The following is a 72,089-nucleotide window of genomic DNA, read 5'->3' on the forward strand; positions in this document are numbered from 1 at the left end:
TTATACATTAAGATGCTTTTCCTCTTCAGCTCTGCCTACAGACTTCTTTTAAGTTCCAAAAAAAAATCCCATTTTTTTTATTGAAAGTCTTCTCCAACCCATCTTTATTTTAGTTACTTCCTTCTATAAGTCATTTCCTATTTATCTGATATATAGCTTACTTTTTATATATTTGCTTGCATATTGTCTCCCCAATTAGATTGTAAGCTCCTTGAGGACAGGGACTCTTTTTTGATTCTCCAGTGCTTAGCACAGTGCCTGCCACATAGTTGGCACTTAATAAATGTTTATTGATTGATTGACAGAATCAGTATAAAGGGAAGACAGAGATTATATTTGTAGGTATGAATAAATTCCAGAATTTGTTTGAATGAATTACCTTGATGACAGCCCTGGCAAAATAATATCAATCTTGTGATTGGTAACAATCACTGGATCACCCACATAACCTAACATAAAACTAGAAAGTCAGTCCCCTTTACACTGCAACATTCTTGCCCAATAGAAACTGACCAGTCATAACACCCTATCACAATCAGACTCCATAGACTCTTCACCACTCAACTGTTCATGACCCTCCTTATCAAGACTGAGACTGATTACCTTGAATAGTCAAGTTTCTTCATCAATAGAGAAGATTGTAGTGCTTGCCAATGAAATATGTGTAAATTTAGTTCTGTTTTGGCATTAGTTTCTATTATGAATCAAATCCTAAAGGAATATTCCATAAAACTATAAATCTGAGTTGGTGTAATGGACTGGGAGAAAAACAGTTATCTGTGGAATAGAATCATAACTAGGATGGGGTGACTGGGGTATTGTCCCAGATCGCCAAAACTTGGAGGATTCTGGCAGCACTTACAACCCCTTGGCACCATGGTTAACAAGTGAGCTTAGCCCCCACCTATCAAAAATGATTAGTTAAAATAGGAAGCTACCATATGGTGTGCCACCAGCTGCTCTCCTGGTAACTTTCCTAATCTACCATTGGTCTATTCACCTGTTCCTATCTCCCACATAGAAGCCTCATCTATAACTTTTGAAAATTATTTTGTTCAACTTGCCCTATGTAGGTTTTCTTCTATGTGCCTAGGCTCAAATATGTCTAGTTATAATTCTGCTGTGGATTTGGCTACTATCATTCCTATTACAGGTTCTTTTGCTAATTCAAACAAATCCAGACAAGCCCTAGGTCAGATTTTAGTGCCTCCATTTTCCTCCAAAGGACTGTGGAAGTAAGTTGACTGGGTCTTTTTCTGTTACTCTACATATCTAGTGAAAGGAAGGAGGGAGTGAAAGAGGAAGGAAAAGAGATACAGAGGAGAGGGAGAGAGAGAGAGAAAGAGAGAGAGAGAGAGAGAGAGAGAGAGAGAGAGAGAGAGAGAAACAGAGGGACAGAGACAGAGAGACAGAGACAGAGAGAGAGACAGAGAGATACAGAGAAACAGAGAGAGACAGAGAGACAGAGACAGAGAGAGAGAAACAGAGAGAGACAGAGAGATACAGAGAAAGAGAGAGAGAGACAGAGACAGAGACAGAGAGAGTATATGTTTGCTGTACACCATGTATGAGTACAGGTAGAGCAAGATGAGCATGGGGTCATCCTCATGGATCCAAGGATTTACTCTTCCATTGGCATGGCTACTATCTCTATCTGTGCATCTAACTGTGATCTAACTGTGATCCCTCCATGGCTTGGTAAATGGCCTTCTTGAGTCACCATGTCCCAAAATATTTGGCATCTGGTTGTTAATTCACTGGTGATAAAACCCTCCAAACTTATGTAGACATATAGTCTCTTAATAGTCCATACTTGAAGTATGTGTAGCTTGGTTAGACTCTCCAGAGTTCATACTACACTGTCGTCTCCTTTGGGAACTCAGAGTCACATTTGTGCCATATTTAGCACTAGTGATGAAATTTGTAGGAGACAGTATACATACATTTATCTGAAGAAAAATGTGAAATAAATAACTCCTCTCTATGGAAAACTCTACCACAGGTGAATCAGACTTGTCACGAGTTAATACTTTTTTTTCCCCCAGAACAGCAGAAAAGACCTCAGATAGCACATGGGGAGACAGACAAAAGGGATCATTGCTCAAGATAGTCCTGCCCAACCTCTGGTATGCCAAAGGATTTCAAGTGATCCATGACATAGAGGAAACATCCTCTACATTTTTCACGGGCTGGCCAAAATTCTTTGGTGTGCCACAGATTGTGCAAGCCTGGCCTAAGACAACAAGAAATTGGAAGAATCTTGGAAGGGAATGTCTGATCTAGAGATGATTAACTATGCAAAGTTTCAACCAAGGTAGGCTGGTTTGGGCTTAAACTGTACAGCTGGCTAAATTCTTTGTGTTGCCCTTGAGTCTCTGGACTTAGTCATCAAGCCTCAGTGGCCTCCTGGCTCTGCTCTTGCAAACCCCTTCTCGCATTAGTAAATTCTTCCTGGAATCTCCATCTTGTGGAAGGATCCCAGACCTTCATTTCCCTAATTACCCAGATGTAGACACCATGCCCTTACTTGGGTATCTTCTTCCCTCTGTTTCTTAGTTTAATTTCTCCTTTTATGTATTACCTTCCTGTAATGGGGGCAGCTAGGTGATTCAGTGGATAGAATTCTGGGCCTAGAGTCAGGAAGAGTCATTTTCTTGAGTTCAAATTTAGTCTTACACACTTATTAGATATGTGACCTGGGCAAGTCACTTAACCCTGTTCACCTTAGTTCCTCATCTATAAAATGAGCTGGAGAAGGAAATGGAAAACCACTCCAGTATCTTTGCTAAGAAAATCCAAAATAGGGGGTCATGAAGAGGTGGATTGACTGAAATGATTCAACATCAAAAAAAAAAAATTCCTCCATTAGACTATAAGTTCCTTGAAGGCAGGGACTTTTTTCTTTTTGCTTATATTTATCTCTCCAGTGCTAACTAATGGACTGACTGTTGCCTCCAGTTCTGATTCTACATACTTCTTTGCTTTATATGGAACCTATTACTTCTGCTTTATGCTCATTGTCGTAGAAAAAGCTGTGAAGTCAATAATATAGTGGGAATTTAGGCCTTGCTGCATGGCCTAAGAATTTCATTTTTGAAAACATTATAAAGTTTTTGTTCATTATTTAAATAATTTCAACAATCAGACAATAGATCAGGAATTTTTTTAGGTAAAGATGAGCCTATCTTTGACAATCTTTAGGTCCTATAAGGAGCTGTAAGGTAAGTCCTATTCCTGAGATTAGAACCAGAAACAGTAAATTCTAATAACTGTAAATAGTGAAGCAGAAGGCAAGATCCAGAGATCCAATGGTAGAATAAACAAGAATCCAAAAGCACAAATGAGGAAATCAAAATCTCAAATGTATTCTTAGAGGTCTATAATCATAACAAATATTTCAAAAATTCCAACAAATGAGATAGGATGTTAAAGAAGCATAAAAGAGATCAGACCTCTATAGGACAAATCACCTTCTACTTTAAGATCAAGGTTTCAGAGTAACCATAAAAATAATAATCTTTACCTGTCAGCAACACTTGCCTGGGAAGTGATCCAAGATTGGAGAAATGAAGGAAAAAAAAACACCATTTGATTAAAATTTTCATGTCAGGTTATCTCTGAGTGTCTTCAGAAACTTTGGAGCTAATTTCTGGATAACAGAAAATCCTACTGAGACATAGGCTAGCCTTGGGCAACATAGATAAATAAGCAAAGTTAGTCTTTCACTTTCCCTTTCTTCTTCCATTCTGTTTTTCATTTATTCAGGGTTTTGCAAGATGATTGACATACTTGCCAATATCTTATTTTTTAATTCATAGGTAATGTGATATTGCTTCCAGGGACATTCACATTTATACTCTTTTTCAAAAGAAAGCATATTCCTTGTTTTACCTTAACCCATTTCTGCACTTGGAAAAAAAAAGACAAACTAATCTCTACTAGTGGTAATTTCAGGTATCATGGAAGAACAGAGGGAAAATAATTTTAGTCATAAAGTTCTTCAGTAGAGTACCTCCAATGCCATTAATATATACAATTGCATAATTAAGATAATTCCTGATGAGCAATGACAGAAGAAAGTTAAATTGTTTTGCTTTCAATTGACCTTAACAACCAATTCATTTTTAAGAAAGCAAATGTCTACTCTCCAAACTGATATGGAAGGACAAGTTCTCTAAATGTCCATTTTGGAGTAGCAGGTGTCTCACCCAACTTCTACTTTAATTTTAAAAAAATGTTTTCCATTAACTCTCCTGAAAGGTGGTCATTCAACCTCTAAGGATATAGAGTCAGACATGGATGAAATGACTCAACAAGAACAACAAATGATGAAACATCCGCTACCTTCCAAGACAGCCCTTTCTACTTCAAATATTAGAAATTTTATTTCTTTATGTAAGATCAAAATCCTCTCCAGGCTGCACCTCTTAACTCTCTAGATTTTTTCTACAATTCCACAGAAACCTCTTTATCCTAGAAGTTCATTTTTCTAATTTTATGCCATCTCATTATCCATTTAATCTTCTGTGATCTTCTCAATCCCATATTTGGTCATGAACTATTCATCTATCCATAGGAAGGCAATTATTTCTTGTTTCTCCAATTTGTTTATGGTGTGATTTTTTATGTCTAGTTATGTAGTCACTTAGAATATATATTTCTAGAAAGAGTAAGAGCTATACTAGTCTAAATCTAACTTTTTCCATACTGCTGTCCATTTCTTATGCAAAGCAGAACCTAGGGTTTTCCTTTATGCCCCCTCTGGGCATAAGCAAATTATTCAATTATGGTGACGAGAGAAGGTCAATTTGAAAGCAGGCATCTGGTGCTTGACAACACCTATCTCTTGAGGAAGAGAAAAGAAGGGGTGGCAGAGCCAAGATGGCAGAGTAAAAGAAGGGACTTGCTTGAGATCTCCCCCAAACCCATGTAAATACCTATAAAAAATGACTAAACAAATTCTAGAGCTACAGAACTCACAAAATGACAGAGTGAAGAAAATCTCCACCCCACGACAACCAAGAAGGTAGACAGGAAGGACATATCACACCAGGTTGGGAGGGGAGCACAATTCTGCATGGACCATGCCAGCACAGACAGAGCCAGAGCAGGCCTCAGAGGACTGAATCACTGGCAGCTATGGCAGTTTCCAAACTTCTTAACCCACAAACACCAAAGACAGCTTAGAAGGTCAGTGGGAAAACTCTGTGGGATGTGGGCATAAGAGGAGTGTGGTCCACCACCAGCCTCAGGGCAGCAGAGGTGGCAGCAGTGGCAGGAGCAGCAGCTAGGGATAGGGTAGTTGATACAAAATCCCTAAAGCATGGGACAGTATACTCACCCCAACCCCACTGCAAGTAGAGTCCTACCTTGTCAAAGAGTTAGAAAGTCAAGTATTTGGCTGGGAAGATGAGCAAACAGTGTAAAAAAAACCTCAGACTATAGAATCTTACTTAGTGACAAAGAAGATCAAAGTATACAATGAGAAGAAGACAGCAAAGTCAAAGCTGCTATATCCAAAGCCTCCAAGAAAAATATGAATTTGTTGTACATCATGGAAGAGCTCAAAAAGGATTTTGAAAATCAAGTAAGAGAAGTGGGGGGAAAATTGGGAAGAGAGACGAGAGTGATGCAAGAAAATCACGAAAAAAGAGTCAATAGCTTGCTAAAGGGGACCCACAAAATACTGAAGAAAATAACACCTTAAAAAATAAACTAACTCATATGGTAAAAGAGGTCCAGAAAGCCAGTGAGGAGAATAATGCCTTAAAAAGCAGAATTGGTCAAATGGAAAAGGAGGACCAAAGGCTCACTGAAGATAATAAATCTTTAAAAATTAGAATAGAACAAATGGAAGCTAATGATTTTATGAGAAATCAAGAAATTATAAAACAGAACAAAAAGAATTTTTAAAAATAGAAGACAATGTGAAATATCTCATTGGAAAAACCACTGACCTGGAAAATAGATCTAGCAGAGAACATTTTAAAATTATTCAACTACCTAAAAGTCATGATCAAAAAAATATCCTAGACATCACCTTTCAAGAAATTATCAAGGAAAATTGCCCTGATATTCTAGAACCAGAGTGTAAAATAGAAATTGAAAGAATACATTGATTGCCTCTTGAAAGAGATCCCAAAAGGAAAACTCCCAGGAATAGTGTAGCTAAATTCCAGAGTTCCCAGGTCAAGGGGAAAATATTGCAAGCAACCAGAAAGAAACAATTCAAGTATTGTGGAAATACAATCAGGATAACACAAAATCTAGCAGCTTCTACTAGGGATCAAAGGACTTGGAATATGATATTCTGGAGTTCAGAGGAGTTAGGATTAAAAACAAGAATGACCTACCCAGAAAAACTGAATATAATACTTCAGGAGGAAAAAAAAATGGACATTCAATGAAATAAAGGACTTTCAAGCATTCTTGCTGAAAATGAATTTTCAGATTTGAATAAAAATTTGACTTTCAAATATAGAAAGCATGAAAAGATAAACAGGAAGCCAATACCAGCTGCCAATTTTGCATTCTCAATACCACTTGCTAGCCACTTATAAATATAATATTGAACAAATCACAATGTTCTAACCTATCGAGAATTTGAATTTTTACTCTGCTATTTAACTTGCTGGCTATCTCTTCCAACTTTGTATTATCTGAAAATTCTCATAAGTATACCATCTATACGTTCAACTAAGTCACTGAGGGGGAAAATTATGGAACAGCACAAAAACAACAACAAAAAATCTCTGGCCCAATTTGATACTGACATAATTCTGTGTGGAGTAATTCTGACATCACTCTATCACTCATTATCATCAATTTTTTTCCTCAAAGCAGTGGTCTGATTCCTCTGTTTATCCTACTCTTGCCACCAACACAGTAGCCTTAACTTATTCTGAATTTAAGTACTCAAATATCATTCCTAGAGAACCACCCTTTATTATTATTATTATTATTATTATTATTATTATTATTAATCTTCAGGTCTTTCTATTTGTATCCATTTTCTCAATATGGTTTTGAAAATCTAAGCTATCATCATTGAAAGAATTTTATACTGTTTAAGAAAAAAGAGAGGCTGATCTGTGGAATAGATTAGGTACATAATGTACAGAAGCAAATAGAAGACTATAATAACCTAGTATTTGATAAACCCCCAAAATCACAGTTATTGGGGTAAGAATTTGCTATTTGATTTTTTTTAAACCCTGAGAAAACTAGAAAGAAGTCTGGCAGTAATTAGTTAAAAATCAGCAACTCACACTATATCCAATAAAAACTCTAAATGGGGATATGACTCGGACATAAAGGATAACATCATAAACAAATCAGAGAAGCAAAGAACAAATTAACTTTCAGATCTATGGATAGTGGCAGAGTTTATAATAAACAAAGGACAAGAGATTTCAGAAGGTGAAATGAACAATTTTTATTAAATAAAAATAAAAAATGTTCACACAAAACCAATGCAGCTAAAATTAGAAAAGAAGTAGGTAACTGGGGGGAAATATTTGATGCAGATTCCCCTGATAAAGATGTCATTCTTAAGATATATAGGAAATGGTTTCAAATTTATAAGAATAAGAGCTATAGGGGGTGGCCAAGTGGCTCAGCAAGTAAGAGCACCAGCTCCAGTGTTGGGATGACCTGGGGTTCAAATCCGGGCTCAGATACTCAGCACCACACCCAGAAATAACTGGCCGTGTAACCTTGAGCAAGTTACTTAACCCCGATTGCTTTGAAAAAAAAAGAATAAGAGCTATTCTCCAGAAGTGCCCAATATGGCATGTGCAAACAGTTTTCAAAAGTAAAAAGCCAAATTTACAATAGCCATTTCAAAAAAAAAATGCTGTAAATCATTAACAGTGAAAGAAATTAAAATTAAAGTAGTTCCAAGGTCCCACCTCATACTCATCAGATGACAACATTAAGAAAAAAGGAAAATGACAAATGGAGGGGCTATCTGAAAACAGGTACATTAATGGACAGTTGGTAGCATTGTGAACTAGTCAAACCATTCTGGAAAGCAAATTAGGTCTATGACCAAAAAGTTATCAAGCTTTGCACAGCTATCTATGCTCCAAAGAAATGGAGAAAGGAGGAAAGAAGCCACATGTATAAATAATATTTATAGCAGAGTTTTCAGTGATTACAAAGAACTGCAAACTAAAGGACTGACCATTATTTTTTGTTGTTTGTTTTGTTTAACCATTTCAGATTCTTTCTGACCCCATTTGGAGTTTTTTGGCAAAGATACTAGAGTACTTTGCCATTTTCTTTTCCAGCTCATTTTATAAATATGGAAACTGAGGCAAACAGGGTTAAGTAACTAGCACAGGGTCACAGAAGTAGGAAGTGTCAGAGGCTGGATTTGAACTCAGGAAAATGAGTCTTTCCAACTCCAGGCCTGGTTCTCTATCCACTGTACCACCTAGATGCCCTTCCTCCTTCTTATTCTAAGTTCTAAGATTGAGTAATCATTTCTTCATAAAGTTCTTATCATTTCTATTTTGGCAACATATTCCTCCTAATCATTGAGTCAGGTCTGGAATATCAGTTCCCCCTGATACTTTATTCATCTTTTTAAGAAAGGAATAAATTGCTGACAGTCAAGAATTTCTTAGTTGTTCTGCTTTTGAGCAGAGAGAGTTCAAGGAGATATCCAAATAGTCAATGTCCCTACTCCCCCCCCCCGCCCCCGCACACACACATACCCACTCTTCACCAGTATTATACCTCCGTACAAGGTTTCTGGTCTTACTTCTCAAACTCTTCATCCATTATCTCCTTCTGCAAGGATGGTCTATCACATACACCCTCCATAATATCACTTTTTATTTTTCCTTCCATTGATCCCCTGTGCATTTATATTGGTATCATGTTCTGTCTCTCAGTTCCTCTTTCTGGTAATGCTATGACCACCTTGGTATAATTCTATGAGAAATTCACAACAAATCATACCAAGTTGCATTTGGCAATCTCTTCCTCCCAAACAGGCCACACCACAGCACTTAACCTCAGCAAGCAGTGATGAGTACCAATAGGCAGCTGCTTTTTGGAAGATTTTGAACATTTAGGGAGACCACAAGGGTCAGGAAAAGTTGAGGTAATGTGAAGTGTTTACTCATGCCCAGTCTACCATATGATCTAAAGACAAATTCTGAAATGCAATTTCTGATGATGTATTAATTAATTTTAATTTAATCCAATACTTAGATTTAAAGCCTCTTGGGTTCCACATGCAAATTTATGTAAAAACAATGTGAAAATTAGGAATTCATTGTACTTACAGCTTTTAACAGGAGTGCATTACTCAGTCTAGTAAAAGCAGACTACTAAATTTGCAAGTTGTACATATGCAAAATATCCTTCCTCTAAAAGGTTGAGAGCTCTCCTTAGCAAAGCATCTATGGCAGGAAAAGTTTCATGCTAACCCTCACTTTTAGATCTCAGGAGTGTGAAAGAGCTGCATAGGATATCAATCTGGGGTACCCAGCACCTAGTGTGGTGCTGCACAGTAGAAATTCTGTAATCGCTATTGTGTGTTTGATTTAAAATGGGGTTATTGAACCATCTCCCACTTGAACATTTATTTTAGAATACTGTCCTTCCTGGAGAGTCAGTGTGATATAGGAGATAGAGAGTTGATCTCAAATTTCAAGACCCACCTCTGACACATACTGGATTTGTGATCCTGAGCAAATCATTTAATTTCTCACTGGTATAGACTACTCTCTAAGATCGTAAATTGCAGAGAAAGTACTGACTTTCACTGGCAGGAATTTCCTCAATTGGGCGTTCTATATACCAGTTAACTCACAGATCCAGTCCCTATTCCTTATCCTTCTCTGGTTATATCCTATGTTATTAAATTCTGCACATTATGTTTTGGGCAAACATAGAAAAATTTGAGCAGATCTAGCAGCAGATGAGCGGGATTATGGAAGGACTAGAGACCATGGCAGTCAAAAATAGATTGAAAAAAAGGCAATGTTTAGCTCAGAGAAGATTTAGGGGAAACATGATAACTGCACTGCGGGCATCCCACAATCTCCTCAAAATCAACATATTCTAAAATGAGCTAATCTGTCATCCCTAACCTCTGTCTGATGTCACTATGTCTACCAGTTGCACCACCCATTTAGTAAACAACTTATGCTTCAAACTTTGGTGCTATCTTGGCCTCTTCTCTTTCCCTCATATCCCATAGCTAATTAGTTACCAGGTTCTTTCTAGTCTAGCTCAATAGCATCTGTCACTTTGTCCCTGCCTCTCTAATCCCTCTGCAATACCCTAAAACAACCCTTCTTTACCAATTACCTCAACTACTCCAACAACCTCCTTACAGTTCTCCCTAACTCACTTTCTTCTTTTATCCAATCCAAATAAATTTCAAATGCCTTAGGTTAGTATTCAAGCCCTCTATACTACTGAAACATCCTACCCTTCTAGCTTTAGCACTATTATTACCCTTCATGCACTCTGGTCAAATTGAATTATACAGTTCCCCATGGATATATCATTAAGGACCTAGAAGGCCACATGCAGCCTCAAGGACACTAGTGCCCCACCCCTGGCTCTCCTCTTCTTTCCCTAGTTCATTCATGCCATTCTTTAAAGACCTCCTCCAATACCATCTCCTGAATCCCTATAACTAGTTCTGACCTTCTTTTGCCTTGAACCTTTGACAAGGCTTGGTTTCCCACCTCTCTAACTCACTTAACATGTATTGCTACAGTTTGCAATTATCTCTGGGTATATATTAACTACTAGGAGTTAATATGTTTCACCAGGGCAAGGATAGTGTCTAATTTTAACTCTGTCTCATCTTGCACCTCACACAGTGCTTTGCATACAGTGCTTGATGAATATTTGTTAAATGTGAATTTGAATTCCTTATTCCTTTTCAATAATCCTTTCACCTTCTGTCTTCTTACTATGACTTCATAAAAACCAGATTCTATTTTAACCTAAATCTCTTAGACTCATCCTTTTAAATAATTCTATTACCTTTATCACTGTGAGAGATTGGTGAGAGATACATAATCACACTTGTCCAGAATCCAGAGTGGATCTCAGAAGTCTGACTACATTCACCATAGTTATTTCTATATCTTGATAAAGCCTGCTGTAGCCCTTAGGTTTGCAGAAAATGGGATCAAAAAGTTTCCAAGACTTGGATTTATAATATGAAAACAACCTGTGTTGGTTTCCTTTAAAGTGTCATCAAAAAAAAAAAAACTGAATATGTTCAGCAAAACTTTCTACCATTAAACATTAACATAATTTTTTTTACATGACGTAGTCAATCTCATCCCAATAAATGATTAATTGAAATTCTCTGTCCATAACCAATAATTTTTTTCTGGAATTTTATGATTCATAATTTGTGCTGTCATAATAAGCCAAGTTTTGAAACTAGTGTTCATGAAGTTCAGGTATTTATTGTGTTTTTATTGCTTCCGAGGGAGGTGTATTTTTTTTTTTATAGGATACCAAGTGACACGTGTTAGTAAAGGTTTAAAAGTTTGAAGTAGTTGCAGTAAGCATTCCTTTTGCTTCAACATACAGCAAAGGCAGCATTTATGAAACAGCTTCAGGAGACCTAATCAACAACCACCAGAACAGCAATGGATGCTTCTCCTTGCTCTTCCATTGCTACCGTTTGTGATGGTGATTCCTGTGTGTTGCCTGAGAGTAATTACAACAAAGTTCTAAGTACCGTCCTAAGTACTGTTCTTACCATCATGTTGGCTTTTGTGATGTTTTCCATGGGTTGCAATGTAGAAATCATGAAATTTTGGGCTCACATAAAGAGACCATGGGGCATAATTGTGGGCTTCCTTTGTCAGTTCGGAATTATGCCCCTCACAGGCTTTCTCCTCTCAGTGGCCTTTGACATCCTCCCTATCCAGGCTGTTGCAGTACTCATCATGGGCTGTTGTCCAGGAGGAACAGCTTCTAATATTTTGACTTACTGGACTGATGGTGACATGGATTTGAGGTAAGAGAAGCCAAGTGTTACTTTGTTGAAATTGCGTTGAATTTGTCATTTTAGAAGTCTATATGTAACATGTTGAACTCTGAATGAATCTATTACTGATCTAACTCATGATTAGATTAATAAATTAAACCAGGCAGGACACATGCATTTCCTTTGTGCTGTTGACAGACTCCTTGGCTTCAGAAGTTGTTCTTATTGTTGCCGTTATTAAACCTGTTTTCACTGGTGGAAATCCAGTCAATTACTGTTTATAACTGAGAGCGAAAGCATAATTTCTAAAGGAAAAGACCTTTTCCAAACCACAAGATTCAGTCAGTGAAATATTTCAATATCAAAAATGGTGGGAAATCATGGTGGTAGTAATACACAATAAAAAGTGTGGTCACGCTAAGTTAAACTAGTTCTTAAGCAACAAACTTGTGATAAGATAGTAAATAGACCCATGCCTTTAGGTTAATTAGTCTTGTCTCTGGAGGCAAACTCTAAGACAAAAATGTACCTTCTACTTTTGGGGGGAAGGAGGAAAAGCTACAACTGGCTTCTTTCTATTTTAATTGTGATTACCCTATTCTAAAATAAACAGAAAATGGTTTCTCTGCTTCCCACAGAGTTACATAAATTGCAATATTTATTCAATTCATCATATTCCAGTCTGAACTAGCACTGGAGAAAACTAATAGAAATAAGATGTGGCAGTAGAATGAATAGATCAGGAAATTTAATGTCAAAAGCTTGAAGAGGGAAAATTTTATTTTTCTGTGTCACCATTCCCTTTGAAAAATATGCATTTATACATAACATCCAGGTGTTAAAGTAATGTGAGCTTATCAATACCATATAGTAGGCAATCAAGCCTGTTAATCACCAGCTACTGTACTCAGGAGAGAGGATTGAGAAATGTATGAATTAGATCTCAAAAAAGCAAAAACTGCAATGTATATAAGTGTGCGTGCCTAGGACAAAATGCCAAGTGAGGAAGAAACTGGGAGCTAATTCTACAAGCTTTGTCTTCTTTCCTCTCAGCTCTGTCATCACTCCCTCCTGAACCTTCAGTGAGAAATCTGTTTCTTCAGGTTCCATCTCTTTTCTCTAATAAAGAAATGCAATGTCTACCTCTCTACAGAATTTCTTAGTAAGGTTTTGTAAAAAGAACAAGGGACAGTAATTATGTCCAACTTATGTGAAGCTACTATACCAAGAGGTCTCTGAATCAGTTTGACCTGGAAACCAATCTAGCCTAACTGGAGTATATTTGCATGAGAATGAAGATTCAGCACAAATGAAACTGCTCTCCCAGAAAACTGTAATATTTCAATGAAACAGCATCATTTTCCAAAACAAGCACTTACCATGTCTTCAGAAGGGAAAAATTTCTCATCTTTTTTTAGCAACCTTTTATAATAGAAATTTTTAGAATACTTTATTTGTATAACTTTTGAAATGGCCATTCCTTCCTGGCAACTATTTTGCACAACCTAATCAAATGTTTCTGAGATGCATATTTTTAAGAAAATAATTCAATTTTCCTAGAAGGTATGATATTAATGTGAAATTTTTAAATATCAATATTTTAAAAGAAATTATAGGATTCTCATGTAATATGCTCTAGTCAATAAATATAGCAAAAGATCTTTAAATGGGAAATTAGAAAGAAATGTATCTCTGACAAGCATGATAGCGAAGATGTGCTGCTAAATAACACAAATATGTAAGACCAAAAGTTATTCCCCAATGAATGGATGAAAAGGCATATATTAAGTGTTAAGGATCATGCTAGGCCCCAGAGACACAAATACAAATGCAAAAACAGCTCTACTCCTTAGGTAATTACATTTTATAGAGGAGACAACACACAGAGTGGAGTGGCAGCCAGGCTGGTGTACTTTGCTTCAGAAAGTTATGGGGATGGTGAGTGGCAGGAAAATGAAAAAAATTCTCAAAAGATTTATAAACGCTTAGCAAGCATTTGAAAGACTCTTCCAAATCACTTATAATAATAAGGGAAATGAAAATTAAAAGAACTCTAAGATTTTACTTCATAAACAAATTTGCAAAGATGACAAAAGAAAGGAATAATTGCTTTTGGAGGAACTATGAAAAGAGGCACACTAATGTACTGATGGTGAAGCGATCAGTTAGTCTGGTCATACCATAATCCCATTACTAGGCATAAAACTCAAGGATGTGAAAGACCGAAAGGAGACTTCTATGCACACCAAAATCTTCATAGCAGCATTTTTGGTGGTAGCAAAGAATTGGAAATGAAGGTATCTATTCACTTAGGAACAGGTAAACAAGATATTACTGTGCCATAAGGCAGGATGAATATGGAGAATACAGAGATGTATGGGAAGACATAGGAAGTAATGCAGAAACAAGTAAGCAGAATTAGGAAAGTGATAGAGATGATAAATACAGCAATATAAATGGAAGGAGTTAAGAAGAACAACAAAAGAAACTGGACAAGATATATGTGAAGGCATCTTACTCTTCTTTGTAGGCATGGAGGAAGGAAGGGCCTATTAGTATGAAATACTAATTATTAAATATTCTGCCATATTGGTTAATGGGTTAATTTTGCTGAACTGTTTTTCCTCCTTTTCCTTTTTAATTCTGGTACAAGGAATGACTTGCTGGAGAAGTGAAGAGAGAGTGATATATTCAGTAATGAGGATGACAAGAAAACAAAAAAAATATATCAGTATTTTAAAAGAAAGTAGGGGATGCTTTCTGTAACATGTTCTAGCAAGTACTTACTTTCTACATCTAGGATGAGACTTAAAAATGGGAACCAAAATAAATCTGTGAAACTGGGGAAAATAAAGCTTAAACCATTTCTCTATTGGTATAAGCCTCTCAAGTAATCAGAATGTGCATTGGAACAATAATGAGAAATAAGGCGCTAGACAATTTAATTTGAATTATAGACACAGTACTGGAAAAAAAATGCCCTGGTCTCTCAAAAAGATTAATAGCATTTCAAGATGGAAGTGACATAAGAGATAATTTGACCCAACAGCCTCATTTTACACATGAGGAAACTGAGGTCCAGTTATCAGAAGGGATTTGGCTGAGGCCTCATAAGCCAATAAGCAACAGGGTTAGTTAGAACTCAAATCCCCTGTCTCCAAATCAAGTATTTTTCTACTAGACAATGCTGTGTATGATATTGTATTAGAATGTGTCACCTATCTGGAATTCAGCCTACAAGCACCTTGGCCTATACAAATTTCAATTTCCTCATCTGTAGAATGAGAGGGTTGGACTAAATAATCTCTAAGGTCACTTCCAGATTCAAAGCCTATCTCCTCATGATCCTAATACAACCACAAACCAGGAAGTAGACTTAAAAGGTCTCAGTGCAACCAAAATGAGTGTTATAAAGTCCATACAGTTTAGCTTATCCACTTGACTCATAGGAAAGCCCCTTACAGTTTCACTCAGGTCTAATTTCTCTTATATATAATTCTAAAACCTGATTAGCTGGTTTCTTAAAAAGTTAAAATCTGTCCATTAGAAGGGTAAAACAGGACCAGCAACTCATAGTTACCTTGCTAATGATAAGAAGAAAAAGCCCCACATTTAGGGAGTTAGCCAGACAACCATGAAAAATAAATGAGAAAACTGAAAAGTCACTAATTATTTACTTATATATAGGCCTTTCAGTTTTATGAAATTTTCCTTCCTCACAACAACTGAATCAGATAAGTAATGCAAAGTATTATTATGTTTAATATGTGTTATTAACTCTCTTTTTCATTCAGGGCAACTGAGGCTAAGAGAAGTAACATGATTTGTCCTTGGACATATAGTTAGTAATTGTTTGGGGCTATAGTTGAAATCCAGGTCCTCAGCACTCTTTCCTCTGTAGGGCACTATGTAGGAGTAAACCTTACGCTATCCAGAAAATTCATCCTCTGAGGGAAATGGAAAATTGAGTTTTTACTGTCATTCAGAAATATAATTCATCTTAGAGTTTCATATTTCTGTATTCAAGCCATTAGTGCTGTGACCTTCTTGCTTCTTGCTACTTTATACTCCTATTTCTCTCCTCCTGTCTTTCAATTTGTAACAGGAAATGCAAAGATCAAGTCAAAAGGTTGCTGGTCCCTAGACCATGACTTCATGGTAGTGAGACTTGAAATCCTCACCTCCACTTTTGAGTCAAATGCCTTTTCTAAAGCCTAAGCTTTAAACTAGCACCTGTGAAAAATTTTAAAGTTCTGTTTGAAAAGTATGCCTGCATATGATAAATATAGTGGTTTAGATGATTTGGAGTTGATTTCAGGAAATGGCAAACTATTAGGGATTTCATCCAAATGGAAACTGTTTCAAGGAAATGTAAAGTTAGCTGGTGATAGTTGCTTAGTAGCATTGTATGATGGTATCATTTAGAGGAAATGCAAATCAGAATATTGGCCCAATATATGTCACTGAAAAACTCAAAGACTTCTCAACATCATAGACATGTGATGTCTAAGTGAGTATCTTAGGACTTGATTACTCATAACTGACAATTCATTAATATTTCTTCTTCTAACTCTGTCCCAGATCATCCACTCTATTATGAGATTAACTCCTAAGTTTAGGAGCAAAAGCAAGTCTGCTTTTGCTTCTCTAGTTTTCAGAAGAAACCATTCCAGCCTTGTTCCTTCCCTGTCATTTATACCTAGGACCAGTCAAATGTCTTCCATGCCTTTCTAGGTGTTGAAGGGTGAGGAAGAGGGTGTAAAAGAGAACAGAAGGTTAGCTTCCCTTAGTGGAATCAGGAAAGGCCTAAATACCAATTGACACTTTCTATACATGACAAGTATTATTCTCTTTGTTTCCTTCATCTCAATTCCTTTTTGAATAACCTATGTGTTTGTAGCCTTTCCTTTGACCCCTATCTTTGATTTATTCTTCCCCTTCCTTCCATTGACCAATTCGCTGATTTCTATTGTTCCTTATCACTCTCTCCCCTTCTTTGTGGATTCTGCATTCTGTTTAATTTTCTCTTTAAACACAATGCTTCTTCTGGTGGCTAGGTGGCACAGCGAATAGAGCAATGGCCCTGGAGTCAGGAGGACCTGAGTTTAATTCCTGTCTCAGATACTTTACACTTACTAGCCATGTGACTTTGGGCAAGTCACTTAACCCCAATTGCCCTGCCTTTCACCCTCCACAAAAGCAAAAAAAAAAAAATTTAAAAGGCAATGCTTCTCTCATCTACCTTATTTTTGTTTTAACCCTTTAGGACCTTCTCTTCAATTTCAGTGCTAAATCAACTTTTGCTAACTTTATTCATATAAATGTCCATCAATGGACCAATAAACAAGCATTTATCAAATACTGCTGTATACCAGCCACCATACTAAGACTTAGGGGAAAGTCGCAAAACCAGTCCCTTCTCTCAAGGAGTTTCCATTCTAATGAGAGAGATGACATATATAAATTAGTACACACGAGATAAATGTACAATAGGCAGGTGGAAGCCTTAGAAAGAAACTAGCAGGGCAGCTAAGTGATGCAGTAAGTAAGAGTGCTGGCCCTGGAGTCAGGAGAATCTGGGATTGGTTCCGGCCTCAGATACTTAACACACACACAAGAAAGAACTGGCCATGTAACCTGGGGCAAATTACTTAACTCCAATTGCTTAAAAAAAAAAAAAAAGAAACTAGCTACTCTAACTCTTGGCACTGGTTCCTTAATTCATTCCCCATATTGAAATTTTTATTTTACATTATTTTATTTCCTTTTTTTTTTCATTGTTATGTTTCTTTTCCTCATGTCTTCCTGGTCTACACAATCTAAGATCCTCACTTAGCTGCTGTTCTATTTCAAACACAATGACCACCATCTTCATCTTCTGCCTGCCTTCTTCTTCAACACTAACAGAGTCCTATTTCTCTCAGCATTTATTTCTTTACACAGACTTGCTAGGTAACAGTTAATAGAGCTATGGTGCTGGACTTTTTTTTTTCCTATCTCTTACTTTCCCAGATAGTTTGAACTGTCAAAGCCCCATCCCTGCAGCTATTCAAATTACTTTAAAAAAATGAATTCTCCTGTCATTCAGGCAAGACTTCTCCTCCTTAAAGTTCCTCATTTGTACCTTGTAGATTTCTGCAACAATTCTATTCAACATACTCTCTCCCCAACTTCCTGTCATTTTCTTTTCCCCCATGACCCATCTCATCCTATCCTCTTCTCTAGCTTGAAAATTATAACATATTTGATGACTTCTCCCACTCCCATTTCTTCCTTCCCACAGATCTGTAAGATATCACTCTATCCTCTTCAAGTCCCTCCACACTTTTGCTACAAAGCCCCTTAATAACAACTCAGAATTGAAGAAACCTGCAAAGAAAGCTTTAAAAAACTAAGCAATGAAATAGAAAAAATGTCTAAAAGTTCCTTATTTCATTTTTTTTCTTATTTTCATATCTAAATGGAGCTGTCCTACCACCACAATAAATTACATCACTCATGGAAACAGGATTGATTATGGGTTTCTTATTCTATAACATTACTAACATTATCCTTACTACCAATGAATGCTATATTAAGTCAAATTTTTCTTAAATGAAACCAATAAAAGAATCAAGAAGAAAGTTATTCCTAAAAATGAATGAGCAAGAAGGACCATCCTCCTGGAAAATCCTTTATCTTTATCCTCTCCCATCCCCTTAGGTTAGATCTAAGAACTATGATATCATGTGTATAATGACCTCCCAGATGAAGAAACTCCCTCCACCAATCCAATTTGCACCTTCTCTGAAACGTATGTTCTTTGAATATAGCCTATAGTACTGCAAGGCTAAGTGACTTGTCTAGCACAATTTCACCAGTACATATTAGAAGTGGGACTTGAATTCAAGTTTTTATGGAGAATTTCCTATTTACTATTCCAATTGAGCTCTCTCTCTCTTTTTTTTTTTAGAAAATTGAGCTACTTATATATAAATAAGTGAATTAAAATTAGCATGCTCTTTACTTAAAAGAAGTCTCCTTTTGCTTAACTTAATGCAAAATTACAGAAGTCTTTTACTTATGGATGTATTTCTTTTTGCTGATTTAAGCACATTTAGACTTTTTCTTTGATGTATGAACATACACACACACACAGAGTAGCCTTCTATAGATACCATGTTTTTCTATCTTCTTGTGTCCCACAGCAATAGAGGAATGGAGCCTGTTATCATTCCTAATATTCTTAGAATACCTGCCACTATCAGAAGCTCTGTTCCAAGTAAAATAGAATAAGCCTTGGAGTTGGAGCCAGAAGTGTAAATTTCAGCTCCAGTCCTTACCAGCTGTATGACTAAGGGCAAGTCATATAAACATTCTGAGTCTCATTTTCCTCACCTATGAAGTGATTATAATAATACTTACAATCCCTATTTCATGAAGTTGTAAGGAAAGTATTTAGTAATTTCTGCATCAAATGAATTATTAGCAGTACACAGTACTGTAATGAAATGGTTGAATCTGGCTATCTGTGATAACAGTTGTGAAAGTTTAATATTTAGGAATAATTATTATGGTATACCAGAGGCTACACAGCAATGATGCAGCGGCACAGCTCCCATAGCAAGTTTTCATGGTTCAGTCACACATGCACATTTTCTCACAAAACCTCACATACTTCTATGGTTGACCTTATAAGGTATATAAGGTATGCTGAGATCTCAGGAGTTCCAGGAAAAAATCCATTCAGGTCAAAATTATTTCCCTCACTACCCAACAGGTATCTGGAATTCTATCATTAAAGATTTATTTATTTGATCTTTGAAGGGTTTTAGGTCTTCTTGGAATCACTGAATGTTATCCAATGTCTCCTATTTAAAATACAAATGCCCCTGGCAGAAGTAACACTACACTATTACTCTCCTGGAAACGCGCGCTTTAAGTTTCTATGGAACCATATGCCACCATCAAAACACAGCTGTGTTCAAGATACTAAGTGCTGGCAGTGGAAGAGAGCTGTCCAAAGATGAAGCTTGTTCACAAAATCAAGAGAATTAGCCAATTAACTCAGAAGTACACCAGCAGAGATCATCACATTGAATGAAGCAAATTGAACTTATATTTCTTTGAATGAGCTCAACCTGTTGGGACACCAATTTTCTTAAATTTCTGCTTGGCTATAGACCATATTTTCCTGTGTTGGTCTTTGGATACTGGCATTGCCATACTGTTAACTTTTACTTAGAGATCTTGGACGTACCAAATGCCTCCAGTCCTTGCCAGTTTCTTACCTTGTGGTTTGGATAACTGAATACTTTGTCTGTAATGGTCCTCCTCTTGCTTCCAATGACCCACAATGAGGTATCACCAGTACAGACTAAGCCTATCCAGCTATTATGGAACCACAAATAACACTACAATTACCTATTGTCCATGACCAAGTGTGCCGTTGGCCTTGCCCCTGGAATGAACATGGGAAACAGTATCCCAGGTGAGCCATCCATCATGGCTCAAAGAAATCACGCTTTATTCAATGTCAGATATCAATGCTCTGAAATTTCATCTTATACAATATTCCTTATAACTATAGTTTAATTATTACAGGAAATGATCATAGTATAACAGAACTTAGAGCTTAAAAGGACATTAGTGCGGCAGCTAGGTCCTCCTTTGACAAATAGCAATCAGCAAAGCAAGGTTGCACAGTAGATAGAGCACCAGAGTCAGGAGAACCTGAGTTCAAATCCAGCCTCAGACATTTAGTAGCTTGGGCAAGTTACTTAACCCCAATTGCCTCCACGAAGACACACACACACACATATGTATGTATGTATGTGTATATATATATACGCATGTATATATAAATGATCAGTTCAGCTGACTCCTTCAATTCACAAAAAAGGAAATAAGGCCAAGGAAGATTAAGTAATATAATAGAAGTCCTATATGGACATGGAAAGAACCCTATTTGGCATCAGAACACCAAGGTCTAAATATTGGTTCTACCAGTGTAGAACCTTGTGTAACTTTGAGTAGATTACTTAATCTCTGGGCCTTGGTTTTCTCATTATAATATAATGTCCCCCAGAAAATGCTTTCTTAGAGGTTCATTCTTCTCCTTGCTGGCAGTGGGGCAGGGGGGCGGGGTTCAGAAAATTCATTTGATACCAATGTAAAATGATCTAATACTGAACTACCACAAGAATCTTGATTGATTTGAACCACAATTATTTTACTGCCCTGAGACAGATCCCAGAGAAAAGGGGTCAAGAGACTTTGGGAGCCTTGTTAGTGTGCAGTGATCTTTTATCTTACTAGGGTTAAGATGATATTAGCTGATTCCTTAGCAGCACATGAGAGTAAAATATGCTCCTGGTGAAGGAGTGATAAAGTAAACTACATGCCATGTAACTATCTCTACATACTAAAGGATGCTGCTGCTATTGATAATCTCATGTTGGATGTTGTAATGTGAATTACAGGGGTGGGAGCAGAGGGAGACTTTCACTTGGAAAAAGGATGGAAAATATTAAAATTAAATAAATGTGTACATTTCTTCACAGTGTCAGCATGACAACATGTTCCACACTGCTCGCCTTGGGAATGATGCCTCTTTGTATCTATATTTATACAAAAATGTGGACAGATGGTGGGACAATTCAAATTCCCTATAATAGTTTAGGTAAGTCCCCCCCCTTCCCCATGTGATACTTAAATGTTTTTCTAAAACTATATCTGTTTTCCCTTTCCCTAATGTTCTGGGGTGAGTTTTACTGTTCATTTCTACTAGTTACAGGCCATTCCTAACTTTTAAAGTATTCCTAATATAGACAGAGAAATATATATATATACTCTTGATACACACACATACACATATATGTATACATACATCTATACATCTGGTATAGCAGAAAGAAGAGAGAGAACAAAGACCTGCATTCTAGTATTCCCTCTCATTAACTACATATGTGATCTAAAATATATCACTTAGGCAGACCAGCCTTTATATGGAGAGGAGTGAGAGCTGATTGTTAAATATTCAGTGTAAGCAGTTACACTTCAAAAATCAGCAATTGCTATAAATCAGGGCTTGTTTTGTTGATTGGATAGTCTTAAGAAAGAGTTAATAATGCAGATGAAACTCAAAATATCTATGAATACATCCCTTAAATCCTCAGCCTGGAAGTTAAATACTTTCCTGTATTCTCCAGATAGAGATAAATCCAATCCTCTCTGGTCTGCTGCACATAATTTAGAATGCCTGGATTTTCTTTGATAGGGAAAAGGTCTTTCATTCCAAAATTAGTGATAATTGGCAACAAAACTTAAGATTTGAATGTCCGACAGGGATGAGACACAATGCTTAAAGCCATACTAAGGTGTAAGTAAATAATATACAATCCTTTCCTAGAGGAAGTTTTGATAGAAAAAGGAGAGTTCATAACAATACTAATAACATGAAAGGAAGGGAAACATATGAAGGGAAGGGAAAAACTACAGAAAGGTGGCAAATGGAGCCTTGGCTGCTAAAGACAAATATTTCCTACTTTAAAATTAATCTAGTTCTAACCCTATATTTAATGTTCCGAATTTTTGTTCCATCAACCATAAAATAGGGATAATGGACTACCCAAATGACCTATATGGATCTTTACAACTGAGGACAAAAAAAGTTAATACTGTGAAGGTACCTATAAAATGCTTAAGTCCCTATAATTACACAAAGTATTATTATTTCCTGGCTTCTGTCATTTAAGATCCTCCTCAAACATATAAAAATCCTCCACGATTCATCAAATGGAGTGGGTGAGGACTGATATTCTCTCAATCTAATTCTAGAAACTGGTCTGGAATTTTCATAATGCTTTGTTGGGGGGTATGGAAAGGTAGTGCAGGAAAGGGTGGAAACATTGCAAATAGAAATATCGAAACTAAAACTAAATCCAAAGGAAAAAGCTACACTATAGAAAGTCACCAGTAAAAGTTCCTGAGATATTTTTCCACTCAGTATGCACAGCATTGTATCAGCAAGCACTCCAGCGTCCCCAGGGTGGCTGCCAACACAGGTTCTTAGATTTGCTTTGTTAAAAGAAAGCAACTCAAAATGGGTTAACAAGCTTATTTTAATCAGTCAAACATATCGTTTACCTAGTTCAGGGGAAAAATGACAGCACCACAAACTTCAGAATATACAGACAGAATTATCAAGACAGAGAAACAGATCAAGTAGACAGGTTTCCAAACTGTCCAACCATTACATCCATACCAAATCACAGTTATCATAAACATCTTGGATTTTCAAAGCCGGGGGGCTCTCAACAACAGCTTCCCAGAGTCTCATCTGATCAAATCACAGAACACTTCCCAAAGTGAGCCCCAAAGCAAAGCCTCACATCAGGCATTATATAGCCTTCTCCTGGGTCAGAGAATGTAACCACCCTCTTGACCCACTGCCCAATCACACAGCATCAAGGTGTGGGCATTCCTGAAAACCAAGCCTCCTGCCACAGGCTCCATGTGACCACATTCAGCCTATTAGGAGGCAGAGTATATTTTCAAATCAAGGACGGTTCTCAGAGTCTCTTAAGCCTATCAAAGGGCCTAGGGGCAGGGAAGATCTTTAAATTTGCATTTCCACTACAAGCATGTATGACTCATGTAATCTGCTACTAGCTGGTTGCAACTGGTCAAAGAACTCTAGTAATAAGCTAAATGTTGGGGTTTCAATTCTCCAGTGAGCTAATTAGCTTGTTATAGGTGATGTTCTACCCACTTTTAAAAGAATTCAAGTGTTCTTGAGAGAGACAAAGTAAAAGGGCATGCATGAATTAGTAAAAAAATCATGACTACAAGCAAAATTATTTAAATGACATGCCTTGTTAATAATTAGTATGACAGTAGTCTCCCTCTTGTAAATAAAAAACTCTTGAAAGAAAGGCTCTGTGTGGAATATATATGTATTCTGTATGGAGCCCAACACATTGTAAAAATTCAATAAATCTTAAATATCCCAATATCTGATAAAATTGGAATCTAAGGGAAGACAGACTATAGAACTGTCATCACTAAATATACACAGAAAACTCTAAGTTGTACTTTGCCCTTTCCAATCTTTCTCTCTTCTTCCTCCCCTTCTCTCCAATTCTCTTTTTCATCTACTTTTTCACCTAGATTCCTTTTTTCTTTCTTAATTACCTGGCTTAAATCTGCCATTGATACCTATTTAACTCTACTTTGAGAAACTCAGGGCTAAACAAGTATCTGGCCCCTGTTTAATCAGAAAAGATAAAAGCTGTAAAGAAAGTGCTTTTTTTTTCTTTTGTACTGAAGTAAATCTTTTCTATCACAACTCTGCTTATTTTAATTAATGTTCCCAACCTTAGACTGCTTAGAATCTGCTTCCAAGACTGAGTGCAATTTATTTCACTAGCAGTCATGAATTCTCTATCATTTCATTATTATATCTGAGTCTCTAAAAATGTTTTAAAGGAAATTGAACACCAGAAGAAAAAAAGAGGGAGAGAGAGAGAGGAAGGGAAGGAGAGAAAAAGACAAAGGGAAAGAGAGAAAAGAGAAAGGAGAAGAATAAGAGAAAGGAGGGGAAAGAATATGAAGGAGATAGAGAGGAATAGAGAAAAAAGAGAAAAGAAAAAAGGAAGAAAGAAAAATAAATAGAATGAGAGGAGAGAGAACATGTGAGGGCAGGAGAGAGAGAAAAAAGGGGGAGGGGAAAAGGAAGGAGAGAGTGTGAACCCAAGATGCTGTGGCTGCTATAATAGAAGCATAGACTGGACAAATGGCTTTTGAATAATATAGGGAAACAAACCATATGTCACAAGAACAGCAGTAAATTGAACATAGTGGAATTGAAGTATACCTCTGTTATCTGGCTGGGTGAGCATGTAGCTGCAAAGAATTGTAATTACTTGAGAGGTTGCCAAATAGATTATCTCAAGAAAAATTTAAAGCATGCTTTCCCTTCTAGTCTATCACCTCTAGGCCATGGATTTGAATGAAGCTGAGTCAGTGGTGCCCCGGAAGTCATTAGCATGTGAGGGTCTTTAGAGTGCCTTATAAACTCAGTCTAATTTGTATGCATTATTTCTCCATTTCCAGAAAAAGGGCCCTCATTCCATATTAGCTGTTAACACACACTCATAAAAACAAAGAAAAAGAGAAAATAGCATGGCCCAGTGAAGAAGGCCCTGGATTTAGAATCACAAAGAACTGGATTTAAATCCTGCCTCAGGCTATTTGTTATGACCCTAGGGAGGTCACTTAACTTCTCCATGTTTCATATTCCTCATCTGTAAAAGGAAATGGACAGGCCTCTCTTATGATTTTTCATTCTAGGAAACTAAATTCTGAATTAAAAAGAACTCCCACTTCTCTCTTGTTTTAGAAATGGATAGGGTCATCTAAAAAGCATTTGTATAACTGATCCTAGAACAAAGACAGCACTAAGGGACAGTGATACTAAAACATAGAAAAGAAATTTGGTAATTATATAAAATATCTATAGGAAAAATATTTATATCCTTGGCATTATTTATTTAATTTTCTTAATGCCAGGGATATAAAGTGATTCAGTGACTTCCCCAAGGCAGTTGAAGTAGTAGTAGTAGTAGTAGTAGTAGTAGTAGATGCCTTTATAAAATATAAAGCAGTTTAAAAATATTATCTCATTTTATCCTCCCAACAATTCTGGAAATTAGGTGCTGATATTATCCCCATTTTACAAATAAGGAAATTGAGGCAGATAGATGCTAAATGAATTGCCTAGGGCCACACCGCCAGTAAGTATCTGAGGTCAAATTTGAACTCAGATCTTTCTGACTCCAAATCCAGCACTCTATCCACTATGACACCTCGTTCACATATTTAGTATGTGCTAGAAGGATTGGGTTTTTCCTGATCCAGAGTAAGGTTTTCTATTTACTACTCCACATTACCACAGATATCAATCAAAGGATCAGAGATTTATAACTGGAGAGGACCTTAGCTATAGAGGAGAGGGACCAAAGAGAGTCTCCTACTTCCTTTCAAGATATACTTCCTTTGGTTGTATCTTTTTCTTTCTTTGCTATCTTTGCTCTCAATGAAGTTTCCCTTTTTGTTATTTCTAGGTATTTCTTTAGTTGCTCTTGTTGTCCCCATTTCTGTGGGAATAGTTGTCAAAAACAAATGGCCAAAGAAAGCCAAGATCATACTTAAGGTAAGAGTCCTGTGCGGCTTTCGCCACACAGATAAATGACCAGACATCATGATGGAATTTTTTTTTCTTTAGTACCACTAAAGTATTTTTTATCATGTTATGTGTTTTTCTCATGGGAAGGATCTAGAAGTTTCCCAGGCTGCATTTCCATGTACCCTATTTTTCCTTCAACACAACCCAAATACATTTCCATCACTATACATGAAGAAGCTATCCCCCAATGTACAAAATGGCACCTGGCGATTTATTCTCCTTAAACTACAAATCCAATATCCATCATGAAAATAAAGGTATTTCACACGAAAAATGTTTGATATTTTATTATGCTTCCTACCCTGAATATTTGGAGGCAAAATCTCAATCATTGAACTGTATAACAACAATAAGTAGGGGTGGAAAAGGAAGTGACTGACAGAATGGGCTATGGAAAATTCTTCTCCAGTCAACTTCCTTAAATCCATTAAAATCTCATAAAACATAGATAACAATAAAAAGTTGCAACAATAAAAATCTACTACAGACCTTTATAGTTTTCAAAACACTTTCACATATATTATTTTATTTTACCCTTTGAATGCAAGTATTATAATCCCATTTTACAGATGAAGAAAGCTAAAATTTTAGAGGTTAAAAACTTTGGAAAAGTTATATAGCTAGGAAGTGTTGGAACCAAGATTAGAACCCGTATTTCTTACATTTAATCCACGATGATTTCCACAAATCCTTCAATGTCTGATATCTTTTGAAGTCTTTAGGGGAAAAAAAATGTCTTTCCTTTTTTAAAGGAAATGCTCAATATATGGCAAGAGTTCCTAACAATGCCCTAAAGTCAATTGAGTTTCTTCAGGAATTAATGAGCTTTCTCTTGCTAGAGATCTTCAAACCAAAGTTTGATGAAAGCTCATCCAGATGGTAAAAATCATTCATCCTTTGAACCAAGGTTAGGCTGGATTGTCTCTGAGACCCCTTTCAACTGTATTTTTATGATATTGAGGTTAGCATTAATTAATAATCCCAATCATATGACCTATTCAATAGGATGCCCTCAGTTATATTGAGACACTACTGGTGATTCTCCAGTTTTTCCAATCTAGTTTAAGAACAACACAGGGAAGTTAGATGAAAGAGGGAAGCAATATGGTAAGGGACAGAATTTTGTGTTTAGAGTCACAGGAATTGCATTCAAATCATGACTCTGACTCCTATAATAATAAGTTGTGTGATCTCAGACTTAACCTCTCTGGACTTCCATTTCCACATGAAAGGTTTGGAGTAAATAGATTTTAACATCCCCTTCTGATCTAAATCCTATTAATCAATGATCCTTTAGATAGCACAGTTATCATCTGCAAACAGAGAAGACCTAGCATAGTTCTTTGGCAAAGGTGTGAGAGAAGTGATGCAAGAACACCAAAATAATGGAATAGCAAATATGAGGGTGCAAAAAAGAAAAGCTACAGTACACGAACTGAATAATCATCTCCAGACTGATTGCATATGAACTATACATCTATTATCACAGAATCTCAAGGTCTAGTCCAACAGTCTATCTAATATATCAGTCCACTCACTGGTTCTCTTATGAAAATATGGAACTAACTTCAGAATATTGAATGGCACTATGCAAGAAAGTGATTTTTTTAACACCTCTAAAGAGAGGGAGAAAAATACAGTTGTTCAGGACCAGAATCTTGGGGTGGTCTTGGCTTAATTTCTGTTGCCGTCTGAAAAAGAAATTTATATTGGAATAGTGTTTTGAAGCTTACAAAGTACTTTGTCTACATGATCATGTTTAATTTTCAGTCATGCTAGCAACATTTCTTCTTCCCAAAGACACTGAATTTAAGACTTTGGTAACTTATTTATACCAGTTCTGTATTTGATTTTCTTATCTTCCTGGAGTTTCTTTAACATTTGTTAAAATATTTTTAAGATAGGCTGGTTTTAAGATAGGCTGAACAACTATTATCATCCCCATTTTACAGATAGGGAAAATGAGTTTCAGTGAGGTAAAGTGACTTGTCTATTGGAGAATAAAGCTAAGACCCAGTGCCAGAATTCCTGTTTCTAAGTCCAGGAATCTTTCCTTCTTTCTATTACACCATTCTGCTTCTAGGAAAAAAAAAAAACTACAAAGGATTTATTCCCATGACTGCTGTTTAGAGAAATTATGTATTGGGATTTGATTATTTGGATGGATTACATGCTTTTCATGTAGTTCATTCTTCCTCTTTCTTTCAGGTTGGTTCCATTTCAGGTGCAATTCTCATAGTGGTCATAGCTGTGACTGGAGGCATATTGTACCAGGGTTCCTGGATTATTCATCCTAAATTGTGGGTTGTAGGAACATTGTTTCCTTTCATCGGTTATCTACTTGGCTTCTTCCTGGCTTGGATAGCTGGTCAATCCTGGCAAAGGTACATTCAATTTGGTACATGTTTCTTGGTGATAGCTCCCAAAGTTAGTCTATAGTTCAAAACATAATGATTTCTCCTTCCAATGCACTACCCCCAAGGAAAAAAATCATATACATTCGTTGATTATACCTAAAGATGTAAATGATAAAGAAAAGAAATACTGGGTCATTCTGTTTGGGCTCCTCTACTTTGGAATCATTTAACACACTGTGTAGTCACACTCTTACATTTCTATGCATCCTCACCCTCTAGCCAGGGACTTAACAAAAAGTCAATTAATGAAACACTATAATAACGCAAGGCTCTTCCATCCAACAGGAAATTGTAAAAATATCATCATTAAAAGATGCTGAATATTGGAACTCAGGGTGACATTTGTGGGACTAATGCTTGCTCACAGGGAGGAAGAGATATTTCTTCTACTCCTCCTCTGTCTAAACTAGGAGTAGGAGAAAGAAGCCTTCAGAGTTGGTAGATAGTCAAGGTTAGAAGAGGAAGTAGAAATAGATTACTAATAAAATAATAACTAGCATTTTCATAGTCCTTTGAGACTTGCAAAGTGCTTTACAAATATTATTTCATTTCACTAACCACCTTGGGAGGTAGGTATGTTATTACTATCTTCATTTTACAGTTGAGGAAACTGGGGCTGTCAGAGATCAAATGATTCTCCTAGGGTCACATAGCTATTAAGTCACTGTGTTGGGATTTGAACTCTTCTCCCTGACTCTAGGTAAAGTATTCTACCCACTGTACCACATAGAAGTGAGTAGAAAGTCTTGCAAAAGTCTTCCTCTACTCCTCAGCAACAGAATAAAGATTTAGAAACAACAAAGAACAAAAAAGGTAGATAATGTTGGTCCTCACATCTATCAATTCAGGACCCACAATTGACAAATTCAATATACTATCCAAAGAATGGCAACATCAGTTGATTGAAATGTCTATACTGAGCACTTATATACTCACCATATTAATTAAGGATATAACTGAGAAAGACAAAATGATATCTATGCCACATGAAATGTCCACAGAAATGAACCTGTTTTTCATCCATATGTATAGTCCTCCAAGAAAATGTCACATAATGGAGCAAGGACTTGCCTTGGAATAAGAAAGACCTAGGTTGAAATTTTGCCTCTGACATAGACTAGCTGTATACCGTGTTTCCCCGATAATAAGACACTGTCTTATTAATTATTTTGGACAGAAAAACACCAGAGGGCTTATTTTCAGGGGAGGGCTTATTTTAATGAACATTGACAGCAATTTTAATAAACAGGTAAATGTGAACAAAAAAATGTACCTTTATTCAATAAGCAAATCACTGGGGAAGAACAGGATGACACACTCACTGCTGCAGCTCTGATTGGATGCAGCTCGGAGCGCGGCGTGCATTTCACCCCGGGGGAGGTGCATACAGAGGGTACCGTAATGTAGCGTGTAGAGCAGGGGATCACCTTCACTACAGTAGCAATCTCAATAGGGCTTATTTTGGGGGGAGGGCTTATTTTAGAGGAATCTTACATAGTAAGGGGAGGGCTTATTTTCGGGATAGGTCTTATTATCGGGGAAACACGGTACCTATGAGCAAATAATTTATTTTCTCAGTGCCCCAATCAACTCTCTAAGACCATAAATTGCAGGGTGGTAAAAAGGGATTCCTCACCCAGAGTCCCATTCACTAGTGGAATCATAAGTCTGGTAAATATAAATTTACAAATGTATAGATATATGTATGTTTTCCTCTGAACATTTATTTTAATTTACCTTAGGTGCCGTACAGTGTCTTTGGAAACAGGAATGCAGAACACTCAGCTATGTTCAACAATAATACAACTGTCCTTCTCCCCTGAAGAGCTTAACCAGATGTTTACCTTTCCACTTATCTACAGTATTTTCCAACTTGGAATGGCAGCAATATTTGTGGGAAGTAAGCAATATCAATCATACTACATCTTGATACTGTTCTTTCCAAAATCCTGGAATTGCCAAAATGCACTTCATCCATTTCTTGGTTTGGGGCAGTTCGTTTTGCAAATAAGCGCAAGGAGGGAAATAAGCCTATAATATTACTATAATTGCCCAATTGAAGATGAAAAGATTCCAAGTTCAGCAATGTGTTCCAGTAAGAATTGTATGTATCCTGTTCTAAGAGATTAGGGAAGTTGTGTTGTTCTGAAATGTTACATAAGGGTTCATCTAAGTAAAGGGAACTTGACTGATTGTTCTGTTAAATCAAGATCCCCAAATAAATAATTGTCTAGGTATGTCAAGGATATTTTACCTGAAAACCAAGGCTATGTCTACAAATACAGACTGAAGAAGATCAAAATAATTTAGTATCCCTAAGTCCCACATTCCCCTGAAATCCAGGTAGACAGAGGAAATCCAGCCCACAGTGTGTGCTTTATCTGAATAAATTCAGAACCATCCCCTGATTTTCCATTACCCCCTGGCATATTTAGGTGGATAAAAAGATTGGGTATGTCATTTTTATCTTCTCTCATTTCTACCACAACTGGCTTTAATCCAAACAACAATTTTTATTTTCTCATATTATTTTCCAAAGACTGATTTTTTTCTTTACTTTCATATCTTTTTAAATTTCATTTTTCTATTAAAGAAGCAGTAGGAATTTTAAAAGCTTCTTAACATTTTAATGGAGAATTCAAAAAAGGTGAAAGATAATAATATTACAGATGCTAGGCTATGAAAACCACTTTAAGGCCTTGAGCTTGACTGCTTTCAAAAAACAAATCCTGGGATCCAGTGTATCTTTTCTTTGCCTGTGGGTTCTAATCATATCATGATCTGCCCTCTTAGCTCTAATTATCTCCACATGCATTCTCATTTGAACATAGATCTACTTTTCAAAATTTCATTATTAATTAAAATTCATAATTAAATATTTAATATTAATTAAATAATATTAATATTTTAAATATTTAAATAATTTTTTAAAATAATATTTAAATAAAATTAAATAAATAAATAAAATTCATAATCAATTAAAAATTATTAATCAGTAGCTTTCATTGAAGGAAGAGATTTACTGTTGTGGAAAGAAAGATAGTAGGAAACACACATTTATTACATACCTACTATGTGTCAGGCACCATGAACTTAATAAATATTATCTCATTTAATCCTCACCACAACCTTGGAAGGCAAGTACTATTATTAAGCCTATTTTACAGTTGAAAAAACTGAGGCAGAAATTAAGTCATTTGCCTTAGTTCAAACAGCTAGTATCTAAGGCAGGATTTGAATTTCAGGTCTTCCTGATTCCAGACCCAGCCCTCTATCCACTGTGCCACTAAGTAGTGGATAGGGATCTGAAGACCTGGGTTCAGTTTCTGGCCCTATTATTTGCTGAGTAATCTCAGTAAACTAAGGAATTTTAGTGGGCAACAAGCTCAAAATGAGTCAACACCACCACAGAAACCAAAAGAGCTAACTTGCCTTATGCTACAAGAGTCATAATCTGCCAATTAAAAAAAAAAAAGTTCCCCAGTCCCTCTTGCTGGTCTACAATATTGTGTTCATGCCTGAGCAACACATTTTGGGAGAGATAGTAACAGACTAGAGCAGGTCCCAAGGAGGGTACCCGAGATGGTGAAAGGAACTCACTAGAGGATATGTAGTATGAGGATCAGCTAAAGGAACTGAGAATGCTGGAAGTGGAGAAGAGAAGACTGAGGGAAGTCCATGCTAGTGGTCTTCCCACATCTGTGAATTTCCACATATGGTCCAAAGACCTTAAGACAAATGTTGGAACAGACTTCAGAATTCATCTAGTCCATCCTGCACCTGTTCAACCACCGTCTAAAATATCATTGGCCAAAATGGTCATCACATCTCTACTTCATGACCTCTAATGGCAAATGTTATCACTTTTAGCTCTAATAGTTGAGAAGTTTTTTCTGACCTTAAGTCTTCCTTTTTGGTTTTTTCTCCTCTCTCTATACCTACTCTTTTGGTGATCTTATCACCCCTATGGACTTAATTATCATATCTAGGTAGATGACTTCCAAGGATCTTTGGGGATGTATACTCAGGTCCAATCTTTCACTAGAGCTCTATTCCTATCACTAAATACCTGCTCAATATGTCCTTGTGGATACCCCATGGACATCTCTAACTCAACATATCCAAAATGAAGCTCATTAATCACATTACATAGGGCTTTGAATGTCAGAAGTTTATATAGTCCCCTCAAAATCTTTCCATCTCTACTTTAATGTTCTGTCTTCATATGTTAGAATGCATGTTCCTTGAGGATAGGGACTGCCCTATTTATTGTATTTGTTATGTCCAGGGTTTATCATAATGCCTGGCACATAGTAAGCATATAATAAATACTCTATCATTGATCTAATCTTTCTATCTATTATCGTGACTTAAAAGTCATCCTACTTTCCTGAAGGCTACATCAGGAAAATTCAATCTCAGGCAGGTCCTACCAAGTTTACAAAGCATTTACTACAGTCCTGAAGAACAGACAAACCAATTTCAAAAAGAATCATCTCTAAAAAGTTGGCTACTGGATGATAGATATTTTTGACCACAACAAAACATGAAACCATTTTCTAAAGCATGAAGAGACTAAATATATAGACATCGATATGCATATACACATAGACATAAACATAGACATAGAATAGACATAGACATAGACACAGATATAGACATAGATATAGTAGTACCACACTGATAAAATTATGCATTTTTTAAAATATGTAGAGAAGAGGAAACAAGGAACCATTTACTAATTTTTAAACAGATATTTTTACCCTAATTTTACAGAGAAGGAAACTAAAACTCAGTTCAAAGATTATGTTTCTCCATGGTCACATAAACTAGCAAGTGTCAGAAGCAAGATTTGAACCTGAATTTTCCTGATTCCATGTCTAAAAGTTTTTTCTGCTGTGCCACCCTATAATAGAAAAAGCACTAAACTAAAAAATCTGGAGAACTAGGTTCTAGTCAATTTCTGGATACCTCACCTCAGTTTCTTTATCTGATGCTTAGCTGATTAGATTATGGGATCTCTTTAAGTTCCTTCCAGGTCTAGTAATCTATAATATACTCTTTCTAGACCCTCTACTACTCTGGAACACTGAGCAAGTCAAATGACAACACTTTCTTCCCCTTTCCATTTCATCATAATAAGATGAATCATTACAATCTCACAAGATATTTGCATTTGGGGGTTTTGTCCTTTCTTGCAGAAAAAACTAGGGAATTATTCTTTATAATAAACAAAGTCTCATAAACTAAAATGGTTTTCTTGCTGACAACTTTACATGAAAATTGTATGTAATGCAAGCCTGTGAATGGCTCACTCATTCTCACACGACACACCATAGCTCTGTACGATGTCCTACAGGAGTTTAGGATACCTCAGTACACTCTCAGAGGTAATTACTCTCTTCAAATGTACCCATTACTTTAGAATATTCTGTGACCTTTCAGAAATGCAAAGTATTTTGTGAGTGAAAAGTTACATTTACAACCATTTCCTGGAGTATTGGGTACTCTATTATCAATGGCAGCTTTCTATTATTAATCTTGAATGTATGTACATGTTTTGTTTTCTTTTGTTTTCCTAGTCTATCTCTTATACAAGAAATTGTCCGGCAAAACTAAGGCAGAATTTGAAGAGAGCGACCCAAATGAAACAGAGTCCGAGCCATCCAACTATAAGCAAAATGGAGGATTTTCTCTGCAAGAAGACTAGATTGCAATGGAAACAGAAGACTTTCCAAGCAAGATGTTTGTTCTGTAACCTCTTTTAAAGTCTTTGATTTGGTAAAACATTTAGCCAAGAAAAAAGCTAAATTTAGGTTTCTGTTTGAAGCCACATATTGAATTCCCTGATAATGTACTGGGCCCTGTTTTGATGTTACAAAGATTTGTCAAGAACAACTGATTTTAATTTCTGCCAAGAACAAATATTCTAAGGGTCACCATGAGGACCTCATAGCAATCGCACTAGATTTCCTCCTGGGAAACTCTCTGAGTTTTTTTATCACCCTGAGATGATAACCTGACATTTTGTGTATAAAGAGATGTGCGATTGATTGTTGCTAGAGAACTACAGTATTTATCTGAATGAAAGAATGAACATGACTGTGACATTTTTAAACCATTATTATTCAAAGCATTTTCGATTCTATACATCAAGATAACCTGCCAGAGGACACCACAAGACAATATCTGATTTTCCTTCTGAGGAATGGGGAAAAAGGAAAAAAACAAAACTGAAAACAAAATCAAATCTGTTCCAAGAATGATACTCTGACATCATAGATGTCATATAAATTTGATTCAACAAAAATTTATTGAATGTCTGGAAGGACCTGAAGTTAGAGTGTCCCCCCTACTCAGCATGGACATTCTCCATCTTTTGATTCACTTCAAAAATGTGACAGTCTATACAGCATATTTCAGGAGACTACCAAAAACTCTTATATGTTTCATTTTTTATAAATTACAGAGCTTACCATATTATGGGAGTGTAATAAATCAGTTTTCATTCATTCATTTTGCATAAAGTTTTCTGAATTTCCGAGTCTACTCTAAGTAGAATACTTTCTTCCTTTTCTGTTGCTATAGAAAGTTACTAAGGTTTTATGTCGGTCACATGATCAATACTTATAAACATCACTATATCAGAACATATTAAATGCTAATGTTATAGGGAGTTGCAAGGGAAGTAAACATACAGTAGTAACTGCCCTACAAGAGACTTCAAATGAATGCAATAGGGCAAATATAGACTGGGGGGGGGGGGAAGAATAGGAACCCTCCAAATGTGGATGTAGAATATTACAGGTATACAGAGATATATAGTAGCAATGAGGAGTAGCTAAAGTAATTCAGATCAGAAAGAGTTTAATGGGGAAGTGAGCACTGAATACTGTGTGAAGTCAAAGACATGTCATGATTGCTAAGAGTAAGACAGGCCTTGGCAGAGGAAGTAAGTACTGAGGGGCAGGTAAGTAGATTTGTCTGGAATGAGCAGAGAGGACGAGACAGGATATAAGAGGTCATTGAGGTCCTGGAAGGGTCAGTTGGTAGAGCCTCTAATCCCATAGCTGGGATCTCTATTGGACTCAACTTTTTTTTTAACAGCAGAATTTGCCCACATTAACTAACTCACTTATTAGCGACTTTATTCCATTGTCAACTAGGATAATTTTATAGTAAATTTCTTTGCCAAAAATTACTCTCAGCATTTGAATGATCAGAGCTCAGACTGAATTCCTGCTTATGAATCCTAATTAGTATAGCTCCAGAATAAGATGATTATGAGCTCTCAATTTCAAAACATGGGTATTCTAACTGAAAAATTACCAATTTGTACTTTATATTTCAATGAATGTCACATAGATATTTAGTTAATTCCAAAATTTTCTCCCATGAGTCAAGACAAATAATAGGGTCCATTGGGTTATTTGCTTGTTAAACTATTTTAAAGTGTTGGGTTGATTTTTTTTTTGTTTGCACGTTTGCTTTTAAGAAGATGGGTGGGGAAAGGAAAAGAAAGAAGATTTTCTCCTAATGAAACTTCAAAGAATCTAGTTTCAAGTGTGAGAAAGAAGTATCTTAAACCTTATGGCCAGATTTCTCCTATGCTTTCCTCATCAGACAGAAGACGGACAAGTGCCCTAAGACATAAAGTAGCTAATTCACATTAAGAACTTCAAAAACCTGGAAAATCCAAGGATTGGAGACCAGTACCTGCAATGAGCAGCATTATTCCTTCCTGTCCTTCGAAATAACCAAGTGAGAGAAAATGTCTCTCTACATAATGCACATATAGTACTTTGCAGATTGTTTTTTTATTTGCTTTTTTCAAAAATTTCTAGAGGAGAGAAAAAAACTTTGAAACACAATCTCTATTTTTAAATGAGCTTTAGGAAGCTGATTAAAATGTATATTTTATTGCTTCTGTATCACATTAAATTAATGTTATTGTAAAGTCTTAAATAAATCAACTTAATTTTTTTGTAAAATTTGGTCTATTTAAGTCATTTCACTTAATTTTTTCCTCAATGTTGAGGGTTAGCCCTGTAAGGAAACTCCTTTAATAACTAATTTTACATTATTCTTCAATAAATTTTTAAAGAATTAACTAGCATAATCAATTAATTAGTAGCACAAAGAAGATATCCCTGATTATTTTTCCAAAGAAAATCATTGTAAGAGAACTAACAAAAGAATTATAATGTTTTATGATGTTTGTTCCCACATTTATCAGTTTTATAATTAATAATCGTAGTGATGGTAATGACATCAAGCTGTTATAAATGATCCTCTGAAAGAAGTCAAATTTAATTTGTAGATAGCTTCTCAACAACAATTCCTAGGGGGAAAAAGTCTCATTTTATGGATAAAGAAATGAAGATCACAGGCCAAGTCACCAATTGAATTGTTCTGTACTAACCATAAGGAAACCCTAAATCAGAAAAAAAAAAAAAAGGTCCATTCAGAGAAAATGTTGACATCTCCCCCAGATCACTTGACCTTCTTAAAATTTTATTTATGCAATGGAAATAACCAAATTTCCATCCCCAACTGCAGCCTTGCCCCCTTTTAGAGCATAACAGTCTTGTATACTGTTGCCTTCAGAAGTATGGCATCTGTAAATGCTGGGCAAAGTTACTGGGGATAGGGAGAGGAAGAGAAAGAAAGCGAGTGAGTGAAAGACAAGAAGAGATGATTTTTTATTCCTCCCCTCCAAAGAAAAAAGAAAACAAAAAAATTTTAAGTCTATAGCAAAGATTACATGGGATTGAAAATAAACAAGATCTGTCATAATTTAATTCAAAACCTGCCCTATTTGTTTCTGTAAGGACTTGGGACTGCCTGTTTTCAAGGCTCTTTACTCACCAAGTCCCTGTGAAGCAAGAAGTGCAAGTCTTATTATACCTACTTTACAGCTGAGGACTATGAATAATTACAGAAAAAAAAATCATAGATAGAAGCAATAAGGACATTGCTTCTGCTGCAAAAGGAATTTGTACTTCTGAAACACAAGTGTTACATACAGTTTTTCAGCCAAATCACTGACCATTTGAAATGTAGGTAAGCACTTAACTTTTCAGGTATATTGCTGAGAATAAAGGTGTTTAAACAAATACCTTTAATCTTCAAATAATAATGGTGAATCCTTTCATCATGATGACTAGGTCAAATGCCTTTCCTCAAGTTGCCCAGTCAAAGCCAGTCTTGCATTTAAGTTAAACACTTTGATTAAGGTTTCTCTAAAGGTGACCATCAATATGCTGTAACACAAAGTGCAATACGTAATTTTGCAGCTGAAATTTAAAGTATTAAATGTGCATCATGTCTTAAGATTTGCTAAGCATTTGATATATATTGTGAAAGGCAGTATTGTTTAGTGAATAGAGAGAAGGCTCAAAACCAGGAAGACCTGAAGTAGGCCTAGGCTTTCCTGTGCTTCAAAGTAGAGATAGATAGAGATTAGAGATAGAGATAGAGAGATAAAGATGATTAGAGATAGAGACAGAGACAGAGACAGAGATAGAGATAGAGATATATCTCTTGGGAAATCATCTAACCTCTTACCACTCTAAGCCAGAAATATCAAACTGCAATGCAACTGGAATCATATTAAAATAAAATTGAAAGAAAACAAGAAAAAATTCAAAAGTTACATTTAAAAATTTTTAAAAATAAATAACATTAAAATGAAATTGGGAAATATTTAACAAAATGAAAACATAATGAGACATAGATAATAATGCATTTTAACTGTCAATATGAAGTCCATAGGGATCATTATGTATGAATTAGTAATCCCAGTTTCAATATGAGTTTGACACCCATCGCTCTGGTGTGAAAAAAAGCTATAAATTGCAGAGAGGATGCCAAACTCCATCAGTTGATAGGGTTCTTCACCCAGAAGTTTTCTATGTAAATGAAAACACAGATCCCAGTCCTATCCTTTAAAAATATTACCATTTTTTATGCACCAATTGTGGAAGATCACAGCAAGGCATTCCTACCCTAGAATATTACTATAATCAAATACATCCCCTTGCAAATTGCTTTGCTCCAAATCTCTCCTTTACTGTAGTACCACTGACCCTGTTTTTTTATATGAAATTCCCACCATTCTTTTTATTTCAAAAGCAGGGCAGATGAATCCTAAAAGGCCCATGTGGCATGCTGCAGAAAACCATGGATTTGGAGTCAGAAGTCCTATGTCTAAAGTCAAGACTCTCCTATTTATTACCTCTGTAACCTTGGGTAAATCACTTAACCTCTCTGCACCTCAGTTTTCTCATCCACTGAAAGAGGGAAATGGGTTAATTGACATCGAAGATCCTTTCAACTCTAAATCCTTTGAATTAAAGCTACTTTTCATCTAAGAAAGAATGAAAGCACCTGTTTCAGGCAAATCCCACTGTTTCATCTCCTTCCCTCTCCCCCAGAAGGGTGCTGGTAAAGGTTTTACAACACATTTTAACATTTAATCTTCATTATTAACATTTGCTCCCTCACTTTTTAAAGTCTAAACAATAAACAAAACAATAAAAGAAGATTTGTAGAATCTGTCCATTTCCAAGACCTGCACATACACATTAAAATTAGTCTGCAGGATATTCTGAGGTGGGGAATATAAGTCACAAAAGAACAGCAAGCAGCATCGGGATAGAAACTTTGCCCCAGTGATTTTTTGTGTTTTGATTTGGTTCGGTTTTATTTTCTTTTGAAAAAAGCATGTCACAGGTTAATTATAAGATGAATCTTAAATATTTTGGACACCAGCTCCTTCTCTCTCCTTAACTGCCTCCATGTCTCACTCACTGCCCAGCAAAGGGCGAGACTTAAAATGGTCAGTCAGTATACCATAAAGATGTCTTTGGTCTTCTCATTACCCTCAGATAGTATGAGTGAGTGAAACATGGTAGAAGCAAACCCTTAGTGACCAGCAGACCATTTGTGGAAATACCTCAAGCAATCAGAATTTCATAATGAGAAGGGAACTCAGTAGGCATCTAGCCCAGAGGTGTCAAACTTGCAGGCTGATGGCCTCTGTCAATTTCCCAAGCAAGGCCAGAACCATATTAAAATGTAATTAGGAAATTTTTAACAAATAAACAATGCAGCACAGATAATGTTAATTTGAGGTTTTCTAAGTCAATATGTGGGGCAAGGATATGTTTCTGTTGAAGTTTGACACCACTAATTGAGTCCAGCCCATACTTGGAAAAAGATTCCCAACCATAATGTGCCCAAGAAGTTTTCAATTAATATCTGCTTAAACACCTACAGTGAGGCTGAACCTACCAACTCCATTCCAGTTTTGGACAGCTTTAACTGTTAGTAAGTTTTCTTCCTGATATCAAGGTTAAATTAGACTTGGTAATTTCTACTCTCCACACCTAGTTCTGCCCCTTGGCACCAAATAGGATTAAGGATAAGAAGTGAACCTGAGATTTCATTGACATAGGCAACTGGCAGAAGAGTGAATGTTTTCTATTAATACAAGTCAGCACCCCAGAGAACTGAGAAGCTAAATGACTTGCCCAGCATCACACAGCCAGCACATATCAGACAGAGAAAACACTTGCACTCAAGTATCCTTGGCTCAGAGATACCTGACTTTTTCTCTGCTGTCAATCCCAGTTCATCCTGAATTCTCTCTTCACCTGGTTATACATCCCCCATTCCTTTAACCTGCCCTCACATGGCATACACTCAAGTACATTGCCATTCTAATCTCGTTTCTCTGAATACTCGAGCTTGTCAAATGTCACTCCTAAAATATGGAACTGAATACAATACTCCAATGTTAGTGTGACCAAGGCAGTCTACAGAAGAACTTGTTCAGTCATTTTCAATCATTTCCAACTCTGCATGACCCCATTTGGGGTTTTCTTGACAAAGATAGAGGCTTGCTACTTCCTTCTCCAGCTTATTTTATGGATGAGGAACTTGAGACAAACAGGGTTAAGTGACTTGCCCAGAGTCACTTAGCTAGTAAATGTCTGAGGCTAGATTTGAACTCAGGAAGATGAGTCTTCCTGACTCCAGGCCCAACACTAGATCCTCTACACCACCAAGGTTCCATCATATCCTTATTCCTGGAAGAAATGCTTTTCTTAATGAAGATCAAGATAATTTTAACTTTTGAGGGCTATCATGTTACACTATTTACTCATGTTCTTACAATTCACTAAGACATCTATATCTTTAAATAAGTTTTACTATGTCCCTCCTATCTCATACCTGTAAAGTCTATTTTTTATCCAAAATGAAGAACACTACATTTGTATCTATTAAATTTCAACTTAATAAATCAGACCAAGGTTCCAACCCATCAAAATATTTTAGAGCTTTATTATCATCTAATGTGTTAGCTATCCCTCCTAGCTTTTATCATATTTGCAACTGTGATAGACATGCTATCTCTGTTTTTCCCCAAACATTAAACAGAATGCAAAGTAGTACTGGGCAAAGCCCAGATGCCTAGGGCCTCTTCCTGGTGACTTTCTGCCAGGTTGACACTATAGAGTTAATAAATGCATGGCTATTCAACCAATTTTGAATCCATTTAATGTTTTAAAGTTTAGCCACATTTCTTCAGCTTTCCCATAAGAATAACATGAAATACTTTATCAAGCCTTCTAGGTATTACCTTCTTAAATCTAGGTATAATATAGCAACTGTATTCTTAATGAAATAAGTTTATTCTGCCGTGATATGTTCTTTTCTTTTTCAAATGCTTTATTAACTTCTGATTTACATCAATTCGTTTCCACCAGATTTTGAGTTACAAATTTTCTCCCTGATTTTCCCCTATCCCCCACCCCAAAATAGCAGTCCCATAGGATATCCCCTCCTCCAATCTGCTCTCTCCCATATTTTCTCCCATACCCCTTTCAACTTTTCCAGTGGATCTCTATGCCCCAGTGCCTGTATATCTTGTTCCCCAATTACATGTAAAATAGTATTAATAGTATATATATATATATATATATATATATATATATATATATATATATTTAAACATTTGATTTTAAAATTTTGAATTCCAGATTCATTCCCTTCCTCCCTTGTCACCCACACTTACTGGGAAGGTAAGCAGTTCAGTATAGGTTATACATGTGTGTCTAATGCAAAACAGTAACATAGCAGATATATTGTAAAAGACTGACTATATTTCCCTCCCTCCTATCCCACCTCCCCCTTTTTCTATTCTCTACTTTGATCCCACCCCTTTTCAAAAGTGGGTGCTTCCAACTTCCCTCTCCTCCAGCCTGCCTTCCCCTTCCATCATCCCCCCTCTCATCCCCTTCTACCCCACTCTACTGTAGGGTGAGATACCCTATTTAGTGTGTATGTCATTCCCTCCTCAAGCCAAATTCAATGGGAATAAGGTTGACCCATTCCCTTTTGCCTTCCTATTCTTCCCCTCCATTGTAACCATTTTCCCATGCCTCTTCTATATGAGATAGTTTACCCCCATTCTGTCTCTCCCCATCTCCTCTCATTATATTCCTCTCTCACCTCTTAATTTCACTTTTTAAGTATCATCCCTTCCTGTTAAATTGGTTCTGTGCCCTCTGTCTATGTATACCTGCAAACATATATACACACATTCACATATGTATTCATATGCCCATATACCCTCATATATAGACATATATATTTCTATTCCCTTCAACTACTGAGAAAAGTTTCATAAGTTACAATTATTGTTTTCCATGTAGGAATGTTAATAGTTCAGCTTTGATAAGTTCCTTATGATTTCTTTTCCCTCTTTACCTTCTCATGCTTCTCTTGCTTCTTGTATCTGAATGTCAAATTTTCTATTCAACTCTGGTTTTTTCAACAAGAATGCTTGAAAGTCCTCTATTCCACTGAATGACCATATTTTCCCCTGAAACATGATACTCACTTTTGCTGGGTAGGTGACTCTTGGTTTTAATCCCAGCTCCTTTGAACCTCCAGAATATCATATCCCAAGCCCTTTGATCCCTCAGTGTAGAAGCTTCCAGATCCTGGGTTATCCTGATTGTGTTTCCACAATATTCAAATTGTTTCTTCCTGGCTGCTTGTAATATTATCTTCTTAATCTAGGAATTCTGGAACCTGGCTATAATATTCCTAGGAGTTTTCTTTTGGGGATCTTTTTCAGGAGGTGATCCGTGGATTCTTTCAACCTCTATTTCATCCTCTGGTTCTAAAACATCAGGGCAATTTTCTTTGAGAACTTCCTGGAGGATGATTTCTAGGTTCTTACTTTGATCATGGCTTTCAGGTAGTCCAATATATTTTTAATTCTCTCTCCTGGATTTACTTTCCAGGTCAGTGGTTTTTCCCATGAGATATTTCACATTGCCTTCTATTCTTTCATTTGTTTGGATTTGTTTAACAGCATCTTGATTTCTCATAAAGTCATTAGCTTCCATTTGCTCTAGTCCAATTCTGAAGCATTGATTCTCCTCATTGAGCTTTTGAGATTCTTTTTCCATCTGGCAAATTTGGCTTTTTAAGGCGTTCCTCTCCTCATTGCCTTTTTGAGCCTCTTTTGCCATTTGAGTTAGTCTATTTTTTAAACTGGTATTTTCCTCAGTCAGGCTGTTGACTCTCATTTCATGATTTTCTTGTATTGTTCTCATTTCTCTTGCCAATTTTTCCTCCACTTCTCTTATCTGCTTCTTAATGTCCTCTATGGCCTATAAGCAGCTTGTATTTTCCTTTGAAGCTTTTGGTGCAGGAGTTCTGACTTCACTGTCTTCTTCCTGTTCCATGCTTTGCTCCTTTTTGTCCCCAAAATAGGAGTCTAATATTGGAATCTTCTGTCTGCTTTGTTTGCTTTGCCTGGTCATGTAGACCCTCAGTCACTTGACCCCTGGGCTTTTTGTGACAGTAGGGCTCTGCCACCAGACAGGGGAGCTTTCATCCCAAATGCTGGGGTTTTCTCAGCTGCCAGAGGTATTAGATGGGTGCCCTCTCTGAGGCCTCCACACCCCAGGATCTCCACCCTAGACTGCAATCCAGATCCAAGCAGGTTAAAGCAAGAGCGATTACCCCTCAGACTGGTACTTGGTCCCCCTACATTCTGCAGGCCAGGAGCTCAATCTACCATATGGCGCTGGGCTGGCTGGGCAGGGTGTCTCAGTGGCTTCTCACCCCGGGGGCAAAAGCCACTTACTGAGTCCCAAAGTCCAGACTGCACTGACCTCTCACTTTGTGCTTAGCATCTATGTGTTGATAATTCTGGAAACAGCCACAGCTGCTGCTGATCTGGAGTCCCTTTGGCAGGGGGCTGGTCAGGCCCACCCTGGGGCTAAAGATTCATCGTGGGGCTGGGCTCGGCTCCCAGAGCACTGCTGGCCGATTCCTGCATGCCTGCCAGACTGTCCTCAGTGGGAGGTTAGCTTCTCTGTGTCGTTTTGTGGGTTCTGCAGCTCAAAGTTTGTTCAGAGTCCCCTTTTTACATGGATTGGGGAAGGTGGGAGCAGGAGCCACAGGGAGGTCCTGCTTCTACACTGTGATGTGTTCTTAATGAAACAATATTTACTCTTGGTAATCACCTCTTCCTTTTCTAGTATTTCACTATCATCTTTTTAATAAAGCAGTCTAGAACTTCATTAGGAATCAAATCCAGCTCACTGACCTATGTTGTTTGCACTCTATTCTCTTTTTTGAAATTCAGGACATTTTCCCTTGTCTAATCCCATGGTTATGTTATCCATTTTCCATGACCTTTTAAATAGCATTGGAAGTTAACTCAGTGATCACATCCTTCAGCACTTTCAGTGCTCCCAGGTTGTAGTTCATCTGGGTCAGGTGACATGAATCTATCAAAAATAGTTTGGTGTTCTCTTACAATCTCTTTCCTTAACTACCTTGGTAAAAACTCCCTATTATTCTTTTTTATTCTATCCATTACAATTCAAAGATAACTGGGCCTTGAGGGATGGGTGGGATTTAAATAGGTAGTTTTAAAGATGAGGAGGAAGGAAAAAACATTGGAAAGTAGGAAGGGGATGTGGGAACCTTATGGAAGCACAAGTACTTACAATAGCAAATATTTATTTTCTACAAGGTATTTCCGGGTTAATGTTAGCAATATTTCATTTAGAACTTTGCCTGATTATGCTTTTTGATTAATTCTTCTCACACCACATGAATTTCTTTTTAAAATATAATTGCACTATTTATCTGACTGTAATGATAGTTAAGACCTGCCATATTGTAATTAGACAGGGAATGAAAGACAAAAAATAAAAATTCCATTTATATAATACTAAAGTGTAAAAATATTTCTCACAGCTTTCGAATACATATTTATTAGGGTGGGTTTACAACTTCATGCATAGTCATTTTTGCCACTCAGACCATGCTGAGCCTATTGTGTAAATATGCATTAGGCATATTCTAAGGCACTTATAAGGGACTAACCACACTTAAACACACTTTACTACAGGAAGCTTATTTCAATTTTCTTTTGGGCTGTCTAGGCCTGTGATTTCATCAGAGTATGAAATTCTTGGAGAGAAAACTGTGTGCCAATAGAGACTGAAAACTTATCTATTACTTTTAAAGTCTTTGAGTGTTCCTGAAATACTGAGAGGATAAATGATTCATTCAGGATCACACAGCTAGTATGTGTCAGACAGCACTTGGATTCTGGGCCTCAGTTTCCTTATCAGTAAAATGAGTTGGTTGGATTAGATGGCCTTTAAGGGTCTTTCCAGCTCCAGAATTATGATCCTATGACCCATACAGTACTTGGGACCTTACTGACTCTAAAGGAACTTGTCACCACCCCGCTTCATTTGTCTCACCAAAATATTCATTTGACAAACAAAATGAAGCATTGATAAAGACATTTAAATGTTCTATTTATTCAATAACCCATAGTGACTCTGGATAACCATTAAAATAGTTTAGTAAATACAATACAAAATATAGCTATTATGACTCAGATGATTAATTGAGTCAAAGGACCTAGATTTGAATCCCAGCTCTGCTACTTATTACCTAAATGACACTGAACAAGTCATATCATTTCTTTAGGCTTCAGTTTCCTCATCTAAAATTGAATGGGATGTACTAAATTACTTACTAGGTCCTAAATCCTATGAACTCACATCAGGAATACTTATCTGTTGTGGGCCAAAATCAGATTCCCCAAATATAAATGCCTATATGTTGTAACATGAAATGTTATAACAGAAATAGTTTAGAAATCATGTTTTAAAGGGATTATGTTGAAATAAAAAATAGACCATTTATTTAGTATTTTAGTACTATTCAGGCCCTCACTGCTCTGCACAAATTTCTGGGAACAATTATTCTCTTCCTATCTGAATATTCTCTGCCTATTTATATAATTCATTAAGCCCAACCACAAATGTCATCTCATTAATGAAGTCTTTCCTTATCTTTTCAGTCAATAGTGACCTACCTATCATCTGAACTTGTATAACTTCTTATTTTTAACTTCTCTTGTTCATATATCTTAAACTGTTTTCTTGGGACAGATAATTTATCTTATTAGACAGTAGATTCCTTAATGAGAGGAATGATGTTTGATTTTTTTAATAATTCCTCCAGTGGCTTACATATACTGGAGCATTCTGATGAATTTAGAATCTCACTACTCTGAGTACTTCCTTTAATCATGCAAATCATAGCTCATTCATAATTTCCATTTCTGTGCAATTTCTTGTTCATGTACTTTCATAAATGCTACATAGAGGATTTACCCAGTGTCCAAAAAGTCTTATAACCGATGCTTTAACTCTCCATAGGTACCAGTATACTATTTGAGCTATCCATTGTTTATTCCTTCCTCTTGCTACATGACCTGCCCGTGTTCTTTTCTAATCATGTGACATTAGCTTATATCTTATGTAATTTATTTCATAAAAGTCATCATTGCATTTTTTATTCTTTGAGTTACAATTCTTATGGATTGCATTTTTTTATTCTTTAGGAAGTCTGGTGTTTTTATTATTTTTAGAAACAGAATATAAAAAATAATATTGTTATTTTTAAGAAAAAAAGTTTATGTTAGGAAGAAACTTGGAATCACTGAAAGTGCTATAAATTTTTCAAATATAATACTCTATTCTTCTGCCCCATTCAGTTCTAGGCCCAGTTCCTATTCTATTTTCAGAATCTGCCCTAAATATAGGTTCTGATAGAAAAAAATTTATAAAAGCAATCCATCATTTAGTTGGTTTTTCTTCTTTGTGGACAGGTTAGTTAAGCTCTTTGGTTAGATTACAGATTTCACTTATGATATAATGAATGCAATATTAAAGAACTTGATATAATTAACACAATGTCATCTTCAGATAGAAGTTTTGTTTAAGTGCCTACTATGGACCACATATAGTGAGAAGTGCTTGAGATACAAATACAAAGAAGAAAACAATCTTTATTCTCAAGGAACTTGCATTCTTCTATGGGAGATATGCCTATGTTGTATATATTATATGTATATATGTATGTGTGTATGTATATATATAAATATGTATACATACACACACAATATGTCCCCAAAGTCAGTACAATTTTAAGCTACAAATAGGTTAAAAATATATAACTTATAGCTCTATATGTATAATGTATATGTGCATTTTATTTATATATATAATTATATATATGTAGATATATACATACATAAGTAGAAAGAGAAGGAGGGAAGGGAGAAGGGAGGGGGAAAGAACACATATATAAATATATACATATATATGTACATACATACAAATGATTAGAAGAAAATTAAATACACGATAATTAGGGAAGGAAGGCACTAGCAGATAGTAGAATCATAAAAGGCTTCACGTATAATGTGGTGTTTGAGATATATTTTGAAGGAAGACTGATTCTATGAGGCAAAAGTGCTGAGTACATTCTAAGCATAGGGTGAGGGGAACTCAGTACAAAGACACAGAGAGAGGAAAAGGAGTTCCATGGTTAAGAATAACAATCACAAGTCTGGCCAGAGTGTAGTAATATGAAAAATGAGTGAAATGATGCTAGAGTAGTAGGTTAAGACCAGGTAGTGAAGGGCTTTAAAAGCTAAATATTGTAGTAGTAGTGTGAGAGATAGCAAAAGGATATGTTTCCACAAGCCCTGGGATGAGGTCACAAAACTTAAAGGAAACAACACTAGCCTTCTTTTCATTGGTTGCCCCCAAATTTGGTATGTAGATATGCATAAGTAAGGGATTGAAGGATCTTTCCTTCTGATTGGGTAGAAGGGTCAAATGAATAATAATGGCAATAAAGGATTGTCAACTGTAACTCTCATGGGCCATTTCCAAATTTGGTGCATAATGAGGGATTGGAAAACACTGTCCTCTGATAGGATACTAATTCATGAATAATTATGGTAATGAAGAACTGAGATCACTTTGCACTGATTATCTGGCTACTAGTGAAGAGATTGTGAGCCCGCCTCACTGACCAATGGTGAGATCCAACAGGGGAGTGGGCCAGGTTAGGATTAGGATAACAGAATTCTGCTAGCTTCAGCAATTTACACTCCCTGGCTGACACCACTTGAGCCACCAGAGCTTTGCCCTTTCTCATGAGAAGGAATAAAGAACTCTTTCTGCTTTCTGACTCGGACTCTGATTTTAAAAATCTTGTAGTGGTCTCCATCCCACATAGCAGCTACCTAAAACCAAGAGTTAGCACTATTGAAAATTAAGAAACATTAGAATTCTTTCTAATAAGATTATGAGTAAAACAAGGATTATATTGTCATTACTACTTGATATAGTTATAGGAGTATTAGCTACTTCAATGATAAGACATAAGGAAATTGAGGAAATAAATATAAGCAAAAAAGAAACAAAATTATTCATTTTTTCACATAACATGACTGCTTTCTTAGAGAAATCTAGAGCCTTTTTCAACTAAAAATTAATTGAAGGGCAGTTAGGTAGTACAATGAATAAAGCACCAGCCCTGGAGTCAGGAGGACCTGAATTCAAAACCTCAGACACTTAACACAAAAACTAGCTATGTGACCTTGGGCAAGTCACTTAACCCCAATTGCCCTACTTTCCCCTCTCCAAAGAAAAAAAATAGCAAAAAAAAATAATTGAAATAATTAACAATTTCAGGAAAGTTGAAGCATACAAAAAAAATCATCAGTGTCTGAAAAACAGAATTGTTTAAAAGAATTCCATTCAAAATTAGTATAGAATGTCTAAACTATGTGGTAGTTTGCCAATCAAGAAGCACACAGGAGTTCTATAAATATAATTACAAAATATACTTATAGAAATAAATACAGATCTAAATATTTGGAAAGATATTAATTGGTAATGGTTAAACTATGCCAATATAATAAAAATGATAATACTACTTAAATCAATTTACAGATTCAATGCCGTACCTCAACTTACCAAAGGGTTACTTTGTAGAACTAGAAAAATAATAACAAAATTAATGTGGAAGAACAAAAGATGAAGAATTTCATGGAAAATAACAAAGAAGGCAAAAAGGTGGGAAAGAAGAGTGGCTAGTTGTACCAAATCTCAAACTGTATTACAAAACAATAATCACCAAAACTATAGGGTGTTGGTTAAAAAAACAGAAAAGTCAATCAGTAGGACAAATTAGGAACACAAATCCTATAAATAAGTGAACATAGCAGCATAATGTTTAAGGATTCCCACTACTTGGGTGAAAAGATGCCTGATTTAACAAAAACTGATGGGAAAATTAGAAAGTAGTCTAGGATAAATTAGGTTTAGTTCAGCCTTACACAATAAGCTCTAAATCACAATAAGTTTTAAATTGCTATATAAACTAGGTTTAAAGGTCATATCATAAACAAATTAAAGGAGAAGGAAACAAGATATGTTTCACAATAGATAGAAAATTTCTTGACCAAACAAAGGATAGGGAGAATTATAGGAGATTAAACAGACAATTTTGATTATGTAAAATTGAAAAGATTTCACTTAAACAAAATAAATGCAGCAATAAATAGAATGGAAACAGTTAACTAGGAAAATCTTTCCAGCAAATTTCTCTAATAAAGGTCTATTATCCAAAATCTCAAGGGAATTGATACAAATATATAAAAACAAGAGCAATTTCCTAATAGAAAAATGGTCAAAGTATATGAACAGTAGTTCACAAAGAAATTCAAGCTATCTAAATCCATAGGAAAAATGCTCTGTCACTAATAATACAGGCATACACATTAAAACAACTCAGAGTGTCTACCTTATATCCAACAGACAGTCCAAAATGACAATTGTTAGAAAAGCTCTGAATCAATAGATAAATTAATATATGAATGGTACAGCTCTCAGTTGGTCCATTTAGTCTGGAAAGCATCTTAAAGTTGTACCCCAAAATCAGTGAACTTTTATCTTTTGAACCATATGTACTGCTGCTAAACAGGAAGAAGAAAGGAAGGAAGGAAGGAAGGAAGGAAGGAAGGAAGGAAGGAAGGAAGGAACTGACCTGGAAAATGGATCCAGGAGAGAAAATTTTAAAATTACTGGACTACCTGAAAGCCATGATCAAAAAAAGAAACTAGGCATCCTCTTTCAAGAAATTATCAAGGAAAACTTCCCTGATATCATAGAAGCAGAGGATAAAATAGAAATTGAAAGAATTCACTGATCACCTCTTGAAAAAGATCCCCAAAAGAAAACTCCTAGGAATATTATAGCCAAATTCCAGAGTTCCCAGGTCAAGGGGAAGATATTAAAAGCATTCAGGAATAAACAGTTTGAGTATTGTGGAAATACAATCAGGATAACAGAAGATCTAGCAGCTTCTACATTAAGGAATTGAAGGGCTTGGAATATGATATTCCAGAGGTCAAAGGAGCTAGGATTAAAGCCAAGAATCACCTACCCAACAAAACTGAGTATAATACTTTAGGGGAAAATATGGTAATTCAATGAAATAGAGGACTTTCAAGCATTCTTGATGAAAAAACCAGAGCTGAACAGAAAATTTGACTTTCAAATACAATAAGCAAGAGAAGCATGAAAAGGTAAACAGGAAAGAGAAATCATAAGAAACTTATTAAAATTAAAGTTGAACTATTTACATTCCTACATGGAAAGACAATATTTGTAACTCATGAGACTTTTCTCAGCAGGAGGATAGTTGAAGGGATTATTTGTGTGTGTGTGTGTGTATATGTATGTGTATGTATATATATATATATATATACACATATATGTATAGATGGGTATATTGGTATATGTATATATGTATGTCTTTACATGTATATATAGAGGGCACAGGATGAGTTGAATGTGAAGGGATGATATCAAAAAATAAAATTAAGAGGTGAGAGAGGAATATTTTGGGAGGAGAGGAGGAAAGATAGAATGGGGTGGATTTTCTCAAATAAAGGAGGCAAGAGAAGGCTGTTACAATGGAGAGGAAGAGCAGGAAGGTGAAAAGGAATGAGTCAACCTTATTCATATTGAATTTGGCTTAAGGAGGGAGTAACATACACACTCAATTGGGTATCTTACCCTATATGAAAGACAGGGGGAAGGAGATAAGAGGGGGGATCATAGAAAGGAAAGCAAATTGGGGGAGAGGGTAGTTAGAAGCAAACACTTTTGAAAAGGGACAGGGTCAAAGGAGAAAACAAAATAAAGGGGGGCAAGATAGGAAGGAGGGAAATATAGTTAGTCTTTCACAATATGACTATTATGGAAATGTTTTGCATTACTACATATGTATAACCTATACTGAATTGCTTGTCTTCTCAGTGTGGGTGGGTGAGGAGTGGAGAAGGGAGAGAATCTGGAATTCAAAGTTTTAAAAACAAATGTTAAAGAAAAATTTGTTTTTTACATGCAACCTGGAAATAAGACATACAGACACTGGAGTATAGAAATCCATCTTGCTCTACAAGAAAGTAAAGGGGGAAAGGGGTATTGGGGATATAAGAGAGGGCAGATTGGGGGAAGGGGTATTCAATATGCTTGCCATCTTGGAGTGGGGGGTAGGGGAGAGCTGGGAAGAAAATCTGTTACTCAAAATCTTTGAGAAATGAATGCTGAAAACTAAAAATAAATTAAAAAAAAGAAAAGATAAGACATTAACAACCAGAGAGTAGTTGAAGAAAGTTGACTGTACTGTTCTATGGTTCAAAGAATATTTATGTTTTTGATACCATGATTGAGGGTAGATTTTGAAAGTGGTGTTTTTGCTCTACCAAATAAAATTTTTATAGCCCACAAAATAAGCATAGTAGCAACATTATCTACCTCTTAATGTCAATTGATTGACCATAAATATGTGGTCTGCTATAAAATTAAATTTATAGTAGTCTACTTGTCCCCTCCTCATATTTTCATCCATTATCATGGATGAAAAAACAATTGCTATCAAATCACTGTTAGATATGTTGTACTTTTATCAATCTCTTCTCTTTTTGTTACTTTTATTTATAAAATGCCTTTTAGATGAATTGGTTAAATTTGTTTTCACAATGGGCCTTCTGCAGTTTCCTTTCTCTTCTAGCCTCTCTTCTCTATTTTTAGGCAATGCTGTTCATAATTTTCCAGTATTCTTCTTCATAATAATTTGTAAATTAATTTGTATTATGAATTGGTGTTGCCCTTGGTTCCTATGTCTTTTCACTTGGCAAGGAAAATGAGTGTTTGATGGCTAAGGTGGTCCTTTGACTCTTTTGTTCTTTCTTTGTGGTAATTCTTTTAAACGATGAAATTCTGTAGGAAATGGTGGCAATTAAAGTCAATGTCTTTTTACTCTTTATTGTTTCCCATTTTTTGGCATCAATAACTTATTTCAATTGGTTAAGTTGCAGTCATTATAACTGCATACAGTATCCTCTCATGGCTGAGTGGAAACTGGTTCTACTCACTCCTATATTTACTTCTCCAAGATAAATCTATGAATCATCTAAATCTTTAATTTTAAATTCCTTTTATCTTCTAGTTTACATTTGTTTAAGAATTTCAAATTTAATTTGGTTCATTTCTTCCAGTAGAGTGTCAACTTGTAGGTTGACAAGGATCTCTTATTTAGAGTTCAGTTCAGTCATTTGTCAATTTTGTCTGACTTTGTGACCCCATTTGGGGGTTTTCTTGTCAGAGATACTGGCATAGTTTGACATTTCCTTCTCCAGCTTATTATATAGATGAGGAACTGAGGTGCACAGGGTTAAGTGACTTGCCCAGGGTCAGTAAGTGTCTGATGCCAGATTTGAACTCAGGAAGATCAGTCTTCTTGACTCTAGGCCCAACACTCTATCCACTGTACCCCTTATTTAGAGTGCCAAAGGTTAAATAAGACTTTATAAGTTAGGAAAAGACTATGATATTCTTAGGATCTTTTTTTCCTCTTTTCTACCATCACCACAAAAACAAAAGAACTGCGACCCAGGAAGAAATGCAAGACTGAGAGACATTTTGTCTTGGTTTGATTTGGTCTTCATCTTTTGTTTCATGGGTTGTTTGTACCCAAAATTTGTAATCTAATGATCGAACTATTCATAATATGTTTCTCTGTTTTCAGATAGACGAAATATAAGTCCACCAACAGCTAGTTCAAAGTTATTTTGACTATACCTACCACAGTATTGAGTAATATTGACTTAGTCTCTGAAAATCCAAAATCACTTGATTGAAACAATGAAGCACAGACATGGGACTTTTTGAGGTGTTTTGCTCTTACTAGGTGCTTGATAAATATTGAATGAATGAATATAAGAATAACACTCCTCTCTGAATCTCTTCCTCAAAGCACACTGTATGTCTGACTAGGCCTCATCTTCACAACTCACCATGCATCCACCTTCCTTCAGTTGTACACAGGTCTTAAAATCTATTTTAAAATCCTATCCATAAAGATTTTTCAAGTAAATAAGAAGACAGTGGTTTTGTCTAAACTCCTTTTTGATGAATATGCAGCTCTTGGGAATTCCTTTTACACATCAAACATTCAACCTATACATCAATTATAGTTGTGATTACTTTGTTTCTTTACACACTTGTTTTTGTTATTATTTCCCTCCTTTAAATTCCTATATAATTTGTTGTCCATGCCATGCATTTGGACATTGGATCTCAATTCATTGGACAAGGATATTAATTCATTGGACAAAGATATCAGTCTCTGTCAGGTATACCTTTTTTTCTGTCTTAAAGTCAAAGAATGTGAGTTCAAATTCTACATCAGCTGTTTGTTATCTCTATAAACTTTCAAATCTCCTAGCCTTAGTTTCCTCATATGTAAAATAAAGGGACTGTATTAGATGACCTCTAATTTGCATTTTTGTTCTAAATCTTTGATCCCACCATCATAGCACTTTCCTGTGGCTCAAGTATTTATAGGTGGTTCAACTAGAACAAAGACACAATGGAGACCTTGGGACAGAACAGAGAATTTTTAATTTAGAGCTAAAAGAGACCTTGGAGTTTCTGCTATAAGCCAAGCTCTTACTGTCTAATGGTGAATTTGCATTCCAAAATTCCAGTCTTCTTGTTTTATAGGTTAGGAAACTGAAATCCACAGGGAAATGAATTACCCAAAGCCACAAAGGTGATAACTGGAAAAGCTGAGATTTACACTCAGGTTCTCAGATTCCAAAACCAAAAGACTCTTACCATTACAACAAGCTACCTTCCTTGTGATGAATGACCTATCAGTGTAATAGGTGTGTGTTTAAAGGATACATTCTGAAAATAAATGTGTATAATGTATGTGTGCATATTATATATATATGCATATGCAGACATACTTGGATGTATATAAAACATGTGCAATGTGGACAACCTTTTATTCAGAGGATTTTTCTATCAGCAACTGCCTTTTTAAACAGAAGCAAGGTTTTTATGTACTAGGAATATTTATTTTTATTGATATTTTCATATAGTCATCCTGAGTGTGGTTTTCTCTTCAAAGTATCTTTGTTGATTACATACTATAAATTTTTCAGACAATCCAGATGTAAGACTAATTCCAGCAGTAAGAATCTATTCATCAGACCATTTTCTCAAGGTAATATACCTTAAGTTCCTTCCTCCATCTCCTCCCCACACTCTCTTTCTCCTCCCTTCCTTCCTCTGCCTCATTTCCCCTTCTGTCAAGGACTTGGCCAATTTTATAGACTTCTAAGAAAACTCTAAACTCCATCTGATAATCCAATACGTCATTCACACACCTAAAGATTATGTGAATTCCACTTAAATCACATTATCTGCTTGTTTATTACTTTTTTATTGTCACTAGAATCATAAAGTCACAAAAAAATCCTCATTCAAGTAAGGAATTCTAAATGGTACAGCCAAAAGGACATTGGATCTAGAGTCAGGGAATCTGGGTTCAAATCCCATCTCCAGCACCTTTTATAACTCTGGGTAACTTATTTAATTGCACTAGGTCTGTTTTCTCATCTGTAAAATGAGGTAGTTGGACTAGATGGCCTCTAAGGTCACATCCAGTTCTAGATCTGTCATCTTATTCCACTTCAAAAATGCTTTTATTCTCTTCTGAGGTACTCTACATATTTTAAGTTTGTATACACAACAGATGAAAAAGCACAAAGTATCTTACCAAATACCCAGCTCCCTGGATCATTTGATTGTCTATTATTCTTGAAAATATCTCCATTCTTGGCTTTAGTGTTGCTGTGTTTTCCAGGTCCTACCTCTTACCAATCACTCAGTCACATTTAACATTCATTCATTAAATACTTTGTTTATGAAGAACACTAATGCTAAAGGTATTTAGTGAAAAACTATTTGGATAAGAATCAGTCTCAGCCATCATGAGCCTTTACATCATACACCTTACCCAAATGGCCATCATATTAGATAATATATGAAAAGTGACCAAAGGATTGAGAGTCATAGTGTACCTTAGAGATCACCAAAACTGACCTCCTTATCTTACAAATAATAAAATAGCTTGAGTCCCATAGAAATGGAGTGTTCAATTACAGCATGATGGCCTTGGGAGCTGATACTATCTTTTCTCTATTTGTAATCCCTAGTGCTTAGCTTAATGATTTGGGTATGTAGTAAGTGCTTAATGGATGCTTAACTTGTTCATTCATGCATGCAGATAAGTACCACTACATGACCTGGAAGGAAGGAAGGAAGGAAGGAAGGAAGGAAGGAAGGAAGGAAGGAAGGGAGGAAGGGAGGAAGGAAGGAAGGAAGGGAGGGAGGGAGGGAGGGAGGAAGGGAGGGAGGAAGGAAAAGGCATTCATTAAGCACTCATATTTTTTGAAACTCATGTTTTGCAAAGCACTGTGCTAGTCACCAGGTCCACAATAGAGAAAGGCAAGACCATCACACCCTAACTGACCAAGTCTCTCCTCCTCTATGGGACTCATATCATTTTGTTCATTCAAACCCAGGTCTTCTGATTCCAAATTCAGTCTTCTTTCCACTACATCATACTAACAATGCCTTTGCACAAGAGAAGTACCAGTAAGGTGCTATGTGAAGTCTTGGAGGTAAAGTCATTATCAACTAGAACAATGAAGAAAGGCTTTATACAAGAGGGTGGAATTTCCACTGGAATTTATAGGATCAGCAGGAAGGTGGAAGTTAGCAGAGAATCCCAGCACAGGAAACACTGTGTAATGTCTAGGACAAAAATGAGTGCACAGTGTATACAGGGACTGGCTGGCAATGCTTCAGTATGGTTGGAATGTGGAGGCTATGTAATTGGGTGTGGGATAAGCATGGAAATGTAAGTGTAAGAATGGAAATGAAACTAGGGTTCAGATTCTGGAGCATCTCAAATGCCATCTAAGGAGTATGTACTTGACTTAGTCCATCTAAAGTAAGTCTAGAAATACTGGCAAAGATAATTAGTAGGGCTAAGAGAATGTTCTCCCTGCCTCAAATTTCTCCTCACCCTAATCTAGTCTACATATCACAGTAATTGTATAATGTCACGCCTTGGTTCATAAACTTCCAATGGCTCTCCACTGCCTAGTGAATAAAATCCAGGCTTATTTGAGCATTCAAACTTCTGCATAATCTGGGCCTTTCCTATAAACTCAACCTTACCCAGATGGCTCTGGAGGAGAAAGTAACGCTGGTGATGTTGCACAGCCCTCCCTCACTCAAATCAAAGTCAATTGCAAGTCATGTCATCACCTTCCTGATTTCATGGTCCTCTTCAAGAAAGAAGGACAAACCACAAACTGTGAGTAGAAGAGCTGCCTGAATGAGGACCTAAGTGGCCGGTTCCAGCTGGGCAACTCTCTCTCCTTGCCTCCTTTCCCCTACCCTTACCTGAGAGTATTCCACCCAAAGGAAGGGAAATTTTGATTACCTAAAGCTACCTAGTAAACTTGGGATTTACTGGCTAGATTTCTTTCTCACAGCCAAGCCTTAATCACTCTGAATCTCAGGGGTTAGACAACAATAGGTCCCCACCCAAGACCATTTAATGTTTATTTTTTGGACCCTCCAGGCTGAGTGAGTATAAACAGTAACAGTGTCTCTTTTGGCCAGAAACCCTGAGGTTCTTCCCCTCCCAGTTTGATTTTTTTTTTTTAATTAAAGGGGTCATGGCTTGATTCACTTCCTAAGGGGGCCTATTCACTGAATGATCATTGCCTCACTCAAAGTAAGCACTTGAAAAGACCTTAGCTTAAAAGGGCCAAGGTCTCCCACTGCATCCAGGGCCATCTCCAATCATCCTGATCAGTATCGGACCACTAGATCCAGATGGCTTGGGAGAAGAAAGTGAGACTGGTGACTTTGAACTGCCCTCCCTCACTCAAATCAAAGTCATTTGCAAGTCATGTCATCACCTCCTGGATGCCATGGTCCTCTTTGAGAATGAAGGAGAAACAACATACACTATTTACCACTATTCTCTAACACAAAGCCTTCTGCTCTAAGGTGATTGGTCTGTTCACTTTACCCAGTCACATCTCGATTTAGACCCCAGGTACCCCATCATAAGCATTTAGTCATGTTGTTCCCTTCATCAGAAAATCCCTTTCCTATATTTTCTACCTATCCAGATCCTGTCTTCCTGAACCCACCTCAAAATACATGCTTACCGTGAAGACTTCCCCAACCACCCTTGCTCATACTGAATTCTATAGATATGCCACCTATTATCTACATTTTTTATTTTAGTGATTAACCATATGCTACTTTACATATTTTACCTATTTCATTTATGTATGTGTGTATGTGCATATACATGTGGATATGTTATTTATACCACTAGATGTGTTGGGGTTCAAAATGTTGGGGTTCTTGAGACCCCAAAATACTGACACACCAGTCACTGCCCGAATGAATTCGACCCAAGCCTTCTTTCAACCAAAGTAAAACAAAATTTACTAAAGATTCCCCTTACTGGGTAGACTCTTAAGGAGCCTAAGCATTTATGACACTTGTATTCACAAGTGGGCCAGATGGAATCTCAGCTAGATGGAATCTGAGCACCTTCATGGAGGCAAGATGGATCTTATATACAGAAAAACTATGAGAGGGATCTAGGAGTGGTTGGGATAACTAGGGGAAGGGTTTAGGGAGAGACTTGAAGAGGAGTCTAAGGAGGATCTTTATGGAACTGGGGTGACTAAAGGTCAGATTCCCAGGAACCAAGACTATGGGATTTTGATGGGATCAAGGGTAGGAAGCAGCCAGAGGCAATCCTGAGGTTATAAACTATGGAAGACTAAGCTAGGTTAAGGGTAACAGATTTGGGCATGAAAAAAGCAGATTAAGTGGGAAAATTCAGGGAGAAATCAAGGTGGGGGTTTCCCAGGGCCTCTTGGCTTGAGCCCGTACCCATCAGATGGGCTAATCCTAGAAAATAGAATTGTGGGAAGAAAGTAGTTCTGCCTACCTTAATCACTAAATATTGTTTTGACTTTCTTTCTACTTCACTTTGCCTAAAGAGCATCGAGTTAAGAAATGATTGTGGGTTATACTGTATTGTGAATTATATTTAGTTATTTATACATGTCACATACTCCCCAGTCACTTCTAATTTCTTATCCACTCAGTAGCTAGATCAATGATTTGTGCACAGGAGAATCATAGGACCATAGACATTGAGTTAGAAGGGACTTTAGAGGTCATCTAGTAAAATCCCCTCATTTTACAGAAGAGGAAACTGAGGTCCACAGAGATGATGTGCAAGGTAACAGAGAAAAAAAAACAGAGAAAGAGAGAGACATCTGAGATTTGAACCCTGATCTTCTGATTCTAAGTACCAGACCCTTTGGGCAATTCATTGAACTGAACTGAATTGGATGAAACAAAAAAGGAAGAATTTTTCAGTCAATAATCACCCCCCTCCTGCCCACACACACATTTGGCACAGTGCTTGGCATAAAATAAGCATTTAAATGCTGTATTCCTTCCTTCCTTCCTTTATTCATGTTTATGAACATATATACAGTTAGCTGAAAAAAAGGTTTTATTCATAGTTTTTTCAGTTCAAATGTTTATCCTGGGAACTATATTGTATGCAATAAGAAGTCAAAAGTTGGAACTTAGAAATTTTTTTTTATTCTTAAGAAAATAACTCCATATTAACAGTCAATTGAAATACAAAAAAAAAAAATCTGTCAAATTTTTTATGCACATAAACTTTGCAGGTCCAAAGAAATGCTGTTCCATTACAATGTTTTCTATACAATTAAAAAGACCAATCTACTCCACCTGCTTTGAAAAAAAAATGTAGTTTTATTGATGTCAAATAAAAGACAATAAATTGAGATGGAAATCTGATCCTGGGGAAAGTACCATATAATTTTATTAAGGGTAGTCATTTCTGTAACTCTAAGCTAAAAATAGCCTTATCAGAAAAGTTTCAAAGATAAAAAAAATGAAGATAAGAATTTTTAACTTTCAAAAGGATGGTAGGCATGCAAAGATTTAAAAATTTAAAAAGGAAATAATTCACATTTTTCCTTCTTAGGTACTATATTCCTATATCTAGAAATGGTCTTCCAATCTTTATTCACTGGTATTTCATTTAATTATATTAGGATTCATGTTTCCTTTGCTACTTAGTCATAAAATCATAATATATCAACAAAAATACCAAAAAGATCTATTTATAAATTCCAAGGTCAACCCTAGGGAAAATCATGAAGTTGACAGCTTGTCTTTGAAATGGACAAATAAAATGGACATGACAGCAAAGTCAATTATAATTTGATAGGAGTGTTTATTAACCACAGTGACTGCCTCCCCAATAGGGAAGACAGCATTGAGTCTTCTGTAAGATACACTTATATAGAATTAGATGTTACAAACAACAGAGTGTGGTTCCAAGGGAGGTGTAATGCTGTTAATGCCATTTCTAGTGAAGCCTTGATTACCTAGCAAAGCCCTGGATACAAACATAAAGAGACCTGTATTTGGGGCATGTTTTCTAGCAACACAGGTGAAAAGTTCCTTCACTATTGTGGCCTATTAGGTGATTTCCAGGGACCCTGGTAGGGGCCCTTCTGACAGGTTTAGGGGGCTTTGGTGTATAATTTCTGATGGGCACTTCATCTTCAGCTTCCCTTTCTCCTCCTTCCTTAGCAACAGGTAGATAAACTGGACCTCTATTGTTTCCAACCTTTCATAAATAAACCCAATAGCTCAGCCAAGCTTTTTTTTCACTAGTTGCCCAAAATATTCCTGATACATCCCCTAAAGCCACACATTTGCTCATAGCATTCTCCCTGCCCAGAAGAGTTACCCTCTTCTAACAATCCAAAAAGCATTTATTAAGTCCCCACTATATTCCAGGGCAGTACTAGCTTTTGGCAATACAAAGACCAAAAGTAAAAGAAAAAAGAAACAATACCTTCACTTCAAGGAACTTACATTATGCTGAAGGGGTGGAGGAGACATGTACACAAATAGGGAAATGGAAAATAATTTGATAGGGAGAAAGTATTAGAGCAGTTAAAAAAATCATAAATCTAGGGTTGCAAGGGATATTGGTGCCATTTAACCCACATTCCCCATTTTACAGATGGTGAAATTGAGGCCTAGGGAGGGTAAGTGATGTGTCCAGTCACACAAATAATAATCATCAAAGTCAAGATTTGAATGAAGTTCTCAGACTTCAAAGGCAGTGTGCATTCCATCGTGCCCATACTTCCATTAGAAAGCTAACTATTCTAAAAGGCAGAAGTATCCAAGGTGCACACAAAAACATAGAAGTGACAAATGAAATCTGGGTTAAGGGAACAGATCCTCACTCCCTATTCAAATCCTACCTAGCCCTCAAGTCTGTTATCCTCAATAAAGCTTTCTCCCCCTTCAGCCCAAAGTAATCAATTGATTCCTCCTCTGACCTTTAATGGTTATACCATTCATTTCACTCCCATAGCCCTCAATGGTTATGCCTTTCATTTCACAACCAGCATTTAGTCTTATACTGTTAGCTCTTTGTGTGTATAAAGTGTATATATACCTTGTCTGCTCATATAGAAAGCTTGGACAGTCTCATATTTCTTTGTATCCCTTACTATACCTATGATGGCACTTGCACTAGATGGTCAATAAACATTTGTTGATTAATCGAAAAGTATTCTACACAGTCGTTTTCTCACTTTCTCAACCCAAGGAGCAGTCATATCTATGGTGAAAGAAGATTCTTTATTTAACATGTCTTAACTGGGGCATTAAACTCACTGTGGAAAATTTACTGACTGCTATAGGTGTATTTTTCTATACTTTTTCCTCTGGACTCATAAAAACTGTGTGAAGTCAATAAAAACAAAGCAAAGAAAACATTGGTAATCTATATATTTGGCCTTAAAGACCAAAATAAATGATACCACAATAGACTTTACTGTCAAACATCACTTTGTAGTCCTCTATGGGTGTCTGCCCTGGGTTATGAACGATATGATTAGTTCTACAGACGTTTTTATGGTTTATTGCAATCTTGGTAGAAGTCTTTAACCCCATGACACTTGCTTCAATGAAAAAGCTCGAAAACACCTACAGTTATTTCAAATATAAAGAAATACACTTGCTTTTTCTGTTTTAACTCTACTCTGAAATCTATGGATTTTCTACAAAATTATTTCAGTGGAGTAGCAGTCTTACAGTATATTAAAATTTACACACCTGAGTGGCTATTAGACTCCCACCTGCCAAAATAATTATGGAAGCAGGAGTTGGTGTGCAATCCCCAGATTTTTTTTTGATGTTTACATACTGCATACAACTCAAAGGGTCATAAAATCATAAAATTCTGGATTACAAAAGAAATATTAGAAGTCTTCTAATTCAAACCCCTGACCAATTAAAAGGTGGATTCCATAACATCTTTAAGGGGTGTTCATTCAGCCTCTCTCTCATGGCCTCTAGAATTAGGGAATTTACCACCTTATGAAATGATGCATCCCATTTTTCAAAAAGCAATAATTCATAGATTCAACAAATCTTCATTAAGCATCTACTGTGCAAGGGGAGATAACAAGTTCAAATAATGCATGGTTCCTGACCTCTGGGAATTAACAGTCTAATAGTGGATTAGACAAAAATCACATAATTATATATGTGTGTGTGTATCCATATCTCTTGATAAAGAGAGAGGGAGAGAGGAAGAGTGAGAGAGAGTGAGAGAAAGAGAGAGAGAGAGAAGAGAGAGACAGTGAGAGAGAGGAGAGACAGAGAGAGAGAGAACATTGCCTGATAAGTTCATTAGAGAGTTGAGAAAACTCAGGAAGCTCTTCCTTATATTGAAGCAACAAACTGATTTCTATCTATTTGGCCCATGTTCTTTCCTCTAAAACTTTGCACAGTAACTCTGGGCTCAAAGCTAATATACATAATAAATGGCAAGAATATGAATAGGCAAGGAGAAGACAATGACCTCACCCTCTAGTCTTAACATTGGTCAAACAGATTAATTTATAAACAGAAGATGAGATAGATAGAAAGAACATTCATCAAGGCCTTACTATTGCTAAGACCCAAGGATACAAACAAAAGAAAGCAAAATAGTCCCTGTCCTCAAAGAATTTATATCTAATGAGGGAAAACAACTAATAAGGAGAAGTTAGAAAAGGCAAGTAAAAAGCAACATGGTATGAAGATTGTCAAGAAGCAGTATAGAGGCCTGATTCCATACAATATGTGGTGAAAGACCCTCAAATACCCTAAGCCCTATGATTTTCCTCCTTCTATCCTTTTGCATGGAAGAGTAAAATAGTTTAGACTAAACAAAAAAAATAAGATGGGAGCTTCTGAGTGAAAAGACTCTTTTCCTGGACAGGTAAGTATCGTGGTAAAATCTAGCCTTTGGGATTATCACTTTGGCAATTATGTGGAAGATGGGCTGGAATTGGAGAGATTGGAGACAGGGAGATCACTAAGAAGCAATAGCAATAGTCAAAGTGGTGAGAGATTAAGGGCCTAAACTAGGATTGTGGCCACATTGGATGGACAGAAAGTTGTGAAATGTTGCAGAGATGGAATCACCAAGATTTGGCAATTGATTAGACATTTGGGATAAACCAGCATCAGGAGTTTAGGATGACTCTCAAGTTAGGAATATGGATGACTAGAAATGAAATTTGATAGAAAGATATGTGTTTATTTGGTTGGTGCATTGGTTGGTTGGTTGGTTGGTTAGTTTTAAAGAGAAGTAGAACCCAGGGAGGGAATGGCTATAGGCATCCAATTAGAAAAGAGCAATGGGGAAACTAGAGCTTAGTGGAGAAACTAGGGTTGGATATGTAGATATTGAAAATCTCTAAAATAAAGATGAGGTATTGCTTATATTTTGTTTTCTCCATCTATGTCGAGATGACAACCATGCTCTTTTTTTTTACAGGAAATGCTATTTATTTATGTATGCTCTAGCATATGCTTGTTCAGTTGACTTTTTTAACCTAAATAAAAAATGTAACATATGTCTCTGTTAAATTTAGTTTTCTTATTATCTGCAGTAATGGAAGAAATATCACAACAACCAAAAAAAAAAAAGATGACAGGATCATCAGAGTATCACAATAAATACAGCATAATATCACCCTATTCTATCTGAGCCGTTGTTAATTTCAATTGGGAATTCCATGCTACCAAGGCTTGGTGGTAATGATAGTTACCATACATGTAAAGTTTTTTAAAGTTGGCACAGCCAACTTCATTGTTCAGAGCCCAGGAGATATCCTTTCTAACAAAAGACTCTGGTTCTGAACTCTATAAATCCAGATTAAAGATAGGTACAGCTTAACTTCACAGAAGGTGAATCAGATCCTTCTTATACTCTTTACCTAAGTTCCAGGGGGAAAAAAAATCTCTACAAAGACCTCTCCAAAGCTAAGTTGACAAGATCCAAGTTTCTACCAGCTGTAAGGAAGCTATTTATTTCCTCCACTGGGGTATGTGGGGCATGCAAGGAGGACTACACCTCTGGTGTGAAGATTTGCTGAGCCCTTTTCAGAGCTGTTCATCCCCTTTTGGTGTCCACCTGGCATCCAACTCTCACTTGTGCCATGAGCAATGGCAACATCCTGATAAAACTATCTTAGCAGATGGGCTGACCCAGGTGGAGGGTAAGCAACAGGCCTCAAACCCATTGGTGAGTTAAGGGGATGTCTACAACCATGGCAGAATGGACAGAGGAGAACTATTTGTTCCAACAGCCATGAAGGTGGCTGAAGTAGGTGCTGTGGAGCACTTAGAGCTTGGTCAAATGCTGAAGACACCAAGGTCATCCACTGAATCCTGAGCCATTGCCATTTCCAGCCATCTTGACTTTTGTCTTGCTACTAATCTTTGATGACTCTAGAAGAGAGAGTAAGGCTAATAATGACTTTGTGCCACTGCCTCACTTAAATCCAATTCACCCACAAGTGAAGACATCACCCCATGATGTCAATGGTTTGACCTTAGAGGCTATTGAGTTCAATCTCTTCATTTGACACAGAAAGAAACTGAAGTACATAAAGGTTAAATGACTTGTCAATGGTCATTCAGGAAGCACCAGAGCAAACATTTGAACCCAGATCTTTCTGACTGTCTAGCACTCTATTCACAGCTCCATGATGCCTTACCACCATGCATATTCCTTACATTTTAAGCTCAAATTTATTTGATCCCCATAACTTTCACATTACTATATAGACATCTAAATATCATTTTTAATTTTCTTCCCAGTAATTTTCTTCTATGAATTTCTGAGTCCCACTTCCACTGTTATTCTTTCTATTTCATACTTGTTATTCTCCAGAATGTTTAGTTTGAGATGTGTGTATGCATATATGTACATATATAAGCATATAGACATATATGTAAACATATACACGTATGTGTATCAGCACATTATTTCTTCTTCCATTTTAGATTCATAATATGGTTACTCAGAATAGTAAGTTTCCAGGCAAGAATCCTTTCCATTTCTTGTTAGATGAAATTCATCCTCAGTGACAAGGTAACATTTTCTTTACCACTGTTTAAATTTAACCTTTGAGAACTAAGTTACTATAGTGTGTGTGTGTGTATGTGTGTTTAAGTGTAAATTCCAAATTTCAGGAGAAACAAATCTTTAACACAAAAGGAATACTCAGTCATGTATGAGTATGTAAAATAAATGTTCATGCCTAGAAGGAGAACTTAATCTTTTTGGAATAAGTTAATTACCTTCTCTGGGAGTTACTTTTTTTTTTCTTTGTGATTCCTAAGAAAGAAGGCTAGGTTTGTGAAATGGAAAAAGGAGACATTGCAGCTTTAGAAGACTGGCTTGAACATTAAACTCAAAGTGCTCATTGGGATAATGCCATCAAAATGATCTGATCACTTGGCCCCTGAGGTTCCAAAAGAAAACTCATGACCAAGCTCTTTAAAACCCCTCATTAACTGCCATTAACTTGAGGACACCACTCCCTAACCAGCCTCATTTTTTTCACTATGTTCAAAAGCAAAGCCAGTCGAATCATCTTGCATTATCTCCCACCTACAAATCAGCACACAAGTATACATACCTTTACACACACACACACACACACACACACACACACACTGTGCATTTTAAATGCCCTACCTAGTTTCTCTTTGTCCATCTCCTTCAGAAATTTGCAGGTCACCTCCTCTTTGAAGCCCTCCTTGACTAGCACGTTAAAAGACCGCTTAACTTAAAAAGGCCACTGTTTCACTTAAATCCAATTCACACAAAAGTCAGGACATCACCCTCTTGATGTCATTGGTCTTCTTTGAAGACTAGGTTCAGGCATGAGGTCTCTACAAAGAGAGAAGGACTTGCAGAGCAAATCTTGTGAATTAAGCCTTTGTCACACATATTTCTTACACGTGTGCTCCTATTATGGTCTAAGTTTAAGCCTTCTCCTGCCGTGGATGCTGTGTATATTTATGGGAAGGAGTGAATCAGGTTCTTAGTAGAATATTTGGTATTAACTGTCTTTACCATGTTATTTGTGAATAGTAGTAGCTGCCCTCTGAGTGATGAGGTATAGGGTTTAGGGGTGCTCGAGGCCCCAATATACCAACACTCTGGGTCCTGCCAAATGAATTTGACTCAAGTCTTCTCTCAGCCAGAGAAAGATAAAGTGTATTAGAGATTCACCTTAATGGGTAGACTCTTAAGGAGCCTCAGTATCTGTGACACTCCTATTGCACAAGAAGGCCAGAATCATCTGACACAGAGTGAGTCTGCACTAGAAAATTCTCTGGCTTTTTTTTTCTCTTGGAGGCAAGATGGGGTCTTAAATACAGAAAGGTTGTGGGAGGAATCTAGAGGTGGTTTAGAGGAGCAGTTTGGGGAGGGTCTTCAGAAGGAGTCAAATGAGGTCAGACTCCAGTGATGAGAGATTAAGGGTGGGAAGTAGCTGGAGGCTACCTGGAGATGAGACAATAGAGGGCTAGGCCAGTCTAAGGATAACAATATTTGGGTATAGATATTTTGGGAGGATCAAGGGGGGGAAGTAGCTGGATAAAGTACTAGGCTAGGACCAGAGTTACAATGAAAGGCTTATGGCCTCAGGCAAATGCCTCATCAAATGGGAAGATTCCAGCAGAGTTCAAGGGGATTCCCAGAGCCTGTAGCTCATCATGAGGACCCAACATGCCAATTCATTTGGGGTATATTGCCTTCTCTTCCTCCTTCTTCCTTCTTCCCTTACCACAAGTGGTCTCTCTCTTCACTTGGGGCTCAATACACTACTTATATTTGAGTGCTCTGTCCATAAGAAAATAATTTTTGGTAATTTATATTTTGTAAAATACTTTGGGCCTTGCAGGGGCTAGCTTTTTCTTTTATTTGTCATTATTTTTATTTAAAAAGCTGGGACATTATACTTTTTGTCCTGTGCAGTTTTCAGTTATTATTTCTTGAAATATAGCTCTGAAAAAACAAGTTAAAAAAAAGCCCATTGCCATTCAAATGGGGCTGATGAGGTACAGGTTCTGGGAACCCCCTTGAATTCTGATTGAATCTTCCCATTTGAATGAGGCATTTGCTTGGCTATAAGCCTTTCATTATAGTTCTGCCCAAATCTCTGTTACTAGCCTAGCCCTCCTTTGTCCAGCAACTCCCCACCCTTGATCCTCCCAAACCCTCCATTGTCTCATCTCCAGGTAGCCTCCAGCTACTTCCCACCTTAATCTCTCATCACTGGAGTCTGACCTCATCTGACTCTTTCTGAAGACCCTCCCCAACCTCCTCCTCTAGACCATCCCTAAAATCCTCCCACAACCTTTCTGTATATAAGACTCCATCTTACCTCCATGAGGTGTGAGAGCACCTGAGAATTATCTAGTGCAAACTCGCTGTGTCAGATTATTCTGTCCCACTTGTCCAATACAAGCATCACAGATACCAAGCCTCTTTAAGAGTCTACCCATTATGGTGAGGTGGCCTAGCCAAACCAGATTTTAATCTGTATTATAAAGCAGCAGTCCTCAAAACTACTTGGTACTGGCTGAGGAATAGAGTAGTGGATCAATGGAATAGATTGGGTACATGAGACTCAGCAGTCAACGACTATAGTAGTCTAGTGTTTGATAAACCCAAAGACCCCAGTTTTGGGAATAAGAACGCACTATTTGACAAAAACTGCTGAGAAAACTGTAAGGCAGAAATTGGGCATAGACCAATATCTAACACTGTACACCAAAATAAAGTTGAAATGGGTGCATGATCTAGGTATAAGGTCTGATACTGTAAGCAATATGGGAGAGCAAGGAATAGTTTACCTGTTAGATCTATGGAGAGGGGAAGACTTCATGATGAAACAAGAGTTAGAGAGCACTATGAAATGCAAAATGGATAATTTTGATTACATTAAATTGAAAAGCTTCTGTACAAATAAAGCCAATGTTACCTAGATTAAGAGAGAAGTGGAAAATTGGGAAAGAATTTTTACAACCATCTGTCTCTGATAAAGGCCTCATTTCTAAAATACACAAAGAACTGAGTCAAATCTATAAGAATACAAGCCACTCCTCAATTGATAAATAGTCAAAGGATATGAACAGGCAGTTCTCAGAAAATGAAATTAAAGATATTTATAAGCATATAAAAATGCTATAAATCACTAGTGATTAGAGAAATGCAAATCAAAACAACTCTGAGGTACCACATCTCACCAGTCAGATTGGCTAAGATGACAAAAGAGGAAAATGATAAATTCTGGAGAGGATGAGGAAAAATTGGAACACTAATGCATTGCTGGTGGAGTTGTGAACTGATTCAGCCATTCTGGAGAGCAATCTGGAACTATGCCCAAAGGGCTATAAATAAGTGCATACCCTTTAACCCAGCAATACCTCTTCTAGGGTTGTATCCCAAAGAGAAAAGAGAAGTGGGAGGAAGACCCATATGTACAAAAATATTTTAGCAGCTCTTTTTGTGGTGGCAAAGAACTAGAAATCAAAGGGATGCCCATCAATTGGGGAATGGCTAAACAAGTTGTGGTATAGGAATATAATGGAATACTATCGTGGTATAAGAAATGAGGAGCAGATGCACTTCATATTTACCTGGAGAGGCTTATATGAATGGATGCTGAGTGAGAAGAGCAGAACCAGGAGAAATCTGTACACAATCACAGACACAACATATGTGTGATGACTAACTTCAATAGACTGGGCTCCTCTCAGCAATGTTAGGTTATAAGACAACTCTAAAAGACTCACGATGGAAAGAGATACCCACATCCAGAGAAAGATCTGCGGAGTCTGAAATCAGATTGAAACAAACTACTTGCTCTCTTTAATTTTCTTGTTTTGTTTTGTTTTGTTTCCTCTTTCCCACTGGTCATTCCATCAGTTATAATAAAAAATAAACCAATTACAATAATAAAGAATAATAATAAATTAACAAAAAAAAAGAGTCTACCCATTATGGTGAACTTTTAATAAACTTTGTTTTTCTTTGGCTGAAAGAAGACATGAGTTGAATTCATTCAGCAAGACCTGGCATGTTGGTATTTTGGGGTCTCACACAGCCCTAACCCCTAACCTCATCATTTTTATGGTTCCCATACAGGGAATTTACATTCTATTGGGGTTACAGGGTTGAGAGACTCAACATACATACATATAAAGAAACATAGAGTAATAAGAGGAGGAAGAATATCTTCATGCCTAAAGGAATTTGGAGATAACTCTCATAAAGAGGTGGCAAGTAAAATAAAGGAAGACAAGGATTTTGAGAGCAGAGGTGATGAGGAAGTGAATTCTAGGAACTGGACTAGGTTCAACAAACCACAGATCTGGAATGTAGAGTGCTGACTTTGGGAAATAGGTAACAGCTCAGTTTGGTTGGAATGTTGAAAGCATAAGACAGATTAATGTGAGATGAGGCAGGAATGGTAGAGTGGAGCCAAATTGTAAAGGGCCTTAAACAACAAGGTGAGGAGTTGTTTGTTTGTTTTGTTTTTTGTCTAGAGGGAATAGGGAGCCACTGAAGACTTTCCAGGGGAGACTTGGTAAGACATGAATTAGAAAGATTATTTGGCAGCTGTGTGGAGTATGGATAAGAAAGGGGAAATAATCGAAGAAGGGAAACCAATTAGGAAGTTTTAGAAATATATGCGGGGTGGGGGGATAGGTGATGAGGGTCTAAACAAAACTAAAATGGTCACAGTATAAGGGTAGAAAGGGGGATATGTGTGTGTTCAGTCATTGTTCAGTCATGTACAACTCTTTGTGACCCCATTTGTGGTTTTCTTGGCAAAGATACTGAAGTGGTTTGCCATATCCTTATCCAGCTCATTTTACAGATGAGAAAACTAAAGTACACAGGGTTAAGTCACATAGCTAGTAAGTGTCTGAGGCCAGATTCAAACTCAGGAAGATGAGTCTTCCTGACTTCCAGGTCCAGAACTCTATTCACTGCACCACCTAACTGCCCAGAAAGAGGAGATACAATTGAGACATGTTACTAAGACAGAATTGATGATTGGAAAGCTAATTTAAAGTAGGTTATTGTTGTTGAGTCCTTACTTAAATTGGGATGGAAGAGACAAGTACACCTACTACCTTAGTTTATCAAAGAGAAAATTGTAATCTGTTATCTCACAATATAATAGTTCATCAGTAGCTAATATAGCTTATATAGAGCTTTGAGGTTTATAAAGTACATTACATGTTGGCAAAAAAACACAAGTTCAATTCCATAGCATCAGCAGGAGGTACAGTGGTGGTAGATCAGGGCAGACCCAGGAATCTGAAAGGGCATCTCATTACAAAGCCCACCCTAGAGTGGACCTGATTCTTCAGAGCAGTCTTTATCTGGTCTGGCTTCCCAGAGGTCCATGAGGCCAGGGAAAACACAAGCCAAGCAGAAACTCCTAACACAGGTTCAAGTGACTCCAGGGAAGCAAGAGCTGGAGTTGTTTCTTCATTTGCCAACATTAGCCTCTGTGTGGAACTACCAAAGAAAAGGGAACTACTGAGAGGTTAAGTGAATTGCCCTTACTATGTAGCAGCAAGAAAGGGTTTAAGCCAGGATTCAAATGCATCCATTTTGTTCAATTCCTTCTATGCTCAGTCCACAGAATCTTGCCCAGTGTTTGACATCTTCAACTTGAGGACTAAACCCTTAAGCTAGACCCTGAAAGTAGGCTATAAACTGTTTTCCACGTGTGCTTTGCAATCCTGGGGAGGATAGGTTTCATAAAAAAGAAAAGGACAGGAATACACAAGTTACAGATCAATCAGTTAACACATATGCGTTTACATATTAAATGCTCTCAATGGAACCCCTTTTAGGAATCATGTATGAGTTCAATTGCCTGGGAATGTGATCCCCAAATAATGTATGCTTTCCAGTGTCATCTCCATGAGTTGTCACTGGGAAAGTCATGTGCTGAGAAATTAGAAGCTATAACAAAACCAAGTTTAAGTCAGATACAGAAATACTTTCTATGGTATTGCAAGAAAGGCATAAAAAATACTCTACCTTCATTGACATTGATTTGATAATCTATTAAGTCAACACAGCACTAGGGAACAGAAATTTTCAACTTGCAGTTCCAAAGGCAGTGGGGTGGAGAGGCAGCAGGGTACAGATTCCTGCCTCTGGAAACACATTTCATTCTTTGATTTCTAAACTGCCTTTTGTCCCGTCTATGACACAGTCTCAGGAATTGTCCCAGAACTAGTACTTATGATGGGGTACAGTCTCTGGGAAATCCCTTGAACTCTGATTGAAACTTCCTACTTGATGAGGCATTTGCCTGAGGCCATAAGCCTTTCATTATTTCTAGATCCAAATCTGTTACTCTTAACCTAGCCTAGCCCTCCACTGTCCAGCTACTTCCCACCCTTTATCCTATTGAAATACCTATACCCAAACCTGTTACCCTAAACTAGCCTAGCCCTCAGCTCTTCCCACTCTTAATCCTCTTCCTGGGGTCTAACCTAAGTCCTTTCTAAGAATGGGCATCTCATTACAAAGCCCTTAGATTCTTCCTCAAGACCTTCCCCAACCCCTCCTCTAGACCACCCCTAGATCCCTCCCACAATCTTTCTGTATATAAGATCCAACTTGCCTCCATGAAGGTGGGGAGATTTAATCTAGCACAGTGTCTGTGAGATTGTTCTGCCCTGCTTTTCCAATACAAATTTCACAAATATGTAGGCTCCTTAAGAGTCTACCCATTATGGCAAATCTTTAATAAACTTTGCTTTACTTTGCCTGAGAGAAGACTTGAGTCAAGTTCATTTGGCAGAATCTGGCATGTTGGTATTTTGGGGTCTTGCCCACCCCTAAACCCTAAACCTCAACACTTAAACATGAGGAAAATGGCAGATCCATTACCAGCTTCCAAAGGTGGAAAGGCTATGTATGATCTTCTGCCTATGTTTGTTAAGGATAATGGTACTGGTGAGGATAACATTACATTTTAAAAGGGCTTTCATGTTTACAAAGACTTTTCTTCACATCTATCTGTGAGAAACAGAACAATATTGTTATCTCCATTTTACTGATAAGGCTCAAAGAGATTAAGGGGCTTGAGTATGTCAGAGTCCAAATATCCTTGCTGTTA

The 72,089-nt window shown here is 36.7% G+C and overlaps 1 protein-coding gene across 1 annotated transcript; it reads left to right on the top strand.

Annotated features, from left to right (window-relative positions):
* Positions 1-11,538: 11,538 nt before the first annotated feature.
* On the top strand, positions 11,539-35,986 carry SLC10A2 (solute carrier family 10 member 2). Its single transcript, XM_069094142.1, has 6 exons — positions 11,539-12,010; positions 21,523-21,641; positions 26,086-26,174; positions 28,416-28,591; positions 30,367-30,524; positions 34,207-35,986. The coding sequence occupies exons 1-6, from the start codon at positions 11,637-11,639 to the stop codon at positions 34,332-34,334; spliced, it is 1,044 nt and encodes a 347-aa protein (XP_068950243.1). The 5' UTR covers positions 11,539-11,636; the 3' UTR covers positions 34,335-35,986.
* The last annotated feature ends 36,103 nt before the right edge of the window (positions 35,987-72,089 follow it).

Source organism: Petaurus breviceps, unplaced genomic scaffold, assembly GCF_028583685.1.
Source record: "Petaurus breviceps papuanus isolate PSGF00001 unplaced genomic scaffold, PetGlider_PUasm1.0 214, whole genome shotgun sequence".
In the NCBI taxonomy this organism is placed as follows: Eukaryota; Metazoa; Chordata; class Mammalia; order Diprotodontia; family Petauridae; genus Petaurus; species Petaurus breviceps.

Excerpts from the sequence above, each read along its gene's own strand:
- SLC10A2 (XM_069094142.1), top strand. The coding sequence starts at position 11,637 with ATGGATGCTTCTCCTTGCTCTTCCATTGCTACCGTTTGTGATGGTGAT. Across the intron at positions 12,011-21,522 it reads GATGGTGACATGGATTTGAG|TGTCAGCATGACAACATGTT; the intron begins GTAAGAGAAGCC and ends ATTTCTTCACAG. Across the intron at positions 28,592-30,366 it reads GCTGGTCAATCCTGGCAAAG|GTGCCGTACAGTGTCTTTGG; the intron begins GTACATTCAATT and ends AATTTACCTTAG.